Source organism: Zea mays, chromosome 2 (genome assembly GCF_902167145.1).
Source record: "Zea mays cultivar B73 chromosome 2, Zm-B73-REFERENCE-NAM-5.0, whole genome shotgun sequence".
Lineage (NCBI taxonomy): Eukaryota > Viridiplantae > Streptophyta > Magnoliopsida > Poales > Poaceae > Zea > Zea mays.
In genome coordinates this window covers 21331909-21402675 of record NC_050097.1, presented here as the reverse complement: position 1 = coordinate 21402675, position 70767 = coordinate 21331909, and the positions used below count along the sequence as shown (strand labels likewise).

Here is a 70767-nt window from a genome sequence, read left to right as displayed (position 1 = left end):
ACCCTCCGGGACTTTGGCTACAATCTGAGCAAAGTCCCACTCCTATGTGATAATGAGAGTGCTATCCGCATGGCGGAGAATCCTGTTGAGCATAGCCGCACAAAGCACATAGACATCCGGCATCACTTTTTGAGAGACCACCAGCAAAAGGGAGATATCGAAGTGTTTCATGTTAGCACCGAGAACCAGCTAGCCGATATCTTTACCAAGCCTCTAGATGAGAAGACCTTTTGCAGGCTGCGTAGTGAGCTAAATGTCTTAGATTCGTGGAACTTGGATTGAAGTGTAGCATACATGTGTTTATGCCTTATGATCATGTTCCTGTTTGCATTTTGTTGCTTATTGTGGTGCTCAAGTTGTACAAACATTCCCTGGACCTCACAAGTCCTTGTGTAAGTGATGCACATATTTAGGGGGAGTTGTGTTACAACTTGACCCTTTTGAGACTAACCATATGCTTGAGTTTGCCTTATTTAGTCTCGAAGGAGAATTGAAAGGGAAAAAGTGAACTTGGACCATGAAAGACTTCCACTGCACTCCGATGAGAGGGTAACTTATACCAAGTTCATCTTTAGACTCTTATTGCCTATTTGCTCTTAATTGAAGATTTTGGTAAGGCAATGGGGTTAAAGGGCCAAGATTGATCCCATTTTGGTGCTTGATGCCAAAGGGGGAGAAAATAAAGGCCAAAGCAATAGATGGATCAGCTACCACTTGAGAGATTTGAAAATAGTAGAGTAGAGCTCTTGGTTTGTCAAAACTCTTTTGTTGTCTCTTTTGTCAAAAGTTGGCCTCTTGTGGGGAGAAGTGTTGATTATGGGAAAAAGGGGGAGTTTTTGGAATCTTGAATCAATTTTCTTTGGAAAACCTCTCTTTGTGTCTCTACAAGTGGATTTGACTTAGAGATAGGATTTTGTGTTTGATTTGCAAAAACAAACCAAATGGTGGCAAAGGATGATCCATATATGCCAAATTGAATCAAAATAAACTTGAGTTTTTATTTGAAGTGATATTGCACTTGTTCTAGTTGCTTTATGTTGTGTTGGCATAAATCACCAAAAAGGGGGAGATTGAAAGGGAAATGTGCCCTTGGGCCATTTCTAAAGTATTTTGGTGATTGAGTGCCAACACAAGTGCTTAAATGTAAATCTATGCCCATGGATGAACAAAGTGCAAATCAAGAGCAAAGGTATGTTTCTAAGTCTTAGTACATTGGTTTTGTGTACTAATATACTTGTCTAAGTATCAGAAACAGAATGAAGAAGAAAAGAGAAGAGTTGGCTGTGTACAGCCAAAAGGCTATTTCGGTCTGGGGCACCGGACTGTCCGGTGGTGCACTGGACAGTGTCCGGTGCGCCAGGCTGGCTCGAGCGAAGTGGTCGCTCTCGGGAATTCGCCGACGACGTACGGCTAAAATTCACCGGACTGTCCGGTGTGCACCGGACTGTCCGGTGAGCCAACGGTCGGCCGGGCCAACGGTCGGCCGCGCGATCTGCGCGGGACACGTGGCCAAGCCAACGGCTAGAAGGGGCACCGGACTGTCCGGTGTGCACCGGACATGTCCGGTGCGCCAACGGCTCCCGCATCTGCAACGGTCGGCTGCGCTGTTTAAGGAAGGAAATCGGGCACCGGACAGTGTCCGGTGTGCACCGGACTGTCCGGTGCGCCCGATGACAGAAGGCAAGGATGGACTTCCAGAATTGTTCTCTACGGCTCCTAGCTGCCTTGGGGCTATAAAAGGGACCCCTAGGCGCATGGAGGAGTACACCAAGCATTCCTACAACATTCCTAAGCACCAAGACATCGATTCCGCGCATTTGGTTCATTGTGATAGCATCTAGAGCTCTTGTTGAGTTGTGAACTCATTGAGTTGTGTTGCGAGCTCTTGTTGCAACTTGTGTGCGTGTTGTTGCTCTGATCTTTTGAAGTCTTGTGTGCGTTGCTCATTTCCCCCCTTACTCCGTATTTCTTTGTGAATCTCAAGTGTAAGGGCGAGAGACTCCAAGTTGTGAAGATTCCTCGCAAACGGGATATTGAAAGGCAAAGCAAAACACCGTGGTATTCAAGTTGGTCTTTGGACCGCTTGAGAGGGGTTGATTGCAACCCTCGTCCGTTGGGACGCCACAACGTGGAGTAGGCAAGCGTTGGTCTTGGCCGAACCACGGGATAAACCACTGTGTCATCTCTGTGTTTGATCTCTTGTGGTATTGTGTTTTGTTGAGACTCCTCTCTAGCCACTTGGCAATTGTTGTGCTAACACTTAACAAGTTTTTGTGGCTATAAGTTTAAGTTTCACAGGATCACCTATTCACCCCCCCTCTAGGTGCTCTCAAGTTTTTGCTGAAGCTGACCCCAATGGGTGTGACCCGACTAATGCTGACCCCAAAGGGTGTAACCCGACTGATGCTGACCCCAATGGGTGTGATCCGGCCAAAGCTGACCCCAATGGGTGTACCGTCCGCATTGTTGATGAAAATGAGGAAGAGGAGGATGAAACCCCTTTAGTTCGGAAGAACAGCCGACGCTACATAGCCAGCGGGGAAAGTAGTGGTGTTCCTTCTCCAGCTTTGTCTACCCTCATTGGTCTGCAAGAATTGTCTCTAGCAAACTTTGATCAGACTCTTGAAGACATGGTCCCATAAGATCTGTTGTCAGAGCCTGCAGATGGTGGAATGATGGATATTTGTGCTGATGTGCCTGATGCCGGGCTAGAGTTATCTCGAGCAGCGTCCCGTGCCTCGTCGACCTTAGAGTGCGGTCTTAAGGGTCAGGAGGCTGGTCTGGATTGTCCTGCTCTCATGGAAGTGGGTGAAGGTCCTTCAGCCTTAGAGGTAGCTGTTATAGAGAGCTCGGCCCTCAAGGATGGCGCTAGCGCTTACCCAGCCCCGAGGGTGTCACCGGGGATGATCCGGCTCGGATGGGTAGCGCGAGCTATGACCCAGCCCCCGAGGGTGTCCGAGTTGGTTCTCCATCTCATACTTCCATGGATGTTTCACGTAGGGTCTTCTCCTCCGCATTCTGGTTGCATGGCAGCAGCTCAAGCTTCGGGTCAGGAAGTCGCCTTAGAGGCTGACGCTCCTGATGACAGAGTTTTGATTTCTGCTGATGACACTGACTTGGTCGCCACTGATGCATTGCGGGTTGCTCCGGGTGTTGATCCTTCATCGAGCCATCAACTGATTCCCCACGACTTGGGAGTTCCTTCGTTCTTCTCCAACCTCCAGGTAACTTGGTTTTTCCTGATCTGGCTATACCCCGGGTGTGACATTGTTCTTACACTCATTTGTTTTAATGTCAGGCATTGGTTGATGAAATGGCTGGTCAGCTAAGGTCGCAGGGTGCTTCTGTCCCAGAAAGAGCTCTATCTCTGACGCATTGGAATCCAGTGCTGCTTTAGCGGCGAGTATCTGATTTGGAGATGGCAAATGCTGGTTAGTGCCCTTTGTTTATTCTTTGACTACTTGATTAATCTGCTTTGTAGCTGAACACCCTTGCTTGACTATTTCTTGACAGATATGGCTCGGCGGTACTATGATCTTGAAGAAAAATATTCTCAAGGTCAGACTGAACTGGCTCGGGTTTCTGCTTCTCTGAATGATGCTAACACACTGAACTCCACTCTCCATGCTTAGCTCGACTCTGAAAAGGTGACCAGTGAATTAAGCTTTATTTGGCTTTGTCTGCTGTGTTCTTAGTGCTTACTTGATGTTGGAGAAACTGATTCTTGTCTGCAGGAGGAAAAACGTGCTCTTGCCACTTCTCGCGACAACCTTGACATGCTATATCGCGACGCCAGCAACTCGTTGACCATCTTGGAGAGGAGTCATCGCTTCACCATGGAAGATTTGGATAATCATCGTTATAAGCTGCAAGAGTCCTTGGATGATATGATTCGCCTCAGGCAAGTGGTGTCGAACAAGGATACTATCATCAAGGATCTGCGTGCTTCCAAGAAATCAGTCGTCCAGGAGCTTGAAACTGCTCGGTTGGCTGTCAAGGCTGCTGAAGAGACTTCTGCTACTCTAAGGGCCCAGCGCGACAAAGCTATGGACAAAGCTATTCGCGCGGGGCGGATCCTGATGAGGAGACCCGACGTGGCTGTCCCTGACGACATAGTGGCTGACGTGAATGCCGCTCCAGATTCTTCGAGTCGCCCTTCTTCGTCGGTCGCTCCTGAGAAGAACATTACCAAATAGAAACACCGAATGTTTTGTATACGTGGTTAGTGTGCTCGGATATTCCGTCAGAAAACATTTTTCAGTACTGAATGTCGTTATTGTTTTTCCGTTGTTAGAACACAACCGTATCCATAACCGCAGAAGTAAAATGCAGTATGATGGTTTTGAAATTTCTTCGTATGTTGCGGGGCATAGAGGTCGCCCTAAGACGAGTAATTGCAAACGTGCTCGTGTTGGATTAAGTAGACGCGAGTGTACTGTGCCGATTTAAGTCATTACCGACTTAAACCGACTGCTCCGTATGTCGCACCGCCTTAAGTCATTGTCGACTTAAGCCGATTGCTCCGATAGTAGGGTATAGTGGTCAACCCGAGTTCAGTAAGTGTGAGCATGTTGCACTGCCTTGAGCCGTTGCCGACTTAAGCCGATTGCTCCGTTAGTAGGGTATAGTGGTCACCCCGAGTTAGGTAAGCGTGAGCATGTTGCACCGCCTTAAGCCATCGCTGACTTAAGCTGATTGCTCCGTTAGTAGGGTATAGTGGTCACCCCGAGTTAAGTAAGCATGAGCATGTCGCACCGCCTTAAGTCATTGCAAACTTAAGCCGATTGCTCTGTTAGTAGGGTATAGTGGTCACCCCGAGTTAACTAAGCGTGAGCATGTCGCACCGCCTTAAGTCATTGCCGACTTAAGCCGATTGCTCTGTTAGTAGGGTATAGTGGTCACCCTGAGTTAAGTAAGCGTGAGCATGTCGCACCGCCTTAAGTCATTGCCGACTTAAGCCGATTGCTCCGTTAGTAGGGTATAGTGGTCACCCCGAGTTCAAGTAAGCATGCAGGTTGACAGTGAACAATTCGAGTGCCTTTGAAGTCTTTTTATTGATGATATATTTCCCAGTTTACAGAGTACATTGTCGTCCCAATAGCTTTTGAGATATAGCTAGGGGTAAAACTTCCTGAGATGTTCTATGTTCCATGAGTTCCCAATTTCCGTGCCGTCCATTTGAGTGAGACGATATGATCCAGGCCGAGTGACTTCTGCTACTATGAATGGTCCTTCCCATAGAGGCGACAGTTTGTGCCGTCCCTCCCCCGTTAGAATTCGGCGGAGGACGAGGTCTCCTACTGCGAAGGATCGATGCCTTATGGCCTTGTCATGATAGCGCCTCAAAGTTTGCTGATATCGGGCCGACTGAATCATCGTATTCAATTGTTCTTCTTCTAGTACATCGACATCCTCCAGCCTAGTAGCCTTAGCTTCTGCTATGTTTTCAAAGATTAACCTTGGTGCCCCAAACTTGAGATCAGCAGGTAGCACTGCTTCCGAACCATAGACCATATAGAAAGGTGTGTTTCCATGCAGAGCCCGACTAGGTTGAGTTCTCAGACTCCAAACAACATACGACAGCTCTCTGATCCACTTTCCTGTGAACTTTTCATTCTTGTCGAAGACTTTCTTTCTGAGTGCTTCCAATATCATCTCGTTGGCTCTTTCTACCTGCCCGTTGGCTCTTGGGTGCGCCACCGAGGCATATTTGATCTGAATGCTCTTTTGCTCGTAGAAATCGAAGAACTCTGAACTTGTGAAGTTGGATCCCAGGTCGGTTATGATGCTATTCGGTATTCCAAACCTAAATATTATGTCTTGTATGAATTCCACTGCCTTAGTTGAAGTTAGAGAAGCAACGGATTTGAACTCTATCCATTTAGTGAATTTGTCGAAAGCAACCAGTACATAAGTGTATCCTCCTTGAGCTTTCTTGAAAGGTCCAATCATATCCAATCCCCAGCATGCGAACGACCAAGTTACATGTATGGTTTGCAGTTGCTGCGCTGGTAAATGTTGCTGTTTTGACAAGTACTGGCAGGCTTCGCACCTCTAGACTAACTCGGCTGCATCACTCTTTGCTGTTGGCCAGTAGAAACCCGACCTGAAGATCTTCCCAACCAGGGTCCTGGATGCTGCGTGTATCCCACATTGCCCAACATGAACCTCTTCTAGCAGTTGCTTTCCGGTGGCTGAGAGAATGCATTTCATGAGGACTCCTGATGCGCCTCTTCTGTATAGCGTTTCCCCAATGAGAGTATAATGAGCTGACTGCCTTGCAATTCGTTCTGCTGCATTTTTGTCATCTGGTTCCTCCTCATTTTTATGTACTTGATGATCGGCTCCCTCCAGTCATCAGAATTTGGCTCTGGTTGGCTCAGAGCATTGCATTCCTCCACCCGATCTAGTGAAGTGCTCGGATGCAGTATTTCTTGTACGAAAACTCCAGGTGGGACCTGAGTCCGACTGGATCCGAGCTTGGACAATGTATCAGCTGCTGTGTTGTGATCTCTCTCCACATGATGAAATTCCAGACCTTCAAATCTGTCTTCTAGTTTCCGGACAGCAGTGCAGTATTTTCCCATGGAATCATTTGAGCAATCCCATTCTTTGTTTATCTGACTTATGACCACTAGAGAATCTCCATATACCCAGTGATATGGCAATGTTCAGTCCATGAATCAGAGCTTCGTATTCTGCTGCATTGTTGGATGCTGGAAATAACAATTGAAGAGTATATTTGAGTTGTTCACCTCCAGGTGCAATAAAGAGGATCCCTGCACCTGCTCCCTGTAGCTTCAACGAGCCATCAAAATACATTCGCCATACTTCTACAGTTTCCGGGTTATCCGGCACCTGTTGCTCGGTCCATTCTGATACAAAGTCAACCAGTGCTTGAGTTTTGATTGCGGTGCGAGGTCAAAACTCGATGTCATGAGATCCCAATTCACAGGCCCACTTGGCTATTCTTCCAATGGCTTCTTTATTGTGGAGAATATCCCCTATCGGAAATCTAGTGACTACTATGACTTTGTGGTCGTCGAAGTAGTGACGGAGCTTGCGTGCAGTTAGAAGTACTGCATATAATAGCTTCTGAACCTGATGGTATTTCTTTTTTGAAGGGCCCAGAACTTCACTGATGAAATAGACATGATGCTGTACTGGGTATGCGTGTCCCTCTTCTGCTCGCTCGACTACCAACGTGGTGCTCACCACGTGAGTCGTGCAAGAGATGTATAATAGCAAATCTTCAGCCGGTTGAGTCGGCGTGGCTCGGCGCGGCGGTTTTAGCACTGGTGGTGTTGTCAAGAATTTTTTTCAGCGCATCTAGAGCTTCTTGTGCTTATGAAGTCCACTGGAATTTGTCTACCTTCTTGAGCAACTTATAGAATGGTAAGCCTTTCTCCCCCAGCCTTGATATGAATCTGCTCAGAGCTGCCATACATCCGGTAAGTCTTTGTACTTTCTTCTGTGATCGTGGTGCTTCCATCCTCATGATAGCTTTGATCTTTTCTGGATTGGCTTCAATTCCCCGGTGGCTGACAATAAACCTGAGCAACTTTCCTGCTGGTACTCCGAAAACACATTTTTCGGGATTAAGCTTCCATCGATATCGTCGTAGGCTGTTGAAGACCAGCTGTAAATCTTCAATGAAATTTTCTGAATTCTCTGTCTTGATTACCACATCATCCACATAAGCTTCCACACGCTTGCCCCAGTGGTCGGCTAAGCATGTCTGAATAGCTCTCTGATAAGTTGCTCCAGCGTTTTTGAGGCTGAACGACATGGAGGTATAGCAGAAGGCTCCGAACGGGGTGATGAATGCTGTTTTTTCCTCGTCTTCTTTTGCCAAACTAATCTGATGATACCCAGAGTAGCAATCGAAGAAAGACAACACAGAACATCCGGCGGTTGAATCCACCACCTGGTCTATCCTAGGAAGCCCGAAGGGATCCTTTGGATAGTGTTTGTTGAGATCCGTATAGTCGACGCACATGCGCCAATCCACTTTATTCTTTTTGAGTACAAGAACAGGATTAGCTAGCCACTCAGGATGTAACACCTCTCTAATGAACCTTGCCGCGACCAAGCGAGCCAGCTCAGCACGGATGGCTTCTCTCTTGTCGGGCGTGAAGCGACGTAATTTTTGTCGGATCGGCCTCGCCTTGGGGTAGACCTTAAATTTGTGCTCGGCCAGTTCTCTCGGGACTCCTGGCATATCCGCAGGTTGCCATGCGAATACGTCTCGGTTATCTTGCAGAAACTGGATGAGCGCGCCTTCCTATTTGTCATCCAGACTGGAACTGATGATAGCAGTTTTGCGCTCGTCGGCGAACCCAAGATTGATTCTCTTGGTTTCTTCAGTCGGCCGCATAGAGGTCATGGCTTGAGCTTCTTTCGCGGGTACCGCGAGGTCTTCCTCAGGCTTTGAGTTCGCCTGCGCAGAAGAAGTCGCCGATGGTTTGGTAGTGAGGGCCTCCTGAATGGCTACTTGGAAACATTCTGCGGCGCCTTGGAAGTCAGCACGCACAGTTATGATTCCTTGTGGTCCTGGCATCTTCAATATCATGTATGTATAATGCGGAATGGCCATGAACTTCACCAACCCAGGCCTCCCGATGATGGCGTTGTATCCGCAATCGAAGTTCGCCACCTCGAACCTCAGGAACTCGGTTCTGTAGTTCTCCGGAGTTCCGAAGGTGACCGGCATGTAGATGTGGCCCAGCGAATACTCTCCTTCAGTCGACACGATGCCGAAGAAGGGTGTGTCTGACTCGTGGAGCTCTTTAAGGGGAACTCCCAAGCCTTGGAGCGTCCGAGGGAAGGTGACGTTGATGCTGCTTCCCCCGTCCACTAATACTTTCTTTACCCTACTCTCTCAGATCACTGGATCGACGAGGAGCGGGTACTTTCCTGGGTGGCCGAAGTTGAGCCACTGATCTACCCGGGTGATGGTGGTCGGGTGCTCAAACCATCGGTACGGGGCGGGTGGACCGGTAGCCGCCACCAGTATCTGACGATCGTTGAGCTTTTGTTGTCTCTTGCTTTCCTGCGACCCATGTCTGCCGAAGATGACATTGACTTCTCTGTCAACGCGTGGGAAGGCTCCTCCTCCTCCCTCCTCCTATTGCTGGGGCTGTCGCGGCTCTCCTGGTCCTCCTCGCGGTGGGGGAGGAGGTAGAGGTTGGAAGGGTCGGCCGTTCCCCACGGAGTGCTTGAAGTCTCTGCAGTTCCGGAGGGTGTGGCGCATGTCCTTGTGGTACGGGCATTGGGCGTCGAGGATGTCGTCCAGCATGCGCTTGCCTCATGCTAGTCTTAAGTTGTCCTTGTGGTACGGAGTGCTTGAGAGCTCGTTCATCGGCGGTGATGTAGAGGTCGGCTTCCCGGAATAGCTGCTCCGAAGTGGTTGGTGCTTTTTGTAGTATGGCTCGGACGAAGGCCGAGTCATTGGATCCCCGGTAGAAGTCCTCGATCACTGCTGCTTCCGCAACCTCGGGGATACGGTTTCTCATGGTCTAGAATCTTTTGAGGTATGACCGGAGAGTTTCGTCCCCCCCACGCTTGATGGATTTGAGATCCCATGGTTGCGCCGGTTTGTCGGAGAGAGATTGGAAGTTGGCGGTGAAGCACCGACTGAAGTCGCTCCAGTCATCGATGCAGTGTCGGGGTAGGTGTCGCAGCCATTGTAGCGTGTCTTGCTCAAGGACGATAGGCAAGTATGCGGTCATCACGTCCTCGGTTGCCCCAGCGGCTCGGGCGGCGGTGGTGTAGACGGCCAGCCAGCCTCTCGGATCCTGCTTAGGTTCATATTTGTCGATATTGAAGACCTTGAAGTTAGGGGGCCATTGAATGGCCCTGAGGCGTGGAGTAAGCGCCGATACTCCACAACTGTCTTCTTGTCGTCGGTGATGATGTCTTTCCCGAGGAGGGGAGTGGTTGTCGTGGTGCCTCGACCGTCCCCGGGTGGTGCCACTAGTTGAAGCTGTGGCCGACTCGGTCCTGGTAGCCTGACTCCGTGCTGGGATGCCGTGATCCCGGTCGTACTCTTCCTGGCGACGGATCTCGTTCTCATGTAGTCGTTCGCGCGAAGCGTTGATGGAGCTTCGTGCATCCCGCCGAATGTTGATGGAGTGTCGTAGATCGTTCGGCGGAGGAGCGAGGGGTAGAAGGTGGTTGGCTGCTTGAGTGAACAGCCGACGATAGCCCTCGGCGTCGGGAGTCTGGGGGAGGCCATCAGCTATCCGAGCCAACACTCCACTGACTTCACTCGGCGTGTTCATGGCTCGGGCGAAGTCAGGGTTCAGGTTGCGTCCAAAGAGTGGATTTTCCCGACGTTGCCTCGTTTCCTGCTCGGCCTGTTCTTGAGCCTGCCAACGGTCACGTCGTCGAGAGTTCCTTCTTTCTCTGAGGACCCGTTCTTCCGGAGTTTCTCCTACTTCTGAGACCTCGTCTCGTGATACGGGCTGCGCCGGATCCCGTTCTCCGGCTTCGTGATGCCACCGAATATTTCGGCGTCGGTTCCTCCGTCGGTAAGACTCTCGATGAAGAGGTTCCTCTCCTGGTGCAGTTGGTTCATCGTCGGAGATAGGATTCGATTCCACTCTTCCCCCGATGAAGAGGACGTCGAGGTAGAATGGAGCAGCTGTCGCGACGATCTTCTTTCTGTACTCCTTTGAGGACGAAGGCACATAAAGAGCAGCTTGACGACCCTTGGCTTCATTCGCTTCTTTCTTCCTTGCGATCCGTGTCCATTTTTCTGTCGGAGAGGTGGACAGCGGGGTTCTCCGGGTAGATGGACCCTCGGCTCCTAGTTTGCTGAAGGTGATCTTTTCTCAGAGCGCTGGAGGTTGCGCTTTTCCCTGCTTTGCTCTGATTTTCTCGGAGATCTTTAAGGACGACTTTCTCTCCAGTGGATCCGCGATGCGATGCAGAGTTCCCTCCTCATCTGCTACAGATGAGATAGTCCCAAAGCAAAACACGGACCCGGGGCGGAGGATGATCTTGTGCTGGAAGGTGACGACCATTGAGCTAACTTGGATCGACGACACACCCCCTACCTGGCGCGCCAGTTGTCGATGTTTTGGGTCCGACCGCGCACCTGGGGTTGCCCCTCAAGGTGCTTTTTGGAGTAGGACGGTGTTATCGACTGTAGCTCGATGGTTCGTGCTAAATGCACGAGAGATAGTGGACAGTTGTGTATAGGTTCAGGCCGCTTTGAAAAGCGTAACACCCTACGTCCTGGTGTGAGTACTTTATGTGGTGGGTTACAAGGAGGTTCTCTAGTATTGGAAACGTAGAGAGCCGGTGTGGATGGCTAAGTAGAATGAGGTCGATCGTCTTGAAGGGGTGCCCCCTAGGCCTTATATACTCGACCGTGGGGCATTACATGTGGATATGATAACAACGTGTGCCTAAGTAATAGTGAACTAACTGAGGCTATCTTCCTATAATTTAGCCAACTCATCCTCGCTCAGTTCTGATGTACGGGGCCCCTAAGCGGGAAGGTCGGGTCACTGTTGTGATCACTGCTCAAATCCATCGGGCCGTCTGGGCCTGCGTCGATCCAGTCTTATGTCAATCCGCCTTATTGGACGTTCCTCCCATGCCCACGAAGGAATGACCTCGCGAATTATTGGGCCCACGTGCCTTTCGTGAGGTCTTTTATCCTTCCGGTGGACCCGAGGGATATCTGTCCCCCATAGGCCCCTACATACGTCAACATACTAGACTCCACTCCGTAGCCAACTCGAGCCGGCAAACAGGGCGGAAGCACGCTTGGTCAAAAGATCCACACGACAGCTGAGGGAGGAGATCTCTTCCCATCGTAGCATCTACTACCCCATGTTGTATATATATTTAATATTAGATTGGCAGGGCCCACGTGTCGGGTCTCAACAACCTTGTACATGTGCCCTTTGGACTATAGAAGGGAGGGCACATGTGATACAAGGGGAAGCTCTCTCAGACTCAACTTCATCATGAGACATACAACTCATAGTGGATGTCGGGTATTATACTTCGGCAGCCTGAACCAGTATAAATCCTTGTGTTCTTGGGGTTTTTTGCATCTCCATGGATAAACCCTGGACAACCCATCATTCTTAGGATTAGGCGAGTGCATTCCGCCACCTAGCTGGAGTTTACCTCCGACATTTGGTGCGCTAGGGAGGGGGCTTTAGCTTAGGTTTTTCGCTTGTTTTTCTTGCTTGACATGATGGTTCCGATTGTCATGCACTTTGACTCCTCCTGTGATGACCTCTCAATGGGGGAGGTTGTGGTGCCATCCATGCCACGGGTTTCGCAACGCCCTGCGCCTGGGACTGTTGCGCACGAGTATCCTTGCTGGTTGCCCGCCGTGGGCCATTTTCGATAGTTGGGGAGTTGCTCCGCAACGCCCAAGCTTTATGGCCTTGTCAGGATAGTGAGACAGTCGACATCGCCACGCCAGTGCCTAATCCATGGAGCATAGATCATCTATATAAGTTTTATCCGTAAGGACATGACCGGGAATAAGTTTATTACTTTGTAATTAGGTTGCACCTATGCGTGGTCCAATCCGGTGGGGTCCATCCTCATAAACCTGGTCTTTCGCATTCATCACATAGCTCATGTGTACCAAGTTATAAAGAAAAGATTTACCTCACTTCTATCTTTGCGATAATTTTCTTCCTATTTTGACTTACAAGCATTATTTATTCTAACCCCCATGTGGTTCCTTACTGTTGTTGCTATGTTGAGATCCAAATTGAGTTAGCCGGCTTATAGCTTAGTTTGGTGCGCCTTTACTGCTGAAAGGGATTCAGATTGTAGGAAGCCAGGTTTGGAGAAAACACACCTGTTTCCTGGGGTGGTATGAAGTCGTGTAGCCGCTTAGCCTGGTCCTATACCTAAAGTCTGCATACTCCACCACTCTATAACAAGTGCCCGAGTACCTAGAATTGTGCACCTAGGACCCGGACCTCATTCTAGCTTAAAGGTCGGCTTCCTAAACTTTGCCTATCGAGTCTGGTTGTTTGTGTCATAGTTTGTGTCGGCGTTTCGAGACCGGGGGGTCCCTAAGCCGACGAGTGAGTGTGCCGCGTGCCCCAGCCCAGATGGGTCGAGCGCGTGGGCGAGCGCGAAGGGGGGAAAGCGAGGTGGCCGGAGACGGGCGTGAGAGAGGTGGAAATCCCGCGGCCTTCGTGTTCGTCCCGCGCCCAGGTCGGGTGCGCTTGCAGTAGGGGGTTACAAGCGTCCACGCGGGTGAGGGAAGCGAGCGGCCCCAGGAGAGCGCCTGTCTCGTCCTCGTCCTCGCGCGGCCAACCTTCTCTAAGAAGGCCCTGGTCCTTCCTTTTATAGGCGTAAGGAGAGGATCCAGGTGTACAATGGGGTTGTAGCAGAGTGCTACGTGTCTAGCGGAGGGAGAGCCAGCGCCCTAAGTACATGCCAATGTGGCAGCCGGAGAGATCTTGGCACCCTGCTAGTGTGATGTCGTGGCTGTCGGAGGAGCAACGGAGCCTGGCGGAGAGACAGCTGTCGGAGCGGTTGAGTCCTTGCTGACGTCCCCCTGCTTCCGTAAGGGAGCTGAGAGCCGCCGTCGTCACAGGGCTAGCGGGGCGCCATCATTGCCTATCTGGCGGAGCTAGCCAGATGGGACACCGGTCTTGTTCTCTGCGGCCCGAGTCGGCTCGGGGTAGGGTGATGATGGCGCTCCCTGTTGACGTGGCGGGCCCGCGCCCGAGGTCGGGCGACGTGGGGGCTCCTCCGAAGCCGGGGTTGAGTCTGTCTTCCGTGGCCGAGGCCGAGCCCGAGCCCCTGGGTCGGGCGAGGCGGAGGTCGTTCGGCAGAGGCCAGGGCGGAGTGGAGTTCGCCGTCTTCCGGGGCTTAGCCCGAGTCCGAGCCCTAGGTCGGGCGGAGCGGAGTTCGCCGTCTTCCGGGGCTTAGCCCGAGTCCGAGCCCTGGGTCAGGCGGAGCGGAGTTCGCCGTCTTCCGGGGCTTAGCCCGAGTCCGAGCCCTGGGTCGGGCGGAGCGGAGTTCGCCGTCTTCCGGGGCTTAGCCCCAGTCCGAGCCCTGGGTCGGGCGGAGCGGAGTTCGCCGTCTTCCGGGGCTTAGCCCGAGTCCGAGCCCTGGGTCGGGCGGAGCGGAGTTCGCCGTCTTCCGGGGCTTAGCCCGAGTCCGAGCCCTGGGTCGGGCGGAGCGGAGTTCGCCGTCTTCCGGGGCTTAGCCCGAGTCCGAGCCCTGGGTCGGGCGGAGTGGAGTTCGCCGTCTTCCGGGGCTTAGCCCGAGTCCGAGCCCTGGGTCGGGCGCAGCGGAGTTCGCCGTCTTCCGGGGCTTAGCCCGAGTCCGAGCCCTTGGTCGGGCGGAGCGGAGTTCGCCGTCTTCCGGGGCTTAGCCCGAGTCCGAGCCCTGGGTCGGGCGGAGCGGAGTTCGCCATCTTCCGGGGCTTAGCCCGAGTCCGAGCCCTGGGTCGGGCGGAGCGGAGTTCGCCGTCTTCCGGGGCTTAGCCCGAATCCGAGCCCTGGGTCGGGCGGAGCGGAGTTCGCCGTCTTCCGGGGCTTAGCCCGAGTCCGAGCCCTGGGTCGGGCGGAGCGGAGTTCGCCGTCTTCCGGGGCTTAGCCCGAGTCCGAGCCCTGGGTCGGGCGGAGCGGAGTTTCCTATGGCGCCTTTGGCAGGGCCTGACCGCCTGTCAGTCTCACTCTATTAAGTGGCGCTGCAGTCGGAGTGGCGCAGGCGGCGCTGTCCTTCTGTCAGACCGGTTAGTGGAGCGGCGAAGTGACGGCGGTCAATTCGGCTCTGCCGGGGGGCGCGCGTCAGGATAAAGGTGTCAGGCTACCTTTGCGTTAAATGCTCCTGCGACTCGGTCGGTCGGTGCGGCGATTTAGTCAGGGTTGCTTCTTAGCGAAGGCAAGGCCTCGGGCGAGCTGGAGATGTGTCCGTCGTTAAAGGGGGGCCTCGGGCGAGACGGAAATCCCTCGGGGTCGGCTGCCCTTGTCCGAGGCTGTGCTCGGGCGAGGCGTGATCGAGTCGCTCGTATGGACTGATCCCTGACTTAATCGCACCCATCAGGCCTCTGCAGCTTTATGCTGATGGGGGTTACCAGCTGAGAATTAGGCGTCTTGAGGGTACCCCTAATTATGGTCCCTGACAGTAGCCCCCGAGCCTCGAAGGGAGTGTTAGCACTCGCTTGGAGGCTTTTGTCGCACTTTTTTGCAAGGGGACCAGCCTTTCTCGGTTGCATTTTGTTTCGGTGGGTGCGCGCGAGCGCACCCGCCGGGTGTAGCCCCCGAGGCCTCGGAGGAGTGGTGTCACTCCTTCGAGGTCTTAATGCCTTGCGTAATGCTTCGGCTGGTCTGGTTGTTCCCTCATGCGAACTGTCCGTAGCCCGGGTGCACGGTCGGGGCCCAAGCTCTCGAGCTGGTATGTTGACGCTGTCAACGGTTCGGCCGGAGCCGGTTTTGCGAGAGCAGCCCCCGAGCCTCCGCACAGGGCGAGAGGGCGATCAGGGACAGACTCGGCTTTTTTACATACGCCCCTACGTCGCCTTTCCGCAAGGAGGAGGGGGGGAGAGCGCCATGTTACCCTCGATGGGCACCGAACATGGTGTCTCCGGTGAGCTGCAAGCGGGTAATTCGAGTGGACGTCCGTGCCCCGTTCGTTGGGGGTCGGCTAGGGGCCCAGAGGCACGCCCAAAAGTACCTGCGGGTGATCTGCCGGACCCAGTCCCCTGGCGACGGGATCCGAGGGCTCGATGCCTCCCTCCGATGGGATTCCGTTACAAGATCGCTCCCACTGGTCTCGAAAATGTCCTAGGGTACCTCGGGAGTGCAGCCCGAGCCTTGGTTATGTATCGAACGTACCCCTGGTCATCCCTCGCTCGGCGTCTGAGGTGACTGTGAACCCTTCGGGGGCCAGCCTTCGAACCCCTGATCAGTAATGGGCGCGGAGCCCGAGTAGCCTGAGGCGGCCGTGGAGCCCTTCGGGGGGCCGGCCTTCGAACCTCTGACCAGTAGTGGGTGTAGGGCCCACGTGATCTGAGGCGACTGTTGAACCCCTCGGAGGGCCAGCCTTCGAACCTCTGATCAGTAGGGGGGCTCGGAGCCCGGTTCCTTCACAAGGAAGGATCCTTTTCGGGGTATCCCCCTTTCCCGGTCCCTGTTGCAAGAGATAGAGAAAGAGGAAAAAAGGAAAAGGATACGAAATCGAACGACGTGGCGTACCTTTTTTGGCGCGGTTATTACGGCGAAGGCGAAGCGTCGCCCGCTTCTCCTGCCAGAAACGTCGCCTGTCCCGCCGCGGAGTTAATGCGACGGGGCGAGTGGTTGGCGGGGCGGCCGTTGCGCGTGCGCGAGCCGTTCGAGGAACGGATCACTGGCGCGCCGTCTTCACGCCGTGAGAGGAGGCTCTCTTGCTGCCCCTGGATGGGACGTGAGCCTGGCTGACGACGTGACCGCTGCTCCCGCCCGCCTGCCACCGTCATTACTGCCGGCCCACTTTCGGCCGCATTGACCGTCGCGCCAGGCTGGCGCTGCTGGGTCGTGCGCTGGGTCGCCTCGAGTCACGGCATTGGTTCCGCAACCGAAGAGGCGCGATGGTGGCGCAAGTGGCGGTGCAGTTGCCTGCATGCAGCATCCGGCGTGCCGGTTGCGTGACGCGTGGGCCTGGGCCTCCACGCTGGCGCGTTGGGAGTCGGAGAAGCGTGTCCACTTGGCGCGGTTGCATGCCGCCTGCATGGCTGCCCGCTCCTTCCGCCCGTTGGTCTGGGCAAAAGTGAGGGGTCGCTTGTAATCGCTGGGCGGTTGTGTGCACCACGCGCGGCGCTTTGGCTTCTTCTGCTCTGAGCCGGTTTGCATGACATGTGGGACCCAGCCCCCGCGCCGCAGGGGAGGGCCTTGGAGCGTGTTGGAGAAGACTCAGCCCGTGGCGTTTGGGGGCGCACGTAGGGATAGTTGCCTTTAAAAGGAGGGCGACCCCTTTTAGAAGGCGACCACGTCTTCTCCCTCCCTTATGCCTCGCGTCTTTCCACCTTCCAAGCCCTCGGATGGGGGGAACCCGCCGTCTTCTCGCCTCATCGTTGGAGGAACGCAACTCCGTGGGAGTTGGTACCTTTCAACCATCATTCGGCTTCAAGGATTTTCATCATGCAGCCCGGCTGCACCCCTCCACCGGCGGTCACCCAAGATGGTGACCTCCGGCTTGATGGTGGGGGAAAGCGAGCCGGGCTGCGGCCTCTGCCCCTCCCTCAGCCTCAAGGATTTTCATCACCAGGGCTGGGGAGGGGAGTGTGCCGAGTTGAGGTCGGCCCCCGCGTGGGCGGCGGCCTGCTCCTTCACTCAGTGATCGGAGGGAAGGGCGGTCGTCGTCCGTGGCGCTGGCAGCTGCACCGTGCCTGGCTCTCGGACGCGAGTGGCTTCGGAGCCGCTCGTGGCGCCGGCGTCCGCCACGGCAGCTTGAAGAGGTTCTTCTGCCGGCGAGATAGCCAAGGCCGGCCACGGACCGACCTTCAACTTTACGGCCTTCTGCCCGCCCTTGCCTCACAAGTTTTGGCATGGGCGGGGGCCTCCCGGCAGCAGCATCCGCCCTGAGGTCAGCGCCGCCGCTGTTCGGCCCCCAGAGCAGAAGTCGTCGTCGTCGCCGCTGCTGGAGCAGGTGACGGCGCGCCGTTCGTCGGTCTTCCGTTGCTCTGTAGGCCTTCCCCCACGGAGTGGGGTTGTTCGTACCTGCGGAGGGGGAACCGGAGTTCCGTTTGTGATGGCACCTTGAATTCCAGTGTCTTTGTTCATCGTGGCTGTCGAGGCCTGAACATGTATGTAGTTTTGGCACGGAGCCGTGTCTTTTTCCTCATTTCCGAGCACTAAGTCTCACCTGTTGATTATCTGAACCGCTTCACCAAGCATGAGTCGCCCCGTGTCAAGGTGACGAGTGAGGTATCCGTATCCCAGAGGCGTAGGAGTCCCTCGGCTCGGTCGGCCTTGCCGCTTACGCGTACTTTCACCCGTCCATGAGGCCCTGTCTCCGACTCAGTCGAGAAGGCTCGAAGGATCGCTTCGGCAGAAGAGCTTCCGAACGTAAAGACTTGTTCGGTCCGCGGAGTCACTTTATCCGAACGCGAGTTACTTATCGCAGAAGGTGATGAGTGAGGTATCCGTATCCCGGAGGCGTAGGAGTCCCTCGGCTCGGTCAGCCTTGGCTGCTTACGTGTACTCCGTCGTTTTCAGGATCCGCTTTTCGAAGTAGTCAAAAAGCACGAAAGATATTCTGGTAAAAGGGATCTTTTTTCGAGGAAAATTTCGACGCAGAGGGGGTTCCCCCCTTTTAGCCCCCGAGGGAGGGTCGGGCTTTGCCGAGGCGAGGCCGACCCTTCCTTGATGACTAAACTTTGTGTGGGTGCGAGGTATATGAACAACTTGAAAACATCTTAAGGGTAGAAGCGACGTAGCTGTTTGATGTTCCAAGCGTTGTCGTAGACCTCGCCTTGACTGTTGGCCAGCTTGTACGTTCCGGGCTTCAGAACTTTGGCGATGACGAATGGCCCCTCCCAGGGGGGCGTGAGCTTGTGCCTCCCTCGGGCGTCTTGCCGCAGCCGAAGCACCAGGTCGCCCACCTGGAGGTCTCGGGACCGGACCCCTCGGGCGTGGTAGCGTCGCAGGGACTGCTGGTACCGCACCGAGTGTAGTAAGGCCTTGTCCCGAGCCTCTCCCAGCTGGTCCAGTGAGTCTTCTCGGCTAGCTTGGTTGCTTTGATCGTTGTAGGCCCTCGTCCTCGGGGAGCCGTATTCCAGGTCAGTGGGCAAGATGGCCTCGGCCCCGTAGACCAGGAAGAACGGCGTGAAACCCGTGGCTCGGCTTGGTGTTGTCCTCAGGCTCCAGACCAGCGAGGGGAGTTCCTTCATCCATCGCTTGCTGAACTTGTTGAGGTCGTTGTAAATCCGGGGCTTGAGCCCTTGTAGAATCATGCCGTTGGCACACTCTACTTGCCCATTCGACGTGGGATGAGCCACGGCGGCCCAGTCCACCCGGATGTGGTGATCCTCGCAAAAATCCAAGAATTTTTTGCCGGTGAACTGGGTACCGTTGTCGGTGATGATGGAGTTTGGGACCCCGAAGTGATGGATGATGTTGGTGAAGAACGCCACCGCCTGCTCGGACCTGATGCTGTTCAGGGGTTGGACCTCGATCCACTTGGAGAATTTGTCGATGGCGACCAGCAGGTGCGTGTAGCCCCCGGGCGCCTTCTGCAAGGGACCGACGAGGTCCAGACCCCATACAGCAAAGGGCCAGGTGATGGGTATCGTCTGTAGAGCCTGAGCGGGCAGGTGGGTCTGCTTCGCATAGAATTGGCACCCTTCGCAGGTGCGGACAATTCTAGTGGCGTCAGCCACCGCCGTTGGCCAGTAGAAGCCTTGCCGGAAAGCATTCCCGACAAGGGCTCGAGGCGCTGCATGATGGCCGCAAGCCCCCGAGTGTATTTCTTGCAGGAGTTCCTGGCCTTCGGCGATGGAGATGCATCGCTGGAGGATGCCCGAAGGGCTGCGGTGGTAGAGCTCCTCCTCATCGCCCAGCAAGACGAACGACTTGGCGCGTCGCGCTACCCGTCGAGCCTCGGCTTGGTCGAGGGGTAGCTCTCCTTGGCGGAGATATTGCAGGTACGGGGTCTGCCAATTTCGATCAGGCGTGGCCCCGTTCTGCTCCTCCTCGACGTGCAGTACCTCGCCCTCGGGGGCCGAGGGTACCTCGGGCTGAACCGAGGGCGCCTCGGGCCGAGCCGAGGGTGCCTCGGGCTGTGCCGAGGATGCCTCGGGCTCGGGCGTGTCGTCGATCTTGACGGAGGGTTGATGCAGATCCCGGGAGAAGACGTCCGGGGGAACCGTCGTTCGCCCCGAGGCTATTTTTGCCAGCTCGTCCGCAGTCTCGTTGTAGCGCCGAGCGATGTGGTTGAGCTCAAGCCCGTAGAACTTGTCTTCCAGGCGCCGAACCTCATCGCAGTAGGCCTCCATCTTCGGGTCGCGGCAGTGGGAGTTCTTCATGACTTGGTCGATGACGAGCTACGAGTCACCGTGGGCGTCGAGGCGTCTGACCCCTAGCTCGATGGCGATCCGCAACCCGTTGACCAGAGCCTCGTACTCAGCCACATTGTTGGACGCCGGGAAATGGAGGCGTAGCACGTAGCGTAGGTGTTTCCCAAGGGGCGAGATGAAGAGCAGGCCCGCGCCGGCTCCCGTCTTCATCAGCGACCCGTCGAAAAACATGGTCCAGAGCTCCGGTTGGATCGGAGCAGTCGGCAGCTGGGTGTCGACCCATTCGGCTACGAAGTCCGCCAACACCTGGGACTTGATGGCCTTCCGAGGGGCGAACGAGATTGTCTCGCCCATGATCTCCACCGCCCACTTTGCAATCCTGCCCGAGGCCTCTCGGCACTGGATGATCTCCCCCAGGGGGAAGGATGACACCACAGTTACCGGATGAGATTCGAAGTAGTGTCGTAACTTCCGCCTCGTCAGGATCACAGCATACATCAGCTTCTGAACTTGTGGGTAGCGGATCTTGGTCTCGGAGAGTACCTCGCTGACGAAGTAGACTGGCCTCTGAACGGGCAATGCATGCCCTTCTTCTTGCCTCTCGACCACAATCGCGGCGCTAACCACCTGAGTGGTCGCGGCGACGTAGACCAAGAGGGCTTCTCCATCAGCTGGGGGCACCAAGATAGGCGCCTTTGTAAGGAGCGCCTTCAGGTTCCCGAGAGCTTCCTCAGCCTCAGGGGTCCAAGCGAAGCACTCGGCCTTCCTCAAGAGGCGGTACAGAGGCAGACCTCTTTCGCCGAGGCGTGAGATGAAGCGGCTCAGGGCCGCGAGACATCCCATGACCCTCTGTACGCCTTTTAAGTCCTTGATGGGCCCCATGCTGGTGATAGCTGCGATCTTCTCCGGGTTGGCTTCGATGCCTCGCTCGGAGACGATGAACCCCAAGAGCATGCCCCGGGGCACCCCGAAGACACACTTCTCAGGATTGAGCTTAACGCCTTTCGCTTTGAGACATCGGAATGTCACTTCAAGGTCGGAGAGGAGGTCGGAAGCCTTCCTTGTCTTGACTACGATGTCATCGACGTAGGCCTCGACTGTGCGACCGATGTGTTCGCCGAACACATGGTTCATGCACCGCTGGTACGTCGCGCCCGCATTCCTCAAACCGAACGGCATGGTGACATAGCAGTACATGCCGAAGGGCGTGATGAAAGAAGTCGCGAGCTGGTCGGACTCTTTCATCCGGATTTGGTGATACCCTGAGTAGGCATCGAGGAAGGACAGGGTTTCGCACCCAGCAGTGGAATCCACGATTTGATCGATATGAGGTAGAGGGTAGGGAACCTTCGGACATGCTTTGTTGAGACCAGTGTAGTCTACACACATCCGCCATTTCCCCCCTTTCTTCCTCACAAGCACAGGGTTGGCAAGCCATTCGGGATGGAATACCTCTTTGATGAACCCTGCTGCCATTAGCTTGTGGATCTCCTCGCCTATCACTCTGCGCTTCTCCTCGTCGAATCGGCGCAGAGGCTGCCTGACGGGTCGGGCTCTGGCCCGAATATCCAGCGAGTGCTCGGCGACATCCCTCGGTATGCCGGGCATGTCCGAGGGACTCCACGCAAAGACGTCGGCGTTTGCGCGGAGAAAGTCGACGAGCACTGCTTCCTATTTGGGGTCGAGCCCGGAACCGATCCGGATCTGCTTGGAGGTGTCGCCACTAGGGTCGAGAGGGACGGCCTTAACCGTCTCCGCTGGCTCGAAGTTGCCGGCATGACGCTTCACGTCTGGCACCTCTTTGGAGAGGCTCTCCAGGTCGGCGATGAGGGCCTCGGACTCGGCGAGGGCCTCGGCGTACTCCACGCACTCCACGTCGCATTCGAACGCGTGTTTGTACGTGGGGCCGACGGTGATGACCCCGTTGGGGCCCGGCATCTTGAGCTTCAGGTAGGTGTAGTTGGGGACGGCCATGAACTTCGCGTAGCATGGCCTCCCCAGTACCGCGTGGTAGGTTCCTCGGAACCCGACCACCTCGAACGTCAAGGTCTCCCTTCGGAAGTTGGAGGGCGTTCCGAAGCAGAGGGGAAGGTCGAGTCGTCCGAGGGGCTGGACGCGCTTCCCAGGGATGATCCCGTGGAAGGGCGCAGCGCCTGCTCGGACGGAGGACAGATCGACGCGTAGGAGCCTGAGGGTCTCAGCGTAGATGATATTGAGGCAGCTGCCCCCGTCCATCAGGACCTTGGTGAGCCTGACGTCGCCGACGATGGGGTCGACGACGAGCGGGTATTTCCCCGGGCTCGGCACGTGGTCGGGGTGGTCAGCTTGGTCGAAGGTGATGGGCTTATCGGACCAGTCTAGGTAGACTGGCGCCGCCACCTTCACCGAGCAGACCTCCCGGCGCTCTTGCTTGCGATGCCGAGCCGAGGCATTCGCCACATGCCCACCGTAGATCATGAAGCAGTCGCGGACCTCGGGGAACTCTCCTGCTTGGTGATCTTCCTTTTTGTCGTCGTCGCGGGCCCTGCCACCCTCTGCGGGCGGCCCGGCCCTGTGGAAGTGGCACCGAAGCATGACGCACTCCTCAAGGGTGTGCTTGACGGGCCCCTGATGATAGGGGCACGGCTCCTTGAGCATCTCGTCGAAGAGGTTAGCACCTCCGGGGGGCTTCCGAGGGTTCTTGTACTCGGCGGCGGCGACAAGGTCCGCGTCGGCGGCGTCGCGTTTCGATTGCGACTTCTTCTTGCCCTTCTTCTTGGTGCCGCACGGAGTAGACGCCTCGGGAGCCTCTTCCGATGGGCGGCCCTGGGGCTGCTTGTCCTTTCGGAAGATAGCCTCGACCGCCTCCTGGCCAGAGGCGAACTTGGTGGCGATGTCCATCAGCTCGCTCGCCCTGGTGGGGGTCTTGCGACCCAATTTACTCACCAGGTCACGGCAGGTGGTGCCGGCAAGGAACGCGCCGATGACATCCGAGTCGGTGATGTTGGGCAGCTCGGTGCGCTGCTTCGAGAATCGTCGGATGTAGTCCCGGAGTGACTCTCCCGGATGTTGTCGGCAGCTCCGGAGGTCCCAGGAATTCCCGGGGCGCACGTATGTGCCCTGGAAATTGCCGGCGAAGGCTTGGACCAAGTCATCCCAGTTGGAGATCTGCCCCGGAGGCAGGTGCTCCAACCAGGCGCGAGCAGTGTCGGAGAGGAACAGGGGGAGGTTGCGGATGATGAGGTTGTCGTCGTCCGTTCCACCCAGTTGGCAGGCCAGGCGGTAGTCTGCGAGCCACAGTTCCGGTCCCGTTTCCCCCGAGTACTTTGTGATAGTAGTCGGGGGTCGGAACCGGGTCGGGAACGGCGCCCGTCGGATGGCCCGACTGAAGGCCTGCGGACCGGGTGGTTCGGGCGAGGGACTCCGATCCTCCCCGCTGTCATAGCGTCCCCCACGCCTGGGTTGGTAGCCTCGGCGCACCCTCTCGTCGAGGTGGGCCCGACGGTCGCGACGATGGTGCTCGTTGCCGAGGTGGCCCGGGGCCGCAGGCGCGGTGTTGCGCGTGCGCCCGGTGTAGACCGAGGCTTCCCGCATGAATCGGGAAGTCGCGGCGTGAGGTTCCGAGGGGTATCCCTGCCTTCGGGAGGCAGAGCTCTCGGCCCGTCGGACCGCAGCGCCTTCCAGGAGATTCTTGAGCTCTCCCTGGATTCACCGACCCTCGGTGGTTGATGGCTCCGGCATCGCGCGGAGGAGCATCGCTGCGGCTGCCAGGTTCTGACCGACCCCACTGGATGCGGGTGGCGGTCTGACCCTGACGTCGTTGGCGATGCGGTGTTGGAAACCCTGGGGCAGGTGACGTATTTCTCCGGCCGGGGGTTGGCCCGCCCATACCTGCCCGACGTCCCGGCGGATCGTCTCAAGCGCTCCTGCTCCCTCGTCGAGCCTGGCCTGCGCCCCGTGGACTTGCTCGAGCTGTGGGTCGTGACCCCCCGCCGGAACAGGGACCACAGCTAGCTCCCGCGGGATGTCAGCGCGAGGCACCGGCCTAGGGAGATCACCGTCCTCCGGCATGCCGAGATGGTTGCCTTCGAAGGGATCCCCTAGCTCGACGTGGAAACATTCGCGGCTTGGGCCGCAGTCCTCGTTGTCAAGGCTGCGGCTACCGTCGGAACAGTCGGAGAGGCAGTAGTCACATGCGGTCATAAAGTCCCGCATGGCACTGGGGTTACCAAATCCGGAGAAATCCCAACAGATGCTGGGATCGTCGTCTTCCTCGGACCCAGGGGGCCCGTAGGTCGAGACGTCCGTCAACCGGTCCCAAGGCGACCGCATACGAAACCCTAGAGGGGTTGCACTCGCCTCAACGAGAGCGCCCGCCAAAGCAAGGTCGCTAGGCGGGTTGAGGCCGAGTCGAAATGACGTAGGATGGGAATTGGTCGGTACCTTTTGGTCGACGAGGAGTGTCATAGTCATGTCGGGGACTGATTGCACCGTCGTCTCAGGTACGAGGGCGACGTCCTGCAAGCTCTCCGCGAGTGCGCTGGCGTCGTCCACTTGCTCAGGATTGGTGTGTCGCGGGGGGACGACGCTCGCCTTCGTCTCGAACGCGAGGTCGATGCCCGGCGTGCCCTCCGTTGGGGCGCTGGGGACGTCGATTCGCTCGACAGCCGACGAAGCGCGGCCTCCCGCTTGGCCTTGGTTGCCCCGCCTCCTCCTCCGTTGGCGGGGGAGAGGACGGGGCGAGCTCGAATGTTGTTCTTCCACCACGCGGGGAAGATGTCGTCGATTCCGCCGCCTGCGGGCGGGTTGTCGGCCGCCATTGTCGTTGTCGCGCGGAGGTGGAAGGAGTATCATGTCGTAGCTGCCGTCGAAGGACATGAACTCAAGACTCCCGAAACGGAGCACCGTCCCGGGCCAGAGAGGTTGCTGGAGACTGCCCATTTGGAGCTTGACGGGAAGTTGTTCGTCAGCACGCAGCAGGCCCCTACCTGGCGCGCCAACTGTCGACGTTTCGAGACCGGGGGGTCCCTAAGCCGACGAGTGAGTGTGCCGTGTGCCCTAGCCCAGATGGGTCGAGCGCGTGGGTGAGCGCGAAGGGGGGAAAGCGAGGTGGCCGGAGACGGGCGTGAGAGAGGTGGAAATCCCGCGGCCTTCGTGTTCGTCCCGCGCCCAGGTCGGGTGCGCTTGCAGTAGGGGGTTACAAGCGTCCACGCGGGTGAGGGAAGCGAGCGGCCCCAGAAGAGCGCCTGTCTCGTCCTCGTCCCCGCGCGGCCAACCTTCTCTAAGAAGGCCCTGGTCCTTCCTTTTATAGGCGTAAGGAGAGGATCCAGGTGTACAATGGGGTTGTAGCAGAGTGCTACGTGTCTAGCGGAGGGAGAGCCAGCGCCCTAAGTACATGCCAATGTGGCAGCCGGAGAGATCTTGGCACCCTGCTAGTGTGAAGTCGTGGCTGTCGGAGGAGCAACGGAGCCTGGCGGAGAGACAGCTGTCGGAGCGGTTGAGTCCTTGCTGACGTCCCCCTGCTTCCGTAAGGGAGCTGAGAGCCGCCGTCGTCACAGGGCTAGCGGGGCGCCATCATTGCCTATCTGGCGGAGCTAGCCAGATGGGACACCGGTCTTGTTCTCTACGGCCCGAGTCGGCTCGGGGTAGGGTGATGATGGCGCTCCCTGTTGACATGGCGGGCCCGCGCCCGAGGTCGGGCGACGTGGGGGCTCCTCCGAAGCCGGGGTTGAGTCTGTCTTCCGTGGCCGAGGCCGAGCCCGAGCCCCTGGGTCGGGCGAGGCGGAGGTAGAGATGGCAACGGGTACAAACCCGCTGGGTTTTGCTATCCCAAACCCGTACCCGTGAAAAATATTTACACCCATTAAAAAACCCGTACCCGTGACGGGTTTGAAATTTTGCCCAAACCCGTACCCATCGGGTTAGCGGGTACCCACGGGTTACCCGCGGGTTTTATCTCCAATATACTTATTCTTTCTATAATCAATAAGTATCGTAATGATTAATGAGATCATGGTCCAAAATTTATGTAATGAACAACGAGTTCATGATTTGGTATAAAAAATATTAGTAGAGAGAATTAAATACAAATAATAAGTTGTATAATCAAGTTACCTTGCACTAAGTTATACATCCACCACATATATAGCGCTAGTAATAACTATAATAGCAAGCAAGCAACACTCTCACCAACTACTTATACATTCACTATTTGATAAAAATAGGAAGTAAATAGGTAGATAACAAGTTTGTTGTTCGTTTATAAAATAAAATGACAATATACACTAGGTTTGGTCGGGTTTAAAAAACCCACGGGTTCACGGGTTTGGGTACTATAGGAACAAACCCGTACCCATGAACCCATCGGGTATACATTTATGCCCATTAACAAACCCATGGGTATGAAAATTGACCCAAACCCGTACCCTAATGGGGTAAAAACCCATCGGGTTTCGGGTACCCATTGCCATCTCTAGGCGGAGGTCGTTCGGCAGAGGCCAGGGCGGAGTGGAGTTCGCCGTCTTCCGGGGCTTAGCCCGAGTCCGAGCCCTGGGTTGGGCGGAGCGGAGTTCGCCGTCTTCCGGGGCTTAGCCCGAGTCCGAGCCCTGGGTCGGGCGGAGCGGAGTTCGCCGTCTTCCGGGGCTTAGCCCGAGTCCGAGCCCTGGGTCGGGCGGAGCGGAGTTCGCCGTCTTCCGGGGCTTAGCCCGAGTCCGAGCCCTGGGTCGGGCGGAGCGGAGTTCGCCGTCTTCCGGGGCTTAGCCCGAGTCCGAGCCCTGGGTCGGGCGGAGCGGAGTTCGCCGTCTTCCGGGGCTTAGCCCGAGTCCGAGCCCTGGGTCGGGCGGAGCGGAGTTCGCCGTCTTCCGGGGCTTAGCCCGAGTCCGAGCCCTGGGTCGGGCGGAGCGGAGTTTCCTATGGCGCCTTTGGCAGGGCCTGACCGCCTGTCAGTCTCACTCTATTAAGTGGCGCTGCAGTCGGAGTGGCGCAGGCGGCGCTGTCCTTCTGTCAGACCGGTTAGTGGAGCGGCGAAGTGACGGCGGTCACTTCGGCTTTACCGGGGGCGCGCGTCAGGATAAAGGTGTCAGGCTACCTTTGCGTTAAATGCTCCTGCGACTCGGTCGGTCGGTGCGGCGATTTAGTCAGGGTTGCTTCTTAGCGAAGGCAAGGCCTCGGGCGAGCCGGAGATGTGTCCGCCGTTAAAGGGGGGGCCTCGGGCGAGACGGAAATCCCTCGGGGTCGGCTGCCCTTGTCCGAGGCTGGGCTCAGGCGAGGCGTGATCGAGTCGCTCGTATGGACTGATCCCTGACTTAATCGCACCCATCAGGCCTCTGCAGCTTTATGCTGATGGGGGTTACCAGCTGAGAATTAGGCGTCTTGAGGGTACCCCTAATTATGGTCCCCGACAGTTTGGGACCCCCTTTATTAATATAAGGGATTTGGATTACTAGAAACCAGGACCAGAGGAAAGACACATGTCCTCTAGGGTGGTACAGAGTTATGTAGTGAGAGCACCTAGAGGTGGTGAATAGGTGATCTTGTAAAATAGACTTAAAACAACACAAACTTGGTCTAATAATTAAGTTAGTGCAAAGTAAAACCAAGTTTGGGTGAGAAGAATATATAAACATTCCCTTCACTTGATTCCTCTTCCAAGTTATGAAAGATTCTAAAAGCAATATTACAAGAGAGAATAGAAAACTTAGGAAGAAGAAAAAATCACAATAAAGTAAATGAGACAAGAGACACAACGATTTTTATCCCGTGGTTCGGTCAAGCATAATATGCTTGCCTACTTCATGTTGTGATGTTCCAATGGGCAAGGGTTGCACTCAATTGAGAGCACCTAGAGGGGGGTGAATAGGTGATCCTGTAAAACTTGAAACTTAAGCCACAAAAACTTGGTTAAGTGTTAGCACAATAATCGTCAAGTGGCTAGAGAGGAGTCTCAACAAAACACAATAACCACAAAGATATCAATCACAGAGATGGCACGGTGGTTATCCCGTGGTTCGGCCAAGACCAACGCTTGCCTACTCCACGTTGTGGCATCCCAATGGACGAGGGTTGCAATCAACCCCTCTCAAGCGGTCCAAAGACCCACTTGAATACCACGGTGTTTTGCTTTGCTTTTCTTAATCCCTTCCGCGAGGAATCTCCACAACTTGGAGTCTCTCGCCCTTACACTTAAAGTTCACAAAGAAGCACGGAGTAAGGGAGGGATGATCAACGCACACAAGACACGAAGTCAGAATGTCAACACGCACACAAGTCGCAACAAGAGCTCGCAACACAACCCGACGAGTTCGCAACTCAACAAGAGCTCTAGATGCTATCACGAAGAAACAAATGCGTGGAATCGAAGTCTTGGTGCTTAGGAATGCTTTGAGTATGCTTGGTGTTCTCCTCCATGTGCCTAGGGGTCCCTTTTATAGCCCCAAGGCAGCTAGGAGCCGTTGAGAGCATTCCAGGAAGGCTTATCTTGCCTTCTGTCGCCTGGCGCATCAGACAGTCCAGTGCACCACCGGACACTGTCCGGTGCGGATCTCTTTCCTTATTTGGCGAAGCCGACTGTTGGCGCCTGGGAGCCGTTGGCGCACCGGACACTGTCCGGTGTACACCGGACAGTCCGGTGCTCCAATGTGACCGTTGGCTCGGCCACGCGTCACGCGCGGAATCCTTGGCCGACCGTTGCCCCGGCAGACCTTTGGCTCACCGGACAGTCCGGTGCACCACTGGACAGTCCGGTGAATTTTAGCCGTACACCGCCATCGAAGTCCCGAGAGCAGCCTGTTCGCCAGAGCCAGCCTGGCGCACCGGACACTGTCCGGTGTACCACGGGACAGTCCGGTGCACCCAGACCGAGCTGACTTAGGCTGAACGTAGCCATCTCATTTCCAATTCAATTTTTCCTGTTTCCAGCACTTAGATACAATACATTAGTCAATAAAACAATGTACTAAGTCCAGAAACATACCTTTGACATGATTTGCACTTTGTCCACCACTTTGCATAGATTAACACAAAAGCACTTGTGTTGGCACTCAATCACCAAAATACTTAGAAATGGCCCAAGGGCACATTTCCCTTTCAATCTCCCCATTTTTGGTGATTTATGCCAACACAACATAAAAGCAACTAGAACAAGTGCAATATCAATGCAAATGAGAACTCAATTGTTTTGATTCATATTTGGCATATATGGATCACTCTTTGTCACCACTTGGGTTGTTTTTGCAAATCAAACTCAAATTTCTATCTCTAAGTCAAACATACTTGTTAAGACATAAAGAGAGTCATTCCAAGAGAAATTGATTCAAGATTTCAAAAACTCCCCCTTTTCCCCATAATCAACACTTCTCCCCACAAGTAGCCAACTTTTGACAAGAGAGACAATAAAAGAGTTTTGACAAACAAAAAGCTCTTTTTCCCATAATCAACACTTCTCCCCACAAGAAGCCAACTTTTGACAAGAGAGACAATAAAAGAGTTTTGACAAACAAAAAGCTCTATTCTACTATTTTAAAAAAACTCTCAAGTGGTAGCTGATCCATTTATTGCTTTGGCCTTTATTTTCTCCCCCTTTGGCATCAAGCACCAAAACGGAATCAATCTTGGCCCAATAACCCCATTTCCTCACCAAAATCTTCAAATAAGAATACAAAGGCAATAAGAGTACATGAGATGAACATGGAAAAAGTTACCCTCTCATCGGAGTGCAGTGGAAGTCTTTCATGGTCCAAGTCCACCTTTTCCCTTTCAAACTTCCTTTGAGACTAAATCAAGCAACCTCAAGCAAATGGTTAGTCTCAAAGGGTCAAGTTGTAGCACAACTCCCCCTAAATATGTGCATCACTTGCACAAGGACTTGTGAGGTCCAGGGAGTGTTTGTACAACTTGAGCACCACAAGTAAGCAACAAAATGCATAAGGAACATGATCAAAGGCATATACACATGTATGCTATAAATCAATCCAAGTTCCGTGAATCTAGGATATTTAGCTCACTAAGCAGCCTGCAAAAGGTCTTTTCATCTAAAGGCTTAGTGAAGATATCGGCTAGCTGGTTCTCGGTGCTAACATGAAACACTTCGATATCTCCCTTTTGCTGGTGGTCTCTCAAAAAGTGATGTCGGATGTCAATGTGCTTTGTGCGGCTGTGCTCAATAGGATTTTCCGCTATTCGGATAGCACTCTCATTATCACATAGGAGTGGGACTTTGCTCAGATTGTAGCCAAAGTCCCGGAGGGTTTGCCTCATCAAAAGTAGTTGCACGCAACACTGTCCTGCGGCAACGTACTCGGCCTCAGCAGTGGATAGGGCAACAGAAGTTTGTTTCTTAGAATTCCATGACACTAGGGACCTTCCTAAGAATTGGCACGTCCCCGATGTGCTCTTCATATCGACCTTACATCCAGCATAGTCAGAATCTGAGTAACCAATCAAGTCAAAGTTGGACCCCTTTGGATACCAGATCCCGAAGCAAGGCGTAGCGACTAAATATCTAAGAATTCGCTTCACAGCCACTAAGTGACACTCCCTTGGATCGAATTGAAATCTAGCACACATGCATACGCTGAGCATAATATCCGGTCTACTAGCACATAAATAAAGCAAAGAACCTATCATTGACCGATATGCCTTTTGATCAACGGACTTACCTCCTTTGTCGAGGTCGGTGTGTCCATCGGTTCCCATCGGTGTCTTTGCGGGCTTGGCGTCCTTCATCCTAAACCGCTTTAGCAAGTCTTGTGTGTACTTCGTTTGGGAGATGAAGGTGCCGTCCTTGAGTTGCTTCACTTGGAACCCAAGGAAGTAGTTCAACTCGCCCATCATCGACATCTCGAATTTCTGCGTCATCACCCTGCTAAACTCTTCACAAGACTTTTGATTAGTAGAACCAAATATTATGTCATCGACATAAATTTGGCACACAAAGAGATCACCATCGCAAGTCTTAGTGAAAAGAGTTGGATCGACTTTCCCAACCTTGAAAGCATTAGCAATTAAAAAGTCTCTAAGGCATTCATACCATGCTCTTGGGGCTTGCTTAAGTCCATAGAGCGCCTTAGAGAGCTTACACACGTGGTCGGGGTATCGTTCATCCTCGAAGCCAGGGGTTGCTCCACATACACCTCCTCCTTGATCGGCCCGTTGAGGAAAACGCTCTTCACATCCATTTGGTACAACCTGAAAGAATGGTGAGCGGCATATGCTAGCAATATACGAATTGATTCTAGCCTAGCCACAGGAGCGAAAGTCTCCTCAAAGTCCAAACCTGCGACTTGGGCATAACCTTTTGCCACAAGTCGAGCCTTGTTCCTCGTCACCACCCCGTGCTCGTCCTGTTTGTTGCAGAACACCCACTTGGTTCCCACAACGTTTTGCTTGGGACGAGGTACTAGTGTCCAAACTTCATTACGCTTAAAGTTGTTGAGCTCTTCCTGCATGGCCAACACCCATCCGGATCTAGCAAGGCCTCTTCTACCCTGAAAGGCTCAATAGAAGAGACAAAAGAGTAATGCTCACAAAAATTCACCAATCTAGAGCGAGTAGTTACTCCTTTGCTAATATCACCCAAAATTTGATCGACGGGATGATTCCTTTGAATCGTCGCTCGAACTTGGGTTGGAGGTGCCTGAGGTGCTTCTTCCTCTTCAACTTGAACATCCTGTGCTCCCCCTTGATCATGCGCCTCCACTTGAGGTACCTGTTCGTCATCTTGGGTTGGGGGATGCACCATTGTTGAGGAGGAAGGTTGATCTTGCTCCAAATATTCCTGTGGTCGCACATCGCCAATCGCCATGGTGCGCATAGCGGCCGTTGGAACGTCTTCTTCATCTATATCATCAAGATCAACAACTTGCTCTCTTGGAGAGCCATTAGTCTCATCAAATACAACGTCGCTAGAGACTTCAACCAAACCCGATGATTTGTTGAAGACCCTATACGCCTTTGTATTTGAGTCATAACCTAATAAAAACCCTTCTACAGCTTTGGGAGCAAAACTAGAAGTTCTACCTTTCTTCACAAGAATATAACACTTGCTCCCAAATACACGAAAATAAGACACATTGGGTTTGTTACCAGTTAGCAGCTCATACGAAGTCTTCTTGAGGAGGCGGTGAAGGTAGACCCGGTTGATGGCATGGCAAGCCGTGTTCATGGCTTCCGACCAAAAGCGCTCGGGGGTCTTGAACTCTCCAAGCATAGTCCTCGCCATATCGATGAGCGTCCTGTTCTTCCTTTCTACCACACCATTTTGTTGTGGTGTGTAGGTAGCGGAGAACTCGTGCTTGATCCCTTCCTTCTCAAGAAATTCCTCCACTTGAAGGTTCTTGAACTCGGACCCGTTGTCGCTCCTTATCTTCTTCACCTTGAGCTCAAACTCATTTTGAGCTCTTCTGAGGAAGCGCTTGAGGGTCCCCTGAGTTTCAGATTTATCCTGCAAAAAGAATACCCAAGTAAAGCGGGAAAAATCATCAACTATAACAAGACCATACTTACTTCCTCCTATACTTAGATAGGCGACGGGTCCGAAGAGGTCCATATGAAGCATCTCCAAGGGTCTGGATGTGGTCATCACATTTTTGGTGTGATGAGAGCCTCCCACCTGTTTCCCTGCTTGACAAGCTGCACAAGGTCTATCTTTTTCAAAATGTACGTTAGTTAGACCTATCACGTGTTCTCCCTTTAGAAGTTTGTGAAGGTTCTTCATCCCCACATGTGCTAAGCGTCGATGCCACAGCCAGCCCATGCAAGTCTTTGCAATTAAGCATGCATCTAGACCGGCCTCTTCTTTTGCAAAATCAACTAAATAAAGTTTGCCGTCTAATACACCCTTAAAAGCTAGTGAACCATCACACCTTCTAAAGACAGACACATCTACATTTGTGAATAGGCAATTATATCCCATATTGCATAATTGACTAACAGATAACAAATTATATCCGAGAGACTCAACTAAAAACACATTGGATATAGAGTGCTCGGATGAAATAGCAATTTTACCTAACCCTTTTACCTTGCCTTGATTCCCATCACCGAATATTATTGAATCTTGGGAATCCTTGTTTTTAACGTAGGAGGTGAACATCCTCTTCTCCCCCGTCATATGGTTTGTGCATCCGCTGTCGATAATCCAGCTTGAACCCCCGGATGCATAAACCTGCAAGGCAAATTTAGGCTTGGGTCTTAGGTACCCAACTCTTGTTGGGTCCTACAAGGTTAGTCACAATTGTCTTAGGGACCCAAATGCAAGTTTTGTCTCCCTTGCATTTTGCCCCTAATTTTCTAGCAACTATCTTCCTATCCTTTCTACAAATAGCAAAGGAAGTATTTAAAGCATGATATATTGTAGAAGGTTCATTAACTTTCCTAGGAACATTAACAACATTTCTCCTATGCATATTATGAACAATATTTCTCCTAGCAACATTTCTATCATGCACAACATGGGAACTAGAAGCAGTCATGGCATGAGAATCAAAAGCATCATAACTTCTAAAGGCATTCCTAGAATGTCTCCTATCATGATACATGAAAGCATGGTTCTTTTGCACACTACTAGCCATAGGGGCCTTTCCTTTCTCCTTGGTGGAGATGGAAGCCTTATGGCTTGTTAAGTTCTTGACTTCCCTCTTGAAGCCAAGACCATCCTTAATTGAGGGGTGTCTACCAATCGTGTAGGCATCCCTTGCAAATTTTAGCTTGTCAAATTCATTCTTGTGGTACGGTCGTGTCTACCAATTGATTGATGCTAGTCTTAAGTTGGGCATTAAGACTAGCCACTTCATCATTTAATTTAGAAATGCAAACTAGGTGTTCACTACAAGCATCAATGTCAAAATCTTTACACCTAGTGCAAATCATAACATGTTCTACACAAGAGTTAGATTTATTTGCTACTTCTAGTTTAGCATTTAAATCATTGTTAGTTCTCTTTAAGCTAGAGATAGAATCATGACATGTAGACACTTCACTAGAAAGAATTTCATTTCTTTTAACTTCTAGAGCAAGTGAATTTTGTGCACTAACAAATTTATCATGCTCTTCATATAAACGGTCCTCTTGTTTCTCTAAAAGTCTATCCTTTTCATTCAAGGCATCAATCAATTCATTAATCTTATCTATTTTAGCTCTATCCAATCCCTTGAACAAACTAGAGTAATCTATTTCTTCATCATTAGACTCATCATCACTAGAGGAATCATAAGTGGCATTATTTCGATTACATACCTTCTTATCCTTCACCATGAGACATGTGTGACGCTCATTGGGGAAGAGGGATGATTTGTTGAAGGTGGTGGCGGCGAGTCCTTCATTATCGGAGTCAGATGACGAACAATCCGAGTCTCATTCCTTGCCAAGGTGTGCCTCGCCCTTAGCCTTCTTGTATGCCTTCTTCTTCTCCCTCTTGCTCCCTTGTTCCTGGTCACTTTCATTATCGGGACAGTTAGCAATAAAATGACCAATCTTACCGCATTTGAAGCATGAACGCTTCCCCTTTGTCTTGGTCTTGCTTGGTTGTCCCTTGCGACCCTTTAGCGCCGTCTTGAAGCGCTTGATGATGAGGGCCATCTCTTCATCATTGAGCCCGGCCGCCTCAACTTGCGCCACCTTGCTAGGTAGCGCCTCCTTGCTCCTCGTTGCCTTGAGAGCAATGGGTTGAGGCTCATGGGTTGGACCGTTCAACGCGTCGTCCACGTACCTTGCCTCCTTGATCATCATTCGCCCGCTTACGAACTTTCCAAGGACTTCTTCGGGCGACATCTTGGTGTACCTAGGATTTTCACGAATATTGTTCACCAAATGTGGATCAAGTACAGTAAAAGACCTTAGCATTAGGCGGACGACGTCGTGGTCCGTCCATCGCGTGCTTCCGTAGCTCCTTATTTTGTTGATAAGGGTCTTGAGCCGGTTGTATGTTTGGGTTGGCTCCTCGCCTCTTATCATCGTGAATCGTCCAAGCTCCCCCTCCACCAACTCCATCTTGGTGAGCAAGGTGACGTCGTTCCCCTCATGAGAGATCTTGAGGGTGTCCCAAATCTGCTTGGCATTGTCCAAGCCACTCACTTTATGATACTCGTCCCTGCACAAGGAGGCTAACAACATAGTAGTAGCTTGTGCATTTCTATGAATCTGTTCATTAATAAAATTAGGACTATCCGAGCTATCAAATTTCATTCCACTTTCCACAATCTCCCATATGCTCGGATGGAGAGAGAACAGGTGACTACGCATTTTGTGGCGCCAAAATCCGTAGTCCTCTCCATCAAAGTGAGGAGGTTTGCCAAGTGGAATAGAGAGCAAATTAGTATTTGTACTTTGCGGAATACGAGAGTAGTCAAAAGAAAAGTTCGAATTAACCGGTTTCCTTCTCTCGTAGTCGTTGTCGTCGTTGTCCTTTTGGGAAGAAGTGGACCCATCGCTGTCGTCGTAGTAGACGATCTCCTTGATGCGTCTTGTCTTCTTCTTCTTCCCATCTTTGCGTTTGTGGCCCGAGCCCGAGTCGGTAGGCTTGTCATCCTTGGGCTCGTTGACGAATGACTCCTTCTCTTTGTCATTGATCACAATCCCCTTGCCCTTAGGATCCATCTCTTCGGGCGGTTAGTCCCTTTCTTGAAGAGAACGACTTTGATACCAATTGAGAGCACCTAGGGGGGTGAATAGCGGTGATCCTGTAAAACTTGAAACTTAAGCCACAAAAACTTGGTTAAGTGTTAGCACAATAATCGTCAAGTGGCTAGAGAGGAGTCTCAACAAAACACAATAACCACAAAGATATCAATCACAGAGATGGCACGGTGGTTATCCCGTGGTTCGGCCAAGATCAACGCTTGCCTACTCCATGTTGTGGCGTCCCAATGGACGAGGGTTGCAATCAACCCCTCTCAAGCGGTCCAAAGACCCACTTGAATACCACGGTGTTTTGCTTTGTTTTTCTTAATCCCTTCCGCGAGGAATCTCCACAACTTGGAGTCTCTCGCCCTTACACTTAAAGTTCACAAAGAAGCACGGAGTAAGGGAGGGATGATCAACGCACACAAGACACGAAGTCAGAATGTCAACACGCACATAAGTCGCAACAAGAGCTCGCAACACAACCCGACGAGTTCGCAACTCAACAAGAGCTCTAGATGCTATCACGAAGAAACAAATGCGTGGAATCGAAGTCTTGGTGCTTAGGAATGCTTTGAGTATGCTTGGTGTTCTCCTCCATGTGCCTAGGGGTCCCTTTTATAGCCCCAAGGCAGCTAGGAGCCGTTGAGAGCATTCCAGGAAGGCTTATCTTGCCTTCTGTCGCCTGGCGCACCAGACAGTCCAGTGCACCACCGGACACTGTCCGGTGCGAATCTCTTTCCTTATTTGGCGAAGCCGACTGTTGGCGCCTGGGAGCCGTTGGCGCACCGGACACTGTCCGGTGTACACCGAACAGTCCGGTGCTCCAATGTGACCGTTGGCTCGGCCACGCGTCACGCGCGGAATCCTTGGCCGACCGTTGCCCCGGCAGACCTTTGGCTCACCGGACAGTCCGGTGCACCACTGGACAGTCCGGTGAATTTTAGCCGTACACCGCCATCGAAGTCCCGAGAGCAGCCTGTTCGCCAGAGCCAGCCTGGCGCACCGGACACTGTCCGGTGTACCACGGGACAGTCCGGTGCACCCAGACCGAGCTGACTTAGGCTGAACGTAGCCATCTCATTTCCAATTCAATTTTTCCTGTTTCCAGCACTTAGATACAATACATTAGTCAATAAAACAATGTACTAAGTCCAGAAACATACCTTTGACATGATTTGCACTTTGTCCACCACTTTGCATAGATTAACACAAAAGCACTTGTGTTGGCACTCAATCACCAAAATACTTAGAAATGGCCCAATGGCACATTTCCCTTTCATCAATCCCACTCAAGTGATCACAAACATCAACTTGAGTGCCACTGACTTTCTTTATCACTTATATCCCATTTGCGAGGAATCTCCACAACCTAGAGTCTCTCACAGCCTTACAAATGATCAAAATCACAACTTAGAGTAAGGGAGGGAGATAGAATACACACATAAGAGAAAATCACAACAACACGCGCTACAAAGCCAAAGATAGTGTTTGAATGTAACTAAATCACTAGAAGGCGTGGTCGCAGAGTTTTGGAGTGTTGGTATGTTATTGAGATACTGGGGTGCTAGTTGGAGGCGCATAAGGGGTCCATTTATAGCAACAAGGGGCCTAGGAGTCATTGTCTCCTCCATTTGGAAGCTCCAAAACTTTTCTACCTGTAGGCGCATCGGACCGTTCTGGTGCACACCAGACCGAGTCCTGTAGACGCTAGTCTGGGATCCTGATTTACCACCTTTCTTACCTGACGAGCACCGAACCGATCCGGTGTGCCACTGGATCGACTGGTGATGTCAGCTAGCCGTTGGCGCTTGAGAGAGCCATTGGAGATGTGGTCCGGTGCACACTAGATCGATATTGTTCATGGTCCGGTGAATTTTATAATTAAAATTCCTGAGATTTAACAATTCCGCCAGGTCGCATGGACCCGGTCCAGTGCACCACCGAACCGGTTTGGTGCAAACCAGACCTGCCCAACTTTGGCTACTTTGTGCCAAACTTCTCCAAATATTTTTGGCTTCCTTTGGTAGCTTCCCTACCACTTAGAAAAATATAGTTAGTACTTAATCCAATTGACTAAGTGCAGAAAACATACCTGTTCTTAGTTTCACTAGTGTTTGCATAATGGCTTGTTTCAAGTCCAAAATGCACTTTTCTTGCAGAAATGAGTTAGCAGACAAAACGAAGTGCTAGAAAATAGAGTAAGGTATGTGTACCTTATTCAAACACTTAAACCTCATGTTTGAGTTGATTTGCCTAAAGTTGCACTTTTGGCCCTCCATTTTAGCTCATTTGGACTTGATCTCTTCAACTTGCCTTTTATGGAACTATGCTCATACTCATATGAAGATAGTTAGTTCAACATGGTGTGTTGAGAACTTAATCACCAAAACTGGTAGAAATGGCTCTATGGCACATTTCCCTTTCAATCTCTCCTTTTTGGCGATTCGTGCCAACACACCTAAAACAACTCAAATTTAACTAAATAAAACCAATGAGTCAAAAGAGACAAATTGAAGCTCAAACTCAAACAAAAGGATTATTCAAATGATTTGACATATTTGGATCCTTTAGCCACCACTTGTTTTGAGTTTTGCAATCAAACTAATTTTTCTAACTTCTAAGTAAAAAACTCTTGGTTTTACAAACAAATCAGTTTAAAACACTTGTTTTGATCAAACTCCCAAAAGTCCCCTTTTTCTCATAAGATAACCATTTCCACACAAGAGAGTAGTTTTTTGCAATAAGAGGGCACCTCTTTGCTATCAAGAGGGTTTAGTCTGCTCGGGCCCATTCTAGCTTAAAGATTGGCTTCCTAAATTCTGCTCGTCAAGCCCGGTTGCATGTCTCAAAGGATCAAGTGCAATAGAGTGTAGGTCCCATGTATGTGCTAGTAAACATTCATATTGAGTCATATATAGGGCTTAATCTTGGTATTCTGGTAGCTGAAGCGTTAGGAAGAACACCAAGGGACACCCACACCAGATGCTAGCGACCCAGAACATGACATGGGGACCCGGTCCCACCAATCATATGTAGAGGGTGGATGGCGCTGGTGTGAAAAGGCCGGATCTGAACCACCGTGCACGCGGAACGAGGCAATGAGTACCTTCTCGGGAATTATTGTGGTGGTAAAAAACCATTTTTATTGTCGCGGTGGTGGCGAAAGTTATGTGCATGACCCGGCACACCACCAGGCACGGGGGTTGTAGGTCAGTGAGCCGTAGCAACAAAGGTGATAGCGGGCGACCTGACGACAAGCGTGATAGTGGATGTGGCGTCGTTGTGCGCCAGCCACGGTCAAATTGCTTGATGTGAGATCACCGTTGTAGCCCCACTTGTGTTTTTGTGTTTCTTGCATCACCAGACGTAAAACCTAGAAACCCCCTCATTCTTAGGATTAGGCGGGTGCACTCCGTCGGCTGGAGTTTACCACCCACACTAGTAATTTTCTGGTGTTGTTACTAACTTTTCTGCCCATTTTCAAATTTATCACGATATACGGGAAACAATATGAAAACCAGGTAATGTATTATGAAAACGGTACTATGAATGGTGGGATATCTTTAGGGCTGAAAAACGTTACCGAAATTCTCGTAACCGAGGCCTTGTAACCGTATCGTTTTCGTAAAGGCAATATTGTTTTCGTAACTCAGCGTTTTAAAATTTGAATTCCAAATATCTACCAACATCGTATTGTAGTTGCTAATAAGTAGATTAATTATGAAACTGGACAAATTTTCGACCGATTGGCAATCGTTTTCATATAGACAATATCGTTTCTGAACGTTTTCACGCCTAGATGTCTTAGTGATGGTTTTCGGATTTTTTAAGAAAATTTGATATTTTCCCTTATTCGGGAAAATCTAGTAATTTCTCATATTTCCCATGTATAGGAAAGTTCGATAATTTCGAAAATCATCTTATTGTTCATAAATAAATAATTAATATTAATACGATCATCTTATTCATTATCAATAGTAGTCATTTCTTAAACCAAGCATCTCATAAACATGTCATATTTAAACATCATGTAATTTAAACAATTTGCATTGAAACGATTTTCATTTGTAAACATCATGTAATTTAAACATATTGCCGTTGTAAACAATTTACGTTTGTACAGTTTTCATTTATAAAAATCGTGTAATTTAAACGACTCTCATTTATAACTATATAAGATTTTATTGTACTAACATTGTCTTGTGTTCTTGCATTTCAGCTTCCCCGCGTGTCCCGTCCCTTTCTTATTTTAGATGCCATATTTACTTCAGATGTCATAGAAAATGTATCGAGTGATCCAGACGATACGATACATGATCTTTAAGTTATGTACCATGTGTTTAAGACTTATGTATTGTATAGTTAGAATTTTTGAGTATACATATTTGATCAACCGTGTACGGTCAAGACTACGTATTGTGTATTTGTGTGGTTGAGACTTGTATGTGGATGTAAATGAACAATTGTGTGTTTAACTTATATATATTGTGTGGTCAAAACTTATGAGTGGACATGTATGATCAATTTCGTGTGGATAAGACTATGTATTATGTACTGTCGGTACCCTAAAACAGGGGTACCCCTTACTACAGTATGAAGACGTGGTGCCCGCGCGGCTATCTCTAGTCACGTGGTGAATAGCACCCGACCCCACCACATGGACAGCTCCGGGGCCGCCATGTGGCCAGAGAAGACAATATCCTCCAAGGTACCAACAGTGGGTTCGAACCCCCATAGGAAAGTATCTGGCCTCCAGGCAAGGTCCAGGACCTCCAGGGGTACAAACCGGACCCCTGGGACGGGTCCCGGACCCCTCTGTGTGGGGTCCGGACCACTCACAGCAGGGTCCCGGGATTCTGAGACAAAAAATACCCAGACCTTAATCAAGGCTAGGCGGGGGTCCGGAGCTGACACGTGTCCGGACCATACCACGTACGCCTCTGCTCCCCGCTCAGGCGGAGCCCAGATGCTGCCACGTGGCCTACTGTCCATGACGTAAGCCAGCGGGCGGAGCCTGACGTAAGGCCTCTGAGCCGCGCGGTCTCTGCATTTATTGCGGATAAGGCGCGCCGCCTGTCCATTCCACTGGCAGGCGATGTGCCGCCTCGGTATTAAATGAGCCCTGTCCACTCCACTGAACATGCGATGTGCCACCTCAGCATTTAATGTGCCCTGTCCACTCCGCTGACGGACGGTGACCAGGCCATCCTGCAGACGACGTGCCTGTCCATTCCATTGGCAGGCAGTACGCCCGTGCTGTGGCGTACACTGTGCTCATCATGATTCGCGCGTTACCTAGGAAGCAGCTGCGAGATATTAATACTATATGCACTACGGACATTATGGCGCTCGGAGATCTCCTGGGCGACACTTGCGTTGGATACTTCTATATGTATTCCCTCCATTTTGCTCCTGGGCCCACATGTCGGGGCTCAGCACCCTTGTACGTGCCCCCTTGAGCTATAAAAGGGAGGCCACACGACGTTACAAGGTAGCTTGACTCAGACCCAACTTAGACACTCAGACTCACAAGTTCAAACAAGCTTTCAAGCTCAATACAGCACACAGTGGAGTAGGGTATTACGCCCCGGCGGCCCGAACCACTCTAAACCCTTGTGTGTTCTTGTGTTCATCGTCCACCTAGCAAACAGGCAAAACGCTTAGGCCCCTTCTCATCTTATGATTTAGAGCGGGTGCGTTCCGCCACCCGGCCGGAGAATTTCCTCTCCGACATGTACTTATGTGATTGAATTTTTTTTGTGGATGTAAATGAACAATTGTATGTTGTTAGGACTTATTTATTGTAATCTTTTTCGATTTAAGTTATTGTTTTTGCCGATCGATTTAAAGATATTTTATCCAGATTTATCTGTTTTTGATATACCGGAATATACCGGCTGTAATCGACATACCGAACAAAATTTATACGGATGAAAATCGTAAGAGAGTTTTTCGGACCATTTTCACGAACCAGCATCCATTTTCACGCTGTTAAGGCTGGCTCCAATAACGGATAGCCATATTGCCCAGCCATTTTCCTGTTTACCTACACTCTGCATTTTACATGGACAGCGATAGGCGTCTAGTTTGCAACAAGGAAGCCAAATTGGCTGTGACCGATGGCCCATTTGCTTTCGCGCCAAATCACCGAAGCATCCTGCTCGTCGATTCCCTCACAGGGTCCCAGCTGACGGTTGTCAGAGGGAAATGCCTAGCGTGTCAATGCCAGCCAATTTGACTCTTCTCTCCTTCCATGTATTTTGCCCGACCGAGATAGCTGCCTTATTGGAGGCGCTACAGTCCTAGTTGAGCAACTAAACTAGCTTTGCCTGGTCTGATAGCTGGCCTCAGGCCTCAGCCAGCCTAAGGAGACCAACCCGATCGAGTATACCGCGCTGGGTGCAAGCTGATGCCAATCTCTCACGATATATGGCCCGTTAGGCTAGGTGTTAGTGCAATGGCCCTAACTAATACATAATAACAGAATTAAATACATGTACATATCAGATTTACACAGAATTAATACCAAATTTACACAGAATTAACCACAGGATTCACACACATTGATTCACACAGAATTACACAAACACATATATGAAATGACTATTTGGAGCTGTTAGTGCAATGGCCGCCTCATTAAAAACCTTCTTAGGTAAAAACTCACACCTCGTGAGAAAACCCTAAGAAGGAAAAAAGAGTGCGGCCCAGCTCCTAAGTTTATAAATCATTACAGTCCATTACAGTGTACAGTCCATTACAACTCATAAGACATTAAGACTAGTAGGTTGCAAGACTAAGCATTTCAATCATCCCTAGCTGATTGTGTTGCTGGATCATCAAGCCACAGGTTGTCGTGCTCATCTTCAAGTTCTTTTGTGTCTTCCTCCACACTGTGTTGTAGGTGACCATCAGCAAGTTCCCAATCTTTGATGCAGGATAATATCTCTACCATATCAGGAGCTAGACGACGTCGACGCTCTTCAATTACCCTGCCAGCAAGACTAAATGTAGACTCAGAGGAAATAGTAGAAGCTGGCACTGTCAAGACATCTTTAGCTAGTAGTGAAAGAATAGGATAAGTTAACTTATGCTGATGCCACCAAGAAAGGACATTGAAGTCCTCATCAAACTCAGTGATAGTATCACTGTCTAAGTAAGAAGCTAACTCAGAGGTAGATGCAACAGTAGAGATAGCTTGAGGGGTTGAAGAAGAACCTGATCTCCTTCCCAGAGGAGTAGAGAACTCACCATCAAGGTCATCATCACCATAAATGTCATCCCATGCCATTTTTTTCTTACCAGATAAGTGGGATGATGGTTGGTGGGCGCCACGCATGCGTGTGTCACCAAATTTGGTCTCATACAACTGAAATACTTTGGTTAGCTTAGTACGAACATCAAATGGAAGCCTAGAGTAATCAGTACCAGTTAAACTAGATAACTTGATAAGGACTTTGTTAAAACCCCTCATTTTAGCTCTAGGATCCAAAATAAAAGCAACTGCATATAAAATTGGAATGTCTCTCCAGTACTTCAAGAATTTATCTTTCATAGGAACAACAGCACATCTTAGCAATATATCATTCTCAAATGCATTTAGATGTCTAGCTATCCTCAGAATGTGATGCAACATTAAAGTAGCAGTTGGATAGTAGACACCAGACAATGCAACAGTTGATTCATAAAATAATTCTAAGAAAGATAACACTTTTTCAGCAATTGCCCAATGGTTATCAGTGAGTAAAGGAGTCCCATCTTCATTCAAAGGATACTGGGTTTTGATAAAAACAGAGAAGGTGGACTTGTGTGGTAACAAGTGTTTAATCATTAAATAGGTAGAGTTCCATCTAACATCCATGTCAACACCAAATTTACGAGGGCGAATAGCCATACTCATACAATAGCTTTTGTATGCAGCTATACGTTGATTAGATGCATTTAAAAATGTTATAGCAGTTCTAAAGTCATCAAGATATGTTCTGATAGGATCCAAACCAGCTTTAACAATTAGATTAATAACATGACATGAACAACGTTGATGCAAGAACATAGTAGACAATTCATCATCAGATGCATCAATACCAAGGCTACTATCAGGAACAGGTACACCAAGGTAACCACACAAGAAAGGTCTTAGAAATTTCATGGCAACATTATTTGAGGAAGCATTATCCAAAGTTATAGCAAACACTTTTTCAGTTAAACTATACTCATCAATAACAGTAGCTACAAGATTAGCAATGTTAGCACCACTATGCTTGCCATCAATGAGCCTAAGTGCAAGCAATCTTTTTTCTAATTCCCACTTAGAATTAACAAAATGAGCTACTACGCTTAAGTAATCCTCCTTTGCCTTGCCAGACCAAATATCAGAAGTAAGACAAACAGAACCAACATCATTTTTAAAAGTTCCAATTAAGTTCACCATACGTTCATTATAAAATTTAACCATGTCCCTGGCAGTGGTCTGTCTAGAAACATGCACAAATCTAGGATTGTGAGAACGATTGATATAACATTGAAAAGCAGGAGTAGAACCATGCCATAAAGGAAGGTCATCCCTAGCAATCAAACGACATAGTTCAGTCCTAGCAATAGAAGCAGAGTACTCCCAACGTTGCAAAGTACCGTCAGCATTGTACTTAAGCACAGATTGGACTTGCCCACAGCGTTCATGTGCTTTCTTAGCAGGGCAATTATGACGAAGCAAATGACCAGTACCAGAAGTAGAACGAGCACTAAGAGTTTGCTTACAGTGCTTGCAACGAGCAGCATACCTGACTTTTTTGCCATCCACAATCTTAGTCAATTCATCAAAGTCATTCCAGCACTTGGACCTTTTCTTTGAGTGCGAGTTGCTTCCACCAGCATCAGGATCAGGGACTAACTCTGGCAGGCTTGTGGAGCCTGTGCCAGTCCCTACTGCAGAGCCAGCGACAGTATCGATATGAATAGGATCTCCATGGGTTTCATTCTCACCGAAACCAATGAAGAACCTAGCATCCTCAGCCTCATTAAAGTCCTCGAGCATGCGCTCCTCCTCCTCTGCAGCCGCTATTGCGTCAAGGTCCATGAGCTACAACGTACAGTCGGCTCCGGCTACCTCAACGGCTACAAGGTTCAAAGCAAAAAAATGGAGGCAGTGAGGACTGACTGACTGAGGAGTGAGCCAGTGACAAGGTTCAAAGCAACTATCCACATGATTACAAGAATTAAATGCTAAAATTAAACATACCTTTCGAAGCTGGAGCACCAGAGACGACGGAACGGAGCCAAGGTCCGAGGAGCAGCCGAGCAGAGGCGCAGATCGACCAGCAACAGCAAGCAAGGACCAGCCGAGCACCAGAGAAAGTCGGGCAACCGGACAGGTTAGATTAGAATAGAAGGAGGACGAGAATGGGAGGAAAATGAAAACAGAACAAAATTAAAGATGTCCAAGCAGCCAGCAGGGGCACTACAGCACCAGTGAGGCAGCGAGGAGTGACTGAGTGAGCCAGTGACCATACAGGGGCACTACAGCACAAGGCGCAGAGCAGCGGACCACCGGACCGGCGGACCGGAGACAGAGAAGAATCAGTAAGCCAGGAAGGGAATCACGCACCAACGAGGAGCACGGAGCACCAGTCGTCCAGCTGTGAAGGCGTGAAGCTACAACTCGATCCGATGAGGCGAGGAGCACCAGCCGACCAGCGAGGAGCACCAACGATGAACGAGGATCACCAATCACCAGATCCGAATGGGATTGGGGGTTAGGGTATCACCAATCACCAGATCCGAATGGGATTAGGGTTAGGGTTAGGAACAGGGAGACGTAGGGAGGGAGGAGAGGGAGTCAGGGAGCACCAGAGACGTCAGAGGTGGCGCGCCGTCGGCCGTCGACGGTGGGAGGACCGGAGGAGGCAGCAGGGCGACGGCGAGGCACGGGCAGCCGCCGGGAGCACGAAAATCGCCAAGCACAACCGGGGGGAGTGAGACTCGGGAGTCAGGAGACGGGGCGGCGACCTGGGCGAGTCCGCGAGTGGGAGGGGGGATACGGACGCGGGTTAGGTTTTCCATTTTTCTGAGATGGGGCGCGGGCCGTTAACGGGCCGACCTACTTTCCGTGCCGGGCCGGGCCGAAGCACGTGGGCCGCTTATGCCGCCCAAACCCGGCACGCGGATCGGGCCGGGCCGGCCCGGGCACGATTGGAATCGGGCCGTGCCGTGCGTGGGCCGGGCCAAAACCGTGCCGGGCTGCGGGCCAAATGGGCAGCCCGCACCGTTTGGACATCTATAGCCTCAGCCAGCCTAAGCAGACCAACCCGATCGAGTATACCGCGCTGGGTGCAAGCTGATGCCAATCTCTCACGATATATGGCCCGTTAGGCTAGGTGTCAGTATGGGCTGCATTCAGGTATCGAACGAGGAGACCCATGTAAAAAGAACCACGACGGGTCAAGAGAGATGTGGACTAACTAACTACGGCCCATTAATGAAACTCAGCCCACCTACGTACGGTTCGTCACGCTCCACTCTCCAGACCCCGGTCCCGTTCCCACGCGGAGCCGCGGACACACCTTCCTCCTCCTCCCGTCGCCATGGACGTCTGCTCCTCCACGATCTAGCCTGTGGCTATTGGTTAGCACGCCGGCGCCGGCGCCGGCGACCCTAAAGGGAGCGTTGACGTTGTATCCCGAGATTTTATGCTCTAAGCTTTCGAGCCGCGTCATGGGAAGGAAGCCTGACGCGGTAGCCAAATCGTATCATTCCGGTGGCGGCGGCGCTGCCGCCTCCTCGCCGAGGGCAGCGAGGAAGGCGTCGCCTTCTCCGGTGTTCCTGGGAACCGCGCTGTTCGTTCTAGGGTTTGTGTCCCTCTTTACGGGACACGTGGTCACCGACGCTGACTGGGCGCGGATCCGCAGTCGATGGCGACCTAAACAGGTAATTTGTTGCAGACTTGACTGCTGTACTGTCTAATTCCACAAATTTTGTCGTTGCGTGGTCTCTTCCGTGTTATAGCCTGATAGAAGTGAAAGAAGAAAGTTCTTTTTGAGCCGCTTGAGGAACAATTTGAGGAATTGAGTGCAAGGGTTTAGTATTTTCTGGCATTGCCAAGTTTCACTAGGAACGTCGTTTAAATTGTATTTTTGTTATGCCTTAAATGTTCTCTATACTGTTTTTGAGACTTCGAATCTGAATATTATCTCGTCTTGGTTGATAATTACCGACTGGCCATTTACAATCTTGAAAATGTGCAGCATAGAAACTACGAACCTATCGATATTTGGGAATCCAAGTATTCCAGCATGTACTACGGATGCAGCGAGAGAAGCACGGGTTTCAGATGTTAGTTTGTATAGTTAGTCACTTCTTCTCTTGAACTAAAACTTTGGCGAAAAAATGACCATCTGGTTTTCCATGTTCATCTTTCAGCTGCTGTGCCAGAGAACAGTTCCACTGGTTACTTGTTGATTGCTACTAGTGGGGGCCTGAATCAGCAGCGCATAGGGGTATGATTGCCTTCCAATGTCTGGTTGATTTGTTTTTATCATCCCTTGTGTTACCTTTATGATGTTCAGCTTGCAGATAACAGATGCTGTTGTAGTTGCCTGGATTTTGAATGCCACACTTGTTGTACCTGAGTTAGACCACCACTCGTTCTGGAAAGACGACAGGTGAATTGAGAACTAGAATTCTAGAAATTACAGGACGTTTGCTGAATGTTACTGTTCCAAAATGGCTTGACTTCAAATTTCGTATGCAGTGACTTCTCTGACATTTTTGACGTGGAGTGGTTCATTTCCCACCTATCGAAGGATGTAACTATTGTCAAAAGGATCCCTTATGAAGTAATGTTGTCAATGGATAAACTACCATGGACTATGCGCGCACCTAGGAAATCGGTGCCTGAGTTTTATATTGATGAAGTTCTGCCAATACTCATGCGAAGGCGAGTAAGTAACCTGCAAAACCTGTGTAATGGCCTGGAACTTATCTTGCATATTGTTTGATTACAATATTTTGGCTGGCTGGGTGTTAAGATGAGCAGTAGATAATAGTTTATCTTTTGCATGGTTCAAAAAACTCGACCTGCGGGGTAATACAACCTCGGACATTATATTAAGAAAAAGATCTCACGCAGATTGAGAAAATCCCGAACCCTTGTCTCACCCATGCACAATGGCACCGTAGGCCATGTAAGAACGACCGCGACCGGGAACCGGGTCTTAGACCTGTGCTTTGATGTGGGATATACAAGGGGATTTTTTTACCTCTAGCCTAAAATTCGCTCTCACGGAGAGTCGAACTCAGGACGTGAGGAGTGCTACTCAGACCACCTAACCAACTCAGGCTAGAGGCCCTTTGGCCTTTTGCATGGTTTAGTTATGGCCCTTTGTGTTCAAAACATGAGCATATGTTATAATTTCCTTTGGAAGGTATTTGCTATGTGTATTAATCATAAATAAATATATCAGGTGTCAAGTGACTGTAGACAAATGCAAAGTAGACATACTTCCCTATTGACTGAACAGTCTTAATCTTTGCAGGCTTTGCAATTAACAAAGTTTGATTATAGGCTCACTAGCGATCTTGATGAAGATTTGCAAAAGTTACGTTGCCGAGTAAATTTTCATGCTTTAAAATTTACGAGTTCTATACACGCCATGGGTCAGAAACTTGTTCAAAAGCTGAGACTAATGAACACACGATATGTCGCCATTCATTTGAGGTAAACTCTGGTTGTTTATGATAATTCAATGCTGCCTTTTGATAATTGAAGTTATGATTGACCATGAAAGTAAAAAAAAATGAACATAACTGTTGTTTGTTTATCAGGTTTGAACCTGACATGCTTGCATTTTCTGGCTGTTACTACGGTGGCGGTGAAAAAGAAAGAAAGGAATTGGGTGAAATTAGGAAACGATGGGATACATTACCTGTAAGACTCTTGAAACTTGGTGAGATTTCCCTATGGTTTCTCCAAATACTAATCTGCCATCAGCATATAATTAATTTTTCCATTTTTTTTCTTTTTGCTTGTTATCGAATGTGACCTGTGTCTTTCTTATATGTCCTAAAAATGCATCAAATTTTGTGATCACACATTCATCATTATAGATGCCAAAGCTCCAATCATTGGTCGGCAGATTGTTTCACCAGATTTAAGTTTTGAGTGAATGTATTGATTTTACATTGATCCATAACAGGAGTTGAGTGCTGAAGATGAACGCAGCAGAGGAAAATGTCCACTGACTCCTCATGAAGTCGGGTTAATGCTCCGAGCTCTTGGTTTTGGCAACGATACACTTCTGTATGTTGCTTCTGGAGAAATATATGGTGGAGATAGTACTCTCCAACCTCTTAGGGGACTCTTCCCAAATTTCTATACTAAGGAGAAGCTTGCTGGGGATGATTTAAATCCCTTCCTTCCTTTTTCTTCACGGCTGGCTGCAATTGACTTCATTGTTTGTGATGAGAGTGATGTCTTTGTTACGAATAATAATGGGAACATGGCCAAAGTTTTAGCTGGACGGAGGTATGTACCCCTCTTTTTCTGCATATGCTTTGGGTATTCTAAACTAATCCCTCCATCCCAAATAAATCAACTCCCCTAGAATGACCCAGAGTAAAATTATCTTAAGTTTGACACATTTTATAGGAAAGAGTAACAACATCGTTGACAGCAAACAAGTACACTATGAAAATATACCTATCTAGTGATACTAATTTGATATTATAAATGTTGGTGTTTTTTCTCTATAAATTTAATCAAACTTAAAACATTTTGACTTAGGACAAATCTGAAAGTTGGTTTGTTTTGGGACGGATAGAGTATACATCTGTTGAATGTATTGGATTGCCATGCAAGGACACGAGGCCTTATAGGCACCGTCAATTTGTTTAGTTTTTACTATTTATTATGTTAATTTGTTGCTCCGAACAGTTTATCTATTCTCCCTTATTATTTTCTAATATGCTATGTTTTGCTCATCCACTCTCCATCAAATGTGTAGGCGATACATGGGCCACAAGAGAACTATTCGCCCAAATGCAAAGAAACTCAATGTACTATTTCAAACACGGAATCAATTGAGCTGGGATACCTTTTCACGGAAGGTACAGAGAGTTCAGAGGGGTCTTATGGGGGAGCCGGACGATATCAGACCAAAACAGGATGACTTCCATGAATTTCCATCATCTTGCATCTGCTCAAGAAAACCTGGGAACATATCGGCCACAACATGAAAACCAACCGGACAGGGCAAATGCAGCGAGGATGCTGCTAGTTGGGCACTTACTTTGACAGTAGGGAAACATATGCTTACGTTGAAAGAAACACGGTAGAATTAACAAGGCAAGGAGGGATGCATAGTGCATATATGTCATGGCTCGGTAAGATGCCACGTCAAGGAGAGTTGCCAACTGGTGATGTCATGCCTGTAAATTATTGTTCGTACATGATTAATTCTTTAAACATGTTGTCCGCTCGCTGTTCCTCATCCGCTTTCAGACTACGTCTTGGCTATGCACCATCATTGGGCTTAGGTGGGTCTTTGTAGATCAAGTAGCTTGAATCGGCTCGTTAGTGATAGTGAATTAGTGATGGGAGGATAGGGTTTAGAGGTTTCTCGGTCGGAACCGTTGTCATGACCTTTTATTAATGAAATAAATATTGCAGGGTGGTCTTTGGCCGAGTTTTTTAAATACGGTGTGAGTGTGGTTCTATGACCTGACCATCTGTCTAGGTAAAGTCCCATGGGCTCAGGGCAGTTACTGTTAGTCACTTGTTTTCAATCACTACACACAATAAAAAACAAGGCAACATATTATTAAAAAGGTATGAAACCTTCGTCATAAAGAAGTTATTCCTTCAGGGTAACTTCTTTGGACAAGAAGGTTAGATGTTAAATGAATAAATGAACATACAAAGAATATAAAAGAGCTTGAATATGATAACTCAATTAAGATATCTCAATAATGTGTTCTCCTTTGTAAATTAGTTTTACAATTGTACCTTTGGCTCTGCAGAAAGAATTACAATGAAGGCATTGTAGAGGGAGAAAATTACATAGCGATTATGCAGGGCACTGTTCATCTATTTATAGAGAGTCGTACAATTTCGTACGATATTACATTTATGCTCTCAGAGATTACATACAAAGTTTACGAATATCACAGAGACAACATTGTCTTTTGCCCTCAGCGTCTTAGATAACACCTTCTCCTTGTATCATCTTCTCGTGTTGTAATAACGAAGCTACCTTAGTTACCCTTCCACCGTTTCGCATCGAAGCTATTATGGTTCCGAAGCTCCTGTAATACTTAGCAATATGTTGATAACAAATGGTTAGTCGTATTTTTGAGGAACTTTGGAAGACAAAGGCCCCCAACAATTACAATTATCTGCCGCGTCACAAATGGACAAGTACAATAACAATGATTGCCCTAGCTTCTATGATTATTGTACTCGGTGCCCTTTGGAAGATGACTGCAGTGCGTTCTTGCTGGATCGAAAATAACGGTCGCCATGTCACATTACGGTCATGTTTAGTTCCCTGCCTAACTTGCTACACTTTACCTAACTTTTCTGTCTAAAGTTAGTTTTTCAATTTGAACGACTAACCTTAGATAAAGTGTGACGTAGTTAGCCACGAACCAAACAGGCCGTACATCTTTTTCCTTATCAGCTAGGGAAAGTATCAAGCAATATTTCTGCTTTATTGGTTGTTGTGAAGCAACTGTCTGTTGCTCACCCATTTTTTTTTCGTTTACATATGACTCATGTATACACAAGTGATCTACTGATGGCTTTCAGAGCTGGCGACGAACTAATACGCCATGGACCTCTCTTCATCGAGTTCATTCGCCGAAAGCTCCATCTTGGATCGTGCGAAGTCATCAACCTCAAGACCTCGAACAATAAACAGATCATGTCAAGAACGGTGGTGCTGCTGTTGCTACCAATCTGGTATAATGATAAGAACTCACCCTGCACGATAGACCACTCTCCCTTCTCGCATGTCACCGGAAATGAGTAGAAGATGCCCTTGGGAACGCCATAGCTCCCGTCAGAGCACACACCCATAGACACCCACGTGCCCTGCAGACCAAAACGACACTCCTTCACTGACAAACATATTTAAGAGAGAGATAAACTGGTCAGCTTGGATGGGTGGGGGGTGGGGAGCATGTCTTGGACCTTCGGGGTGCCAAGGATCCAGTCTCTCATGTGATTACAGGCTGCGCTGGCGGCGGACAGCGAACTGGACTGCTTGCGCGCCTTGATCACCGCCTCGCCGCGCTGCTGTACGACGGTGACAAACTCCTCCTTAAACCTGCGTGCAGTCGCAGCGACACGCCAACATGTGTTCGTAATCCTGTGGCATGTAGCAGCTAGGGTGCTAGGCTCGATCTGCCACCGATGATCAGGACGCGCGATTGGTTTTACCATTTCTCGTCGGCGATGAGCTCCCTGACGGGCTTCTCCCCGTGCTGCGTCCTGGCGATAGCGTGGCTGGCGTCGGGGAACTGCGTAGAGGAGTGGTTCCCCCACACTATGGCGTTCCTGACGTCGCCGACGTGCACGCCCAGCTTCTCGGAGATCTGGCCCAGGGCGCGGTTGTGGTCGAGACGCGTGAGGCAGGTGATGTTCTTGGCGGGCACCGCGGGCGCCAACTCCTTCAGCACGAGCGCGTTCGTGTTCGCAGGGTTTGCCACGACAAGAACCTGCAGAAGCAGCGCCATATCCATCAGAGTATAATTCAATCAGTATTTCACAGGCGCATTTTTTTCCTGGATTGCACCTTGCAGTTTGGGGCAGCGTGCTGCTGCAGCGCAAAGGCCTGGGACTGGTATATGGGGACGTTATTGGCGATGAGGTCTTTCCTCTGCATCCCCTCTTTCCTCGGCCATCCGCCGATCAGGACGGCGAAGCTGACGCCTCGGAACGCTTCGGCCTCGTCGCTCGTTGCCACGACACCTGCAACAACGCACAGCAGCAAACGATGAACACCGAGCACACACAGACAGCAGATGAACGCCGAACACAGCAAACGACGAGCACACCTCTGAGAAGAGGCAACGCGGCATCGATCAGCTCCATCCTGACGCCGCTCAGGGCGTCCGTCGACTTAGGGAGGTCTAGCATGTGGAGAACCACCGGCTGGTCTGGCCCAAGCATCAGACCCCTCGCGATCATGGCGACTATGGCGTACCCAATCTGCCCTGCAAGTGCGTTTCAGGGAAGCTATGTTGTTCTCCAGAGCTCAGAGCCTTGGTCCGCATGTGTGTTTGTGTTTCTTTGTAGTTTGGTGCGTGTTGCTCTGAATAATTACAACGTACCCGCAGCGCCGGTGACGAGAACCTTAACAGGCTGCTTCGGCTCATCTCTCAGCAACCACGGGCACCAACTTGCCAGCCTCTGGAGGAGAGAACTTGGCAGCATGATGGACTTGATTGATTGATCCTACCTTGTGTTGCGTAGATGCATTTGGTTTTTCGTCAGCGCTTACATATAGCACCGAGTAGAGCATGATGCCCTTATACTTTAACTAGAAAAAAGGCGCCCTATCGGGCGCTCTACCATGCAAATGTATATCAGACGTTGTAAAATCACATGTGAGTTTATATCAAAAACACTTATCTCAATTTTTCTCTCCTTCACATTAAGATAATGTTTGTACAAAGTACTTCAGCCACCTCGATTCCTGAGAGCCAAGCAGTTATAACCTGCAGTGCATCTAGTTGTGTGATAAAATGTTTTAACTACAATTACATATAGTCAGAACGACTTCAAGCTCTATTGAAGGCAAATCCTTTCAGCTACACAAGTGCTCCTTGTGCTACTAAACATAATTTTCTGCTACCGACTTGAAGGCATGGTCTCTCAACCTGGATTCCTGGAAAAGATTGTGCATAATATATGGCGCTTTGGTAGCTTTACTAAAAACAACGACATGTCCTTTCTTTTTAAAAAGATAACAATATATGATTGAAGAATGGTAGCAACAAATCTTTAGATATCATTATAACAAAGACAAGTCAGGAAGAATGTCAAACACTGAGTAAAAGGATAAGGAGAAGCATGAATGGGATGACACTTAACATTTCATTTACCTTTTATGATGCAGATATTCATGACCCAAGGCTATAGAGGGGTAACTCTACTACTTCTCGGTAACTCACTACCATAACAATGTTACATGTTTGTTAGTAACCATGACAATAGACCTTAGAAGAGAAAAGCAAATAACATAAACAAAGTTCACACCTAAAATTCAAAGCTTTATTAAGAGTAACACACATGTTTCTTTTATTGATGTATGTTTACAAATTAGTGGTACTCTATGTTCCTATTCTTTTGGAGGCTGTGAGAGCATAATTGATCAGCCTGCCATCATGTCCTACTGATAAGAAATTGGTGGTTAAAGAGATGAATAAAGAGATGAAATATCTAAATATACCCCCGTCCGATCTCCATAGCATGGTACTCTGGTTTGGCCATCTACGTGTCCACCAAACAGACAAGGGGGTGGACAATAGGAGTCAGGCTGGCTAACATAAGCAAAAGGGAAAGTTGATGGTACTCACGACTATGAATGTCTGATTGCGGCAATTTGTTTTAGAGCATCTTGACGTTTTCTTCAAAATCCGTATATAAAACTATAGAAGTACAACACAGTGTAGCTTGTGTAGGTTATATATTTCCATACCTAGGTATAATAGCAAGGCTTGTTTTAGGCAGTCCAAGTTCAACATTTTCTCCTACATAGTGTAGGTATGCATTTAAATATCTAAAACAACATGAAATAGCTATCTCCTAAGATGGAGAGAATTTTGTTTTACTCCAGAATAAAGGCACCACCACATATTCGAAGATCGCATGCCTTAAAATTACCTGAAAGCAACAAAAGTACAAATGTTTGTAACAAAGTAAAAGAGATGACATTTGTAAATGGAAAAGGTCTGTAACCGCTAGTGTTAGAAGTTGCATTCAGTTCTATTTTAACTACCATAAAATGAGGTGAACCGGATTTTTGAGAGGAAGAAATAGAATATGTTCTGTGCACAACAATGTATATCCAATTGTTAATCCAGAGTTCTATGTTGCAGACTGGGATGCCACTTCACTAAATATTTAAAATTATGGTTATCTTACTGTCTCAAAATGAAATGGTTCATGTTGTACTCTGTTCACAAGTTGGATAGTAGGGCACCTCTATCTCTAGAAGCTTGTTAGGGTAGATTCTGGACCTATAGTTTTCTAAGCTTTGTTACCCTTTCCAAATCATTGTTCTCAGTTTCTCACATCTTCAATATTTGTCTTAATACTATATGGAGCAATGAATAATATGTTCTCTACCTCATAATTATTTTGTGTCGTGATATTAGAATGTTGCATACCTTATCCTTTGAGGTATGAAGACACTGCATCTCCGTGTGCAATGTCAGAATAACACTGCACTTCGGATGGCCTAGTTTTTAGAGGAACATTCAAATGTGTGAACCATCAACCATGTTTATTTTAAGTATGATTGATCAGCTATAATCTTGTAACAAAGACGTGCTACTACTTTAACATCCCATAATTTATAACTGCTTATTAACATAGATAGTGTGCCATCTACATAGCATAAGTCATGCCAATAAAAACATGATCCATGCACTCGGTGAATTAAGACATTTGTTACTGTAAATAGGTTCACAAAACAGGGTGCGGTGTAATAATCATGTTAAAACTGCAAAGCATGCAAATTTGCGAAGGCAGCAATGGGCTCTAGAATATTTGTGAGACAACCCATTAAGCTGGCCAAGAAAGGATGCTCAACCTGCGGCTGCCATGTGGAATCGTGCAGAGGAAACATAGTTATTTAGGTGTGCGTGGTCCCTTGATTCTGCTTTCGGGTGTGCCGAGTTTAAGAAAACTGGAAAACTTTCCAATCTGTACTACTATGTATAATTTTTGCAATGGAAGTCACAAAAGTTTGAACTTCTACCATGTCCAATCATATGTATTTCCTCCCACAAAATATGTTCCCGTGCAAGGAAAGGGGATGTCCTTTTAGTATAAGAGATAGGATGAGTGTGTGAAGGATGAGAAAGACTGGAGTCACTGGACTCAATCTAAAAAACTGCACCTCTCTATTATAACCCGGTTCACCTAAGAAAGCAGCTAACTACACAATAACTGAATGTAGATTAGTGGGACATCGGGATTCATAAGAAAGAACCTTGTGTGTCTTCATCTTGCACCCCTTCTTCCCTGTTGTGACAACCTTGAGCTAGCAGGAGCGGCGACGCGACGGAGGTCACGGTGGCGGCCAGCGATGCGTCAAAGAAGGATCTGGCTGCAAAGGCCCCTTCTTCCCCGCTGCGACGACCTCAAGCGAGTTGGAGGTGGCCGGTTGTCATGGGAGTAGCGACGCGACGGAGGCCGCGGTGGCGGCCAGTGGCGTGCCAAAGAAGGATTTGGTCGGGAAGGCCCCTTCTTCCCTGCTACGACGACCTCGAGCGAGCTGGAGGCGGCCGACTGGCGTGGGAGCGACGGAGGTCGCGATGGTGGCCAGTGGCGCGCCGAAGAAGGATTTGGCCGGGAAGGCGAGGCTGGCTACAGGGTACCTTCCTGGCTCCTGCGCAGGCGAAGACGACGAGGAACGGGGCGCGCGAGGGACAACGCTATTGGAGGGGCGTGGCGGGTAGGAGACGACAGGGAAGGAGAGGTAGGTTAGGCCGGAGAGAGAGGCGGAGAAGGAGAGAGACAGGGAGGGCTTGTAAGCAGATCTGGACGCCTCCATGCCGCGGTTGGCGAGCACGGCTGCAAACAACATGAGGCGACAGTGACCGATGGGAGAGAGCCTGGAGTGGGGAGATCTCGCTCGCCGGGACTACCACCTGACGGCGAGCATGGTCGTGAACACTATGAGGTGGCCGGCATCCATGGGACAGAGCCTGTGTGTGTTTGCCTGGTGTGTCGTCGAGAGAGGGAGAGCAAGGGGCGGACGTGATGTAGCTCGGCTCCGTTAAATTCAAGAAAAATTTCGGGTCCGTGAAATGCTGTCGTGCGAGCAAAGGCGAGCGGGCCACCGGTGGCACACGCGTCGCGCGACGGATGGCTGGGAGGCCACCGAATGCGGAGAGCGCAGCAAAACGGGTGAAGTTTTAATAGCTTAGATTATATGTCAGGCCTAAGGCTCGGATTCTAATTCCATGCTGAATTCTCCAAGTAACGGAGCTTCCTGATTCGAAGTTTAGTATTGTTGGCTTTGCCCAGAATTCCTCGCTCATAGTTTTCCTCACCGCAGCTGCTCTCACATGGATAAGAAAAAAAAAAGGAAAGAAAGAGGAGAAAGATGAACAGTGGGTTTCCGGTGACGAACACGCCTGTGTATTCATCAGCCTGAGTGCCTGACTGCCTGAGCACAAATTCCTGCTATGTGTAGACAGTAGACCACGTACCATGTCCTCGCCTCCTCCGTGCTCGACTGAGCCGTCCCCGTTCACCGCGCAAGCAACCCCCGGCAACGACGCCGATCAGCGCCGCTCCCACCGCCCCCTCCGCGCTCGGCCTACGGCGCCACCGCCTCTATCCGTCTCCCGCATTCGAGCCGCAACGGCCGACACCGCGCCCCGCCGGCCCTCCTTCCCGAGACTGCCGCCGCGTCCCCCTCATCGAGTCATCGGCAGCAACTCACGGCCTACGGCGGCGCATCTGGGGCTTGGAGCGGCAGTCGCGTGGATGACCCTGCCCCTCGAGGCAGCGCAGTCCGCCCCGGCTGCAACCGGCGCTCAGCCATCGCCGCTACGTTCCCCACTTCCTCGCGCATCAAGGTACAGGCCATGGCCCCATCCCCTGCGTGGTGCTATACATTTTCGTGTTCTCATCTCCGCGAAGAGAGTCACACGCTTCAGGTGCTGCGCAGAGTCTTATTCCCAGCCATTGGAGACCTCCTCCGCTCCGCCATTGGAGAAACGTGCAAGATCGTCCCCTTTGTTTCTGATGGGCATTTCTACGAGCAACTGGTGGTCCGCAGGTGTCGCTGGCCTGGGGTTCCTGGAGACTGGCTACCTCACTTACCTCAAGCTCACGGGCTCCGAGATATTCTGCCCACGGCAACTACTCCGTAGACTTTGGTAATGTCTTGGTGTTGTTGCTGACAACTTATTGGTAAATTTGGTAGATGTGCACTAAATTGTATCATTAGGCTTATGAGATTAGAGCGGTTTTTTATAAATAATCTTGCTGTGCTTTACTCGGTATATAGGATTGTGTTTAAAAAATTAGCTACATTTTAGTCCCCCTAAAAATGTTTTTTTCCCTGTGAACCAGTTCTATGTAGTGGTTTATTATGGTATTCCTACATTTTAGTTATATGTACGTAAGCAAACTACTACATTAATTGTTATTTTGTTTAGAATAGAAAAGGCGCATGGATGTTTTGAAGTATATAATGATATGAACATTACATTTTTTAAACTCCATGTTCAGTTACTCACCCAAGACCTATGAACTGCAGCTCAACGCAGCAGATTTCATTCAACTGCAGCTCGGCGCAGCAGATTTCATCAGTAAATAGATGTTGCAGGATGGAGCATAGAAATGTACATTTCAGTATTAGTTGAACCCCAAGAGGTTGGTAAACATCTAATACATTCCTATTCCATTATTGGTGAACTTCTGTTGCTATGTATTACATAAACAAATCTCAGAATCGAGGTAAAAATTTGTTGTCCAAACTTGGGAAGAAATAAAAAGACACTACAGTAAATAGGTTCATCTTATTCTTTATAATACTGTTTTGTTTTCTTACTAGGATTCTACCCATATTTTATATTCTTAGGATTTCCCCTTATTATATACTTTGTCATGTAAATTATCATGGATTCACAATGTGGAAAACAATCAGAGGGCTGGAAACGTGCACTTGACCTCGTGCCGTCTACGTGTTATATATAGCCAGGAAGAGCCCCTGGCGTGGCTTACAATAAAGGAGACAAATCATGTGCAGGGAAGGTTCTTGACTTTCCTGATTACAGAAGATTTATAGCATATTCTATCTATAGTAAAGAACCTTCTGGATACATGCGAACAGATTCATTCAATACTCCCCCTCAATCACAACTTTCCTAAGTTGAGATGGTTCTTGAAATTCTCCAACTTTCGTACACTCAAGGCTTTGGTGAAACCATCAGCCACTTGATCTTCAGAAGGAATAAAATGAATTTGAAGTAATTTGTTGTTTACTCGTTCCCTAACAAAGTGAAAATCAACTTCAATATGTTTAGTTCTAGCATGAAACACATGATTTGATGCAAGATATTTGGCCCCCATGTTATCACACCACAACCGTGCAACAGGCGGACTGGATACCTTTAATTCTTTCAACAAAGTTTGAATCCAAATAATCTCAGCAGTCGCATTAGCCAATGCCTTATACTCAGATTCTGTACTTGACCTTGATACTGTAGCTTGTTTCTTTGCATGCCATGATACAAGATTATTTCCCAGAAATACCGCAAAGCCTCCTGTTGATCTTCTGTCATCAGGACAGCCTGCCCAATCAGCATCTGAATATGCACTTACCAAGGAAGAAAATGACTTGTTTATCTTTAGACCAAGCCTTGCACATGACTTGAGATATCTCAATATTCTTTTAACAGCCACCCAATGTAGTGTTGTAGGTGCATGAAGAAATTGACAAACCTTATTTACTGGGAAAGCAATGTCAGGTCTTGTCAATGTAAGATACTGCAAGGCTCCTACAATACTCCTGTATCTTGATGCATCTATAGGACCGAGCAGATCTCCTTCATAAACTGAGAGTTTCTCACTAGTGGATAGAGGTGTGCTTACCGGCTTGCAATCCGCCATATTTGCTCTTTTCAACAGATCATTTACATATTTTTCTTGTGTGAGAATAATTCCATGCTTAGTCTTGGTGACCTCGATACCGAGGAAATAGTGTAAGTCACCTAAATCTTTTAATGGAAAATCATTATGAAGATCTTGAAGTAATGCAGTCGCTGCCTCTTGTTTAGAGCTAACCACAATTATGTCATCAACATAAATTAGCATGAACATAATGATGTCACACTTACTGTAATAGAATAAAGAGGTATCGGCTTTGGATCCTTTAAAACCAAGGCCATAAAGTTTCTTACTTAACCTTGAGAACCATGCTCTAGGCGCCTGCTTCAATCCATATAGAGCCTTATCTAACTTGCAGACATAGTTTCTTCTGGAATTGTCCTCATACCCAGGAGGCTGCTTCATATAGACATCCTCTTCAAGAATCCCATGCAAGAAAGCATTGTGAACATCCAATTGTCTAATGGTCCAACCCCTGGACACAACAATAGAGAGAACAACTCGAATAGTGGCAGCTTTAACAACAGGGTTGAAAGTATCTTCATAGTCAATACCATATCGTTGCTTAAAACCTTTTGCAACCAACCGAGCCTTGTATCTATCTAAGCTGCCATCCTGTTTCTGTTTGATTTTATATACCCACTTGCAATCAATAATATTACACCCTTTCTGAGGAGGAACCAAATGCCATGTTTTATTTTTCATTAATGCATCATATTCAGCATCCATTGCCTGTTTCCAATTATTATCCTCTAATGCTTCTGATAAGTTTTGTGGCTCGCCAATAGACGTTAAGAAAGAATATTTAACTGTACCATCGGTGTAGTGCTTCTCCTTGCGAATACCACTTTGTAAACGAGTCTTCGGCCTTTGATAAAGTTCGCCCCCAGCCGAAGGTGCTGTAGACGATTCCAGCACGGGATCTGGAGTGGATACGGCCGCCGGGAGCTCCGAATCGAACGCCCTGTTAGGTGCGTTGGACGTAGGATCACCCACATGTGTTAGAGAGGTTGTCGTTGGTCCAGGCAATGTGTCATGGGACGATAATCCAGGCTCAGACTCCTGGGCAGATACACTTGCCGAAGTCATTGGAGACACAGGTGAATCACCTTGGGGGTCAGCATGTGATGACGCTAATTCCTGCACGATTTCATGCGCTGGGAAAGCATTATTAGCAGGATTAATGGATGAATCAGTCACATGATCACTTATGCTACTAACCCCACTAGTAGGATTTAACAAATAGGTAGGTAAAAGATTAATTTCATCTTGAAATCTACGACCAGCATTAGAATGAAGAAATTGAAAGGGAAATAGAGATTCATCAAAAGTTACATCTCTAGAAATATAGACTCTTCCAGAATCAGGATCCAGACACTTAAACCCTTTATGAAACAGACTGTATCCTAAGAAGGTGCATTGCTTGGAGCGAAATTGGAGTTTATGGGTGTTGTAGGGTCGTAGATTGGGCCAACAAGCACATCCGAAAACACGAAGAGAGGAATAATCTGGTTGCTGGTTGAACAGACGAAAGAGGGGTGTGTCATATGATAGTAACCGACTGGGCGTTCTGTTTATTAAATGTGTGGCGGAAAGAAAAGCATCAGGCCAAAATTTTAGCGGCATGTTGGCGTGAGCAAGGAGAGCTAGACCAACCTCAACGATATGGCGATGCTTGCGTTCGACTGCCCCATTCTGTTGATGTGTATGCGGGCAAGAGATATGGTGTGTGATGCCGACTTGGGCGAAAAAGGGATGCAATTTTTGATATTCTCCCCCCCAGTCGGTCTGCATAGCTATAATCTTGCGATTAAATAAGCGCTAAACAAGAGATTGAAATTCTCGAAATTTGGTAAATACCTCAGATTTGAATTTAAGGAGGTAAATCCAGGTGAACTTACTATAATCATCAATGAAACTGACATAGTACTTGTGTCCACCAACTGATTTGGGTGCAGGACCCCACACATCAGAATAAATAATTTGTAAAGGATGTTGGGAAACAGTGTTGGAATGAGGAAAAGGTAACTGATGGCTCTTGGCCTTTTGACAAGCATCACACACCAAATGTTTATTTGAATTTGCTAAGACAGGAAGATTAATTTGACTGATAACTTTGTCGACAATCAGAGAAGCCGGATGGCCTAAACGAGAATGTCATCTATCAAAAGAAATTTTTTCAGCTCCATAGGCATGCTTTGTTGTGCGCCTAGCAGGGAGAGAATAGAGCCCACGATCACATCGCCCCCGAAGCAGAGTTTTCTTCGTTGCCTGATCCTTAATTAAGAAAAAATCAGGGTGAAATTCTATAAAAATAGAATTATCAGATGTGAGACGATGAACTGAAACAAGATTTTTGTTGGCCTCAGGGACATATAGAACATTATTAAGATGAAGATCACGACTAGGGGTTGTAACAGTAGAATGACCAATGTGACTGATTTCCATACCTGCCCCACTCGCCGTGTGGATCTGATCATCTGATCATGGCCCTTGTATCTGTCATGGATCGACAATTTCTCCAAGTTGCTAGTGATGTTATCTGTAGCGCCTGAATCCATGTACCAGTTGGTGTCTACTCCGTAGGTTGCACCTGCATATTTTTCTTCTGCTACGAAGTCTTCGTCAAATCTGTACCAACATATATCAGCAGTATGTCCTTTTATCTTGCAAACCTGACACCTGGGTCTGTTGTCAAGCCCATGCTGCTGATTATTTTGTGTGCCTTGTTTCTGATAGCGTTGCCCATTGCTTCGCCCACGCCCGCGAGAAGGAGCGCCCCCACGTGAGCGCCCTCTGCCTCATGTGCCTCGCAATGCACCATGCCCCCGGTTGGTGGAATTAACCGAGGAGCGGCTATCAGGCTGGAGAAGATCCATGCGCTGCTCAAAGGAGAGCAGCTGGGAGTACATCTCTCCCACGCTGATCGGCTCAGTCCTGGCAACTAGGGCTGAGACGATGGGATTGTAGTCGAAATCGAGGCCAGCAAGAACGTACGAGACCAGCTCGTCGTCATCGATGGCCTTGCCAGCAGACACGATCTCATCGGCGAGAGACCGCATCTTGGCGACGTATTCCGCCATGGAGAGATCTCCCTTCTTTGTTGTGGCGAGCGCGATCCTGATGTTGACGGTGCGTGCTCGTGACATCGAGGTGAACATGGCCTCGACAACACTCCATACTTCAACAGTAGTCTTGCATGTAGTTAACTGAGATAAAATATTTGGAGTGATAGAAGAGAGCAGGAATCCCAGGACCTGTTGATCTGTAGCAATCCACTCAACGTAGAGCGGGTTCTGCACCTCCTCCTCTTTGCCATCTGCTGTCCTCTTCACGGTAGACGCAGGGGTCTTTGTGATGCCTGTGAGAAAGCCCTCCAGGCGTGCGTGAAAGTGCATTCATCCCTTTTGTGAGTTTTGGTGATTTGGATAACAACACATTTAAAGGTCTAACGAGTTTGCTAAGTGTTGAACAGGAAATTCAGTATGATGAACATACTTGAATAGTGTATAATGATCAGTGAACGAAGGTTCAACACGAGGTTAAATAACCAATGAGACAATGCAAATGGATATTATATGATCTCTATATTGGTTTGAATATATGGGCAAGACCCTAGAAATCACTACATACATATGATCAAAATAGAGGATGAAGTGATTAAGAGGATAGGTCAAGCCAAAGTGAATAAGATATGAGGAATCGTGAATTGGCTTGACCATATTACTATCAGTCCATATATGCTTCTATGAGAATCAAACTAGAGCTTGATTGATCTTAACGGTTATATCTAGAAGACATTCAAGCAAGGTTCACAATATTGAAGAAATGATTCTCTCAATGGATGATCAATATGATGTGACTCAAGAATGGCTTGATAGGGTGAAGATAGCAAGGAAAGAGCTTCGAGGAACTAAGCGAAGGTGAAGGCCAAGCGACGGCTTGTGGACTGAGGTACCATGGCTAAGGTGAAGAAGAGAGTACTTGCACTAAGTCGATGAACTAATCAGCTATGAAGAGTTATAACATGTTGATGCATCAGTACAGTGACTTGAAGCCATGATTTGAACTCACATATGGTGATATGGTACAAGTCACATGGTTTGATTTATGTTTGCTTCAAAAGGTGAGACAAAGATGTTTGTGATCCTTATGAAGCAACGCCATGGAGAAATCACACATGAGACACCAATGACTCAAGGAGTTTACTTAATTATATTTTATTTAACTTGAGTATAGGAATCGTCGTACTATAAAGAGGGATCCAAAAAGAAGGTAGGTGTTTGCCAAAGCTCAAGCCTCTATATTCAAAAGCTATTTTTTGAAAACCAAAAATCTCTTTAAAATTCTATGGTTGACCGTGGTTAGGTTTGAGAAACCTAGAGTGTTCTTGTTGAAAAGCAGCTGAACTTCTTAAACTGCAGCTGAGCTTTTCAGCTGAGCTGAGCTTCTTCAGCTGCAGCTGAGCTTTTCAGCTGAGCTGAACTTCAGCTGAGTTGAGCTTTCTCAACTCCAGCTAAACTTCAACTTCAACCGGGGTCCAGGGCAAGTTCAACCGGGGTCCAGAGAGGTTCAACCGGGGTCCAGGGCAAGTTCAACCAGGGTCTAGAGAGGTTCAACCGGTGTCCAGGGAAAGTTCAGCCTGGGTATTTTCCTCGGACCTCACTGGTCAAAACCGGTTGAACCGGTCCTAGGGGAGGTTCAACCGGTGTCAGGGTCACCTGACCGGTCTGACCTCCTGACTGGCAGACTGACTGCCAGTGTGACCCCCAGGCGGTTGAACCGGCCCTAGGGGCGGTTCAACCGGTGTCAGGACCTATTTTTGCAGTCTGACCTGCAGTCTGCCAGTCTGACTGGCAGACTGTCTGTCAGTCTGCCCCAGGCGGTTGAACCGGTCTTGATCAACTTGACCAGTCTGCAGGTCAGTCTGCCAGTCAGTCTGCCTGACCTGCCAGGGGCGGTTCAACCGCCCTAGGGGGCGGTTCAACCGGTCTCAGACAGAAAAATCTGCCCAACGGCTAGTTTTGAGCTCCACCTATATATACTCACTCCTACCTCTCTCCCCACACACAAGAGCACGACCCAAACTCCATTTCTAACTTGAAGAACACCTCCCACTCTCTCACACACTTCTCTTGCCTCTCCCATTTCAAATCTTTGGAGAGAAATCTTTGAGTGAGTTTGAGAGCTGCGGTTTTTGTGCTTCATCTCCACATCTCTCTTGCTTTTCTTCATTCGAGCTTTGGTACTACATCGAGTTCTTTGTGGATTCATTACTCTTGGAGCTTCTAGCTCCTAGACGACTAGGTGTCTCTTGTGAGTCTCCAAATCTTGTGGAAGACCACAAGAAAGTTTGTATTACCCGCTCGTTTGAGCAAAGATTAGTGTGTGAGCTTGACCTTTGTGGTCGACAAAGGGAGGATTAGGGTTGAAAGAGACCCAGCTCTTTGTGGGCGCCTCAATGAGGAAGTAGGGCACCATGGTGGTGTGACCGAACCTCGAGATAAATCTTGTGTCTTTTGTGTTCTTGTTCATTGTGCTTATTCGTGTTCTTCGTTCTCTCACCATTGTGTGGAAGATTTGTTTATATATTTTTGGTGTGTGGATTTTGAGAAGTGCCCTTCTCAGATCTACTACTTTGAACCCTGTGGATCAACTAGAACATCTCATTTCCAAAGTTAACTAGGTGAATTTCGAGATCAATTCAGTTTTACCCAGTTTGCTTCTAGTTTTTGTTGAAAAAGTTTTAACTTGCCTATTCACCCCCCTCTAGGCAACTTTCAATTGGTATCGGAGCCTAATCCTCGTTCTAACGCTTAACCGCATGAGGAAAAGATCATGTCGAGGGGACTAAGAAACGAAAGTAGTTCTAAGCTTGAAAAAGTTGAGGTTGCCTCAACTTCATCTTTTGGTGCAGATGTTGATCCTAGGGCAATAGATCTTGCCATGAGAATCGCCGAAAGGATGTTCCTCAAAATGAAGGAAGATGAGGCGAAGAACAAAATTGAAGAAGAAAATGATCGATGGAGACCAAACGATGAATCCACCTCTTCACAAGGTTCGTCTTTCAAATCCACTTCTCATATGTGCTTTATTGCTAATGGGAGTGACAGTGAAAGCGAAAGAGAGGATGAGGAGGAGCAAGAAAGTGATAATGAAGATGAGGATGATCTTCAACAATTCTTCGCTCAGCTAAGCAAGAAACATCGGATGAGCTTGCTCAAACTCATGAAAAGAGCGGAAGAACAAAAAGAAATGCTTCATAAGCAAGAAGACTTCCTCATCAGAAAAATCGAAGACTTAGAGAAGTTGACCAAAGAGCATGAGAAGCTAAAGTGCTCTCATGATGATTTGGTCCAAAGGTATGAAGACATTTCAATTGAGCAAATTAAAGTTGTTAATCATTCATCATATATTGCTCAATTAGAAAATAAAAATGCTATGTTCAAGAACACGATAGAAAGGCTAAATATTGAAAATCTAGCTTTGCAAGAAAAACATGATATGCTTGTGTGCTCTCATAATAAATTTATGGATTCACATATCATGTTAGAAATGGCTCATGAGGTTGTGTTAACTAATTTTAAATCATACCAACCTCACATATGCACATGTACTCAAGTAGAAACTATATTATCATGTGCTAACAAATGTTGCTCTCAAGAAAGCCAATCTTCCATTGAGCTAGAAATTTCAGGAATTAGTGATATTTCTATCACACAAGAAAATAAAGAGCTCAAGGAAGAAGTTGGAAGGCTAAGAAGGAGCTTAACTATTTTGAAGGGAAAGTGTCATGCTCAACCTTCTCAAGATAACCGTGATAATATGGTGAAAAAGCTTGAGAAGGGGACAACCGTAGCATGCACAAAACCCCTTCAAAAGAATACCAAGCTTTCCAAGAAGGACATGAGCAAGACTCAAGGTGAGAAAATTAATGCTCATATTATTTGCTCTAACAATGTACCTATGTGCTTCAACAAAGAAAGATCAAAGAGAAGCGATAGCAGGTGCTATGGATGCAAGGAGAAGGGTCATGAAATTGGTTCATGCCCCCGCATGAAGAACCAAGACCTTGCACGATCAAGAAAGATGACCACCAAGAAGGATGAAAGCAAAAGGCAAATGCATTGCAAGGACAAACACCGCATTTGCTACAATTGCCGTGAAAGAGGTCATCTATTCAAGGTTTGTCCAAAGGGTAAAACTCCTAAGCCTAACTTGTCAATACATTCAAATATGCTTAGGAGACCCAAATTTGACTCTTGTGCTAGAAAGGTGATGAGTTCACCACATTCTAGGACCAAGGCTATTTGGGTGCCTAAGTCCTTATTGGCTAACCTTGATGGACCTATCATGAGATGGGTACCAAAATGTACTTAATAAGTTTTGCAGGTACCCAGAGATGATATGAAGCTTTGGGGTGCTTGAGTGGTTCAACTCAATTCTTATCTCAAGCTATCAATCTTACATTGTCTATCCTTTAAGATTGACCCAAAGATGAATTGAGTTGTTATATCACTAACTTCATATTCATCTCTAGCAAGAACTTATGTTGTAGGGAATAAGGATTAACCTTTGTGGGAATCAAGCAAAAGGCCTACAACCAAGTGATATCCAAAGGATGGTAACAATTAATTCTTAAGTGCACATTGCTTTTAATTGGTATATTCCTTTGTGTCTTTTGTAGCCACATAGGAAAAATGAAGCACTTGAGAATGAACTTAAAAGATTTTACCTTGCTTTGGAAAGGATCTAATTATATGGTAGATTGTAAGTTCATATTTTTATATTGTGACAATCTACATGCTTTAAATTGATTGTATGTATCTTGTGGCATATTTCAAGTTAATCATCATATTATTGTCATGACCTAGACATAAAGAGTATTATCCCATGTTCTTAAATGAATATAGTGCTAAGTAAGAAATTCAAATTCTTATAGCACTTACCAAATGGGGAATTCTCTATATGACTAGAGTTGTGAGACTAATGTTTCTATCTAAGTGTTTATGTAGTCTCACAACATGAGAATGTGTTTCCCAAATGGAGTGTGCCATTCAACATTCAAAGAAGATCGAACCAATACTATGTGATGTATTCATTCTTGTTTAAATTGGTTTTGAGTCTTCTTCATTAATCACTCACCATGCTATGAATTAAACTTGCCATGTAAACTTAATTAAATAATCATGCTACTTTCATCTTTTTTTTACAATTGATGTTATGCATGATGCTTGTAAGGGTAATTTAGTTCATATCATGAGGTTTTCTTGTTTTAGTAACCTTCTTGTCATTCATATACTAGAGGTTGCTAAATAGGAAACTATTGCTTGTGTTACTGTTGGGGCGAAGGCAAAGACGCCACCCTTCGCTCGTCGCCTTCGCTGCAGTCGCTGGTCTGACAGAGACAAAACGGGCAGGGACACCCTTCGCTCGATTCAGCACCAGACGAAGGCCTGCGGTGACGTCTCCCCGCAGCACGGCCTCGTCCTGCTCTGAGGCCCACGTGTGATCTGGCCCATTGTAACGGACCCCGCGTGGCCGCCTTTGTGTTACGGGCCTAGTTTGTAAAGGCATTCTTGTAATTACAGCTTGTAACCCTGCTTTATGGGAATATTCTGGGGATAAACTAGGTGTCTGAGGGCACATGCGTCCTTAACACAAGGCGCTGGGCACTCAGATACCTATAAATACCCCCGCACAGTGCCCGTGAGAGGCTAGATTAACAGAGCTATTGCCCCTGAGCACGTAACCCTGTTGTCACCCCTGTTCACCCTTGTTGGCCTCCTTGCTGCTGAGAGCAAGTTCCAACATTTGGCGCCCACCGTTCGTGCTACGACAAAACCACCCGCGATGGCACCCAAGAGAGCTAACTCGAAGGCTGACGAGGCTGCGAAGGCAGCACTGCTGGCCGCAAGAAAGGGCAAGGCCCTCGTCCTCACCCAATCCACCCACCAAGAGCCCACTAAAGACAATGTTCCCCACACCGGCGAAGATGACACCTTCCGCACCTGCGGAACCGAAGGACAATCGCAGCCGCCCCCAGGCTTTGCCCCACTGGGAGGCGCGGACCTCACCGAGGACGGTGAGGTCCTCGGCGTCTCAACAGAAGAACAGCTACAGCTGCGCGCCCTGTGCCTCAAGAACCGCAATCTCCAGAGGTAGAAAGAGATACTGGAGGCCAAGCGCCAGCGTGTGTCCGCACTAGCCAAGGTGCGGCAAATGATACGCGACGAGGAGCAGAAGGCCCAAGACCTCGAGCGCGAGATCGCGCTGATGCAGCGCGAAGGCCACCTTGGCCTGCAGCAAGAGCCACCCCTCCAGCAGCGCGCGCAACCTGAGGACACGCGCGAAGGCCACCTTGGCCTGCAGCATGGCCCACCCCTGCATCACCGGGCGCGGCCGGAGAGCCCACGTTTCCCCCAGCGCGACTACACCTTCCAGCACGGCGCGCCATTCCAAGGAGTCAACTACCTCGACGAGCGAAGTCCCCTGGCGCCACACCTGCAGGTGACGCCTTGGCCAGCTAACTTCCGGGCGGGGACCTATCCCAAGTACAACGGCAGCACCGACCCGGCGCAATACATAATGAGTTATCAGTTCGCCGTTGCATCCGCCGGAGGGGACGACGCCACTGAGAGCACCTAGAGGGGGGGGGGGTGAATAGGTGATCCTGTGAAACTTAAACTTATAGTCACAAAAACTTGTTAAGTGTTAGCACAATAGTTGCCAAGTGGCTATAAAGGAGTCTCAACACCGCAATACCACAAGAGATCAATCACAGAGATGACACAGTGAATTATCCCGTGGTTCGGCCAAGACCAACGCTTGCCTACTCCACGTTGTGGCGTCCCAACGGACGAGGGTTGCAATCAACCCCTCTCAAGCGGTCCAAAGACCCACTTGAATACCACGGTGTTTTGCTTGCTTTTTCTCAATCCCGCTTGCGAGGAATCTCCACAACTTGGAGCCTCTCGCCCTTACAATTGAAGTTCACAAAGAAACACAGAGCAAGGGGGGAATGAGCAACGCACACAAGACTTCAAAAGATCAGAGCAACAACACGCACACAAGTAGCAACAAGAGCTCGCAACACAACTCAAAGAGTTCACAACTCCACAAGAGCTCTATATGCTATCACAATGAAACGAATGCGCGAGATCGATGTCTTGATGCTTAGGAATGTTGTAGGAATGCTTGGTGTACTCCTCCATGCGCCTAGGGGTCCCTTTTATAGCCCCAAGGCAGCTAGGAGCCGTTGAAAACAAATCTGGAAGGCCATCCTTGCCTTCTGTCGTCGGGCGCACCGGACAGTCCGATGCACACCGGACACTGTCCGGTGCCCGATTTCCTTCCTTAAGCAGCGCAGTCGACCGTTGCAGATCTGGGAGCCGTTGGCGCACCGGACATGTCCGGTGCACACCGGACAGTCCGGTGCCCCCTTCTGACCGTTGGCCAGACCACGTGTCACGCGCAGATTCCGCGGCCGACCGTTGGCTCGGCCGACCGTTGGCTCACCGGACAGTCTGGTGCACACCGGACAGTCCGGTGAATTATAGCCGTACGCCGTCGGCTGATTCCCGAGAGCGACCACTTCGCCCGAGGCAGCCTGGCGCACCGGACACTGTCCGGTGCACCACCGGACAGTCCGGTGCCCCAGACCGAAACAGCCTTTTGGCTGTACACAGCCAATTCTTCTCTTCTTTCTTCTTTCTGTTTCTAACACTTAGATAGGTATATTAGTACACAAAACCAATGTACTAAGGCTTAGAAACATACCTTTACTTGTGATTTGCACTTTGTTCACCCATGGGCATAGATTCACATTTGAGCACTTGTGTTTGCACTCAATCACCAAAATACTTAGAAATGACCCAAGGGCACATTTCCCTTTCAATCTCCCCCTTTTTGGTGATTTATGCCAACACAACATAAAGCAACTAGAACAAGTGCAAAATCACTTCAAATAAAAATGAATTTGAGTTTTATTCAATTTTGGCATATATGGATCATTCTTTGCCACCACTTGGTTTGTTTTTGCAAATCAAACTCAAATCTCTATCTCTAAGTCAAACACACATGTTGAAGCATAAAGAGAGTCATTCCAAAAGAGATTGATCAAAGATTTCAAAAACTCCCCCTTTTTCCCATAATCACTACTTCTCCCCACAAGAAGCCAACTTTTGACAAAAGAGACAACAAAAGAGTTTTGACAAACCAAAAGCTCTACTCTACTATTTTCAAAATTTCTCAAGTGGTAGCTGATCCATTCACTTTGGCCTTTATTTTCTCCCCCTTTGGCATCAAGCACCAAAACGGGATCAATCTT

At 49.3% G+C, this 70767-nt stretch overlaps 2 protein-coding genes and 1 non-coding gene across 4 annotated transcripts; 1 reads left to right on the top strand and 2 right to left on the bottom strand.

The window, feature by feature from the left end:
* The first annotated feature begins 46111 nt into the window (after positions 1-46111).
* LOC100285780 (growth regulator like protein) lies at positions 46112-50274 on the top strand. Of its 2 annotated transcripts, none has more exons than NR_182227.1 (9): positions 46112-46513; positions 46831-46918; positions 47006-47082; positions 47152-47247; positions 47337-47526; positions 48121-48302; positions 48410-48512; positions 48781-49109; positions 49588-50274. NR_182227.1 is itself a non-coding variant. In NM_001158670.2 (9 exons), the coding sequence occupies exons 1-9, from the start codon at positions 46301-46303 to the stop codon at positions 49817-49819; spliced, it is 1503 nt and encodes a 500-aa protein (NP_001152142.2). In that variant the 5' UTR covers positions 46112-46300; the 3' UTR covers positions 49820-50274. The 2 variants fall into 2 exon arrangements, 1 of the variants encoding a protein (NP_001152142.2); NM_001158670.2 differs by having other exon boundaries at positions 47159-47247.
* A 999-nt stretch (positions 50275-51273) lies between these two features.
* On the bottom strand, positions 51274-53059 carry LOC103648465 (malate dehydrogenase, cytoplasmic). The gene is made up of 6 exons (XM_020548193.1): positions 52916-53059; positions 52640-52798; positions 52378-52553; positions 52023-52300; positions 51774-51909; positions 51274-51674 (listed from the first exon to the last, which is right to left on the bottom strand). Exons 1-6 carry the CDS (start codon positions 53016-53018, stop codon positions 51354-51356), a joined length of 1173 nt encoding a protein of 390 aa, XP_020403782.1. The 5' UTR covers positions 53019-53059; the 3' UTR covers positions 51274-51353.
* Positions 53060-62322: 9263 nt separating this feature from the next.
* On the bottom strand, positions 62323-62461 carry LOC111591037 (small nucleolar RNA Z247). Its single transcript, XR_004856800.1, has one exon. It is a non-coding gene; the product is annotated as a small nucleolar RNA Z247 (small nucleolar RNA).
* Positions 62462-70767: the final 8306 nt, after the last annotated feature.

Excerpts from the sequence above, each read along its gene's own strand:
- LOC100285780 (NM_001158670.2), top strand. The coding sequence starts at position 46,301 with ATGGGAAGGAAGCCTGACGCGGTAGCCAAATCGTATCATTCCGGTGGC. Across the intron at positions 46,919-47,005 it reads GAGAAGCACGGGTTTCAGAT|CTGCTGTGCCAGAGAACAGT; the intron begins GTTAGTTTGTAT and ends TTCATCTTTCAG. Across the intron at positions 47,248-47,336 it reads TCGTTCTGGAAAGACGACAG|TGACTTCTCTGACATTTTTG; the intron begins GTGAATTGAGAA and ends TTTCGTATGCAG.
- LOC103648465 (XM_020548193.1), bottom strand. The coding sequence starts at position 53,018 with ATGCTGCCAAGTTCTCTCCTCCAGAGGCTGGCAAGTTGGTGCCCGTGG. Across the intron at positions 51,910-52,022 it reads CTCATCGCCGACGAGAAATG|GTTTAAGGAGGAGTTTGTCA; the intron begins GTAAAACCAATC and ends GACTGCACGCAG. Across the intron at positions 51,675-51,773 it reads GGATCCTTGGCACCCCGAAG|GGCACGTGGGTGTCTATGGG; the intron begins GTCCAAGACATG and ends TTTGGTCTGCAG.